Source organism: Solanum lycopersicum, chromosome 12 (assembly GCF_036512215.1).
Source record: "Solanum lycopersicum chromosome 12, SLM_r2.1".
Classification (NCBI taxonomy): Eukaryota; Viridiplantae; Streptophyta; class Magnoliopsida; order Solanales; family Solanaceae; genus Solanum; species Solanum lycopersicum.
Window position 1 is genome coordinate 4,766,792 of NC_090811.1, and position 72,089 is coordinate 4,838,880.

Genomic DNA, 72,089 nt, shown 5'->3' on the forward strand with positions numbered 1-72,089 from the left:
TTGTGTGACATATGGTTGTCTAGGTATACACCAGAGTTCGACGGTTCAAAGATATCGCATCTACCGATTGACCGAGTATATCCGACATATGTTCACTATGAAAAGTCCAAGGGGAAACCTACTTATCAAGATGCAATTAATTCTTGCTTGTAAAGTAAACATACTTGTCTGTTTCTTTGTCTTTGAGTCATTCCCCATTCATGTGGGGGATTGTTGGATTTTAAAAAGGTGAATGGAAAATGAAGAGTAGCGACTTTTATGAAGAGTTGTGACTTTTATGAAATGTTTCGACTTTTATGAAAAGTTGTGAATTTTACGTAAAAGTTGCGACTTTTATGAAAAGTTGTGACTTTTATGATAGGTGACGACCTTTCTGAAAGATTGTGACTTTTTAAAGGTTTGTGACCTTTCCGGTAAGGCACAATAAGAATCTTTTTGCATTATCCTTTGTTTTCTATAAATTGAGGGATTTACTCTCATTTAAATAGAATTAATGGACTTCTTCTTCAACTACTAAATCTAGTATTATAAGTGTACTTTACTGTCGTTGAGTGTTTCGCTGACACCGAAGTTTTTGGTATCTATACTCTGGTGATTGAGATCATTTTACCTTGGGAGGTCATATTCCAAATCAAACCTCGAATACTAGAGGGGAATAATTTCCTTAAGGGGACACTGTGAATTCAGTGGACTTGTTCTTTTTCCTATTAAAATTTTTTCAGATTCTGGTACGTGTTTTACAAACTTTAGATTTGTGAATTTATTTCAGTTCTTCTATTCTTTTGCTCTTCACTGGTTCATTAAACTTGGTAACTTCGTGTTTCTACAAAGTTTGTTGGAATCATTAAGATTCTTTAGACACATATTAACAACAATTCTTCTTTAAGAAAAATATTTCGTATATATTTTTTTTTTAAATCTATTTCTGATTCTAGTTTCCCTACTAGTTTTGTGAAAATGTTCTTAAACTTTTTTATCTTACAAAGATGTTCAAAGTTTTGTTCTAAGTATGTTTGAAATACAAGATGAACAACACACAAGACTTTCTAGGAAAAAATTTATTGTAGAGAACTTTGATTTTTTTGTTTTGAAAATATTGTATAGTTGTACATAGAGTATCCATTGTCACCAGAGGAGTATCTAGATGGAGTTCTGTGGGTTCACGTGAACCCATGCTCTCCTTTTTGGATTATATATAGTAGTGTTATATTTTTCAAAAGATAATTAAATATAGAGGTGTGAATCCACGTTTAAAGTAGCATATAATGATACAATGATGATTGGGTGCACCTCTCTAAGCAAATATATAAACTTATATCTATCTTATTTTTTTGGTAACACTCCTCCAAGTGGTTATCGGTAACACTTTTGGCATTTCAATCAATTTATGTTTTGTGTTTTTGCTTTAATCTTTCAAAATTTTCTAGTGTGCTACATCAGGAATTTCTAATTAAAAAATAGCACTGCTAAATTTTAATATAATTAATCATGTGTATATTAAAATTTAAACTAGGTGTATTATGTATGTTGGACCTATAATTTAAAAACTTAATGGTTCTTTACTAAGAACTTAAAGGTCAAATCGATCTAATTTATATCTTAGATACATTTTTTCGTAATAGTGCACACATCCTTCTTAAATGCTGGATACGCTTCTGATTTCAATACATATAAAAATACGGCTCCCCATTACTAAAAAACTTCAAAATGATACTAATAAAGAGTAGAAAATAAAGCAACCATCTCAACTAGAGATAAATGCTGAAAAACATAACAATTTAAAAGATAAAAGCATAAGAGGGATTCAAGCCACGATCAACAACCACCACTAGTACATTTATGGACAAAGTGACCATTCTCACCAACAAGTCTTGTCTCTTTTATAGGGAATGTAACTAGAGTGAAGGCGGCGAAGGTGGTAAATACTCTAGTGATTCCCATACTTTTAGACTAACTTAGTATAGCATGACCGTGAGCAAGTGTCGCGAGAATGTGAGCAAATTGTCAAGTGTCATACATGTGTTCTGTCGAAGACTAAGTCTGTGACACTAAGCTGTATTAAAAGCTACCAGCTTAATAATTTATGTTATTCAGGAATTCAGCTGCTTGACTATTAGACACACTAGAACAGGAAATTTTTCAGAGGTAGAATGGATGGAATCATGTGACGAGCAATTTCAACACTCAATTTCAATCAAGACATATAACTCGCGTACAAGTTTTGTTGTATGCAATATGGTCAAAATATACAACTTGCACATGATTTGTATACAATTATATTATCGGTATTTTGTATGCATCATATATGTAGTGTGTGTATCATTTTATATCCAGGCTCCAATGATATATTAGTCAGAAAGATAACATATATATGCCATGTTAGACCTGATCTTAAGCCTACATAAAAAAAGAAACAGTTTGCGAAGATGAAGCTAAAGACCAAAGACGAAGTGAGCAACATAAATGATCCACTGCGTATACTGCTGAAAATATGACCTTTGCTTCTTATCATCCCAGAGAGAGCCCAGTTAGAATATGCCACTTAATAAATAATAATAAAAATAATTTAAAAAATTAAAGTTTTAAGGGTAAAAATAGACCAAAAAGGTGGACTGAGGGGTAGGGGTGTGCAAAATATCGAACTGAAAAAATATTATTGAGTTATTGAGTTTTTAATGGGTTTATTAAAAAGTTATGGGGTTATTGGTTCGATATCAGTTTTAACTATACCCAATAACCCAATAAGACGATAATAATTTATTATTTTACCCTTATTTAATATTAATAATTTAATATATAATTAGACACTATAATTATATAATTATTATTACTCTACCAATTTCACACTGGACCATTTTACTAGTTTTTACTGTTACTCAAAAACTAAAGATTAAAGTAAAGGGTTTGGCAATTATAATTATTTGATTTTAGTTTAGTCTTGTTGGACTATATTATTTTAGTTTTAGTTTGTAATTGTAGGTTATAACATTTGCAAGTTTATAAAGGTCCGTAATTTAACTAACATAAAATATTTCATACTATGTTTTGGTGTTAACATGTAATTATAGCCTTGGTACTATATTTTCTCTTATTGATGGAATTTCTCATTATCTTTCTTGTTTCACTATACCAAAGCATTTAGAGAAGTGAGAAGACATAAAATATTTTATGGACATTTTCTTATTGGGTAAATCGAAAATCGAATCCAAAATGATCAAAAACTGATAAAGGATATCTTATTGGTTTGTTATTGGTTATCATATTTAAAAATCGAAAACTGATAAATCGAACGATAATACATAACACCAAATCAAAACAACCAATACACACCCTGCTGATGGATATTTTTAACCCAATAGGTGGATGATGAGTATATTTGGACCTTTTCGAATAGCTTAAGTATATTTTTGACCATTTTTCGTATATCATATTTTATCCGTCGAATACATATATCAAGATACATGTATTCGAAAATTTGAATTAAAGAGATACATATTTTAGTAATTTTGAATTAAATATACTTAACCGATTTACTGAAATAAAGGAGTAATTACGCTTAATTAATAACTAATATTGATTTGCAAATTCATGGATATCAATTCTAACAAATCTTTCTAATATAACCAAATCCTAAAACCACACTAATTCTCTTATTGAAAAATTATCTTCTTGGCAACAATTTTTATTTTGTTTCTTGCATTTGATAATTTTAAAAAAATGATCAATATCCCCATAAAGATCGATGAAATACTTCTCAAAGGATAATGTGACTTACCTTGATCTTGTTGAAGGTAATTCCAAGGAACTACAAATCGATTGTAGTCATAATATTTGGGACTCAATTTTGAAAAATTACTTTACCTTTTGACTTAATGCAGTTATCCAACCTTCTTTGCAAATCATGTTTCTATGGAAGGAGAATGTAACTCTAGACATGATATGGATCTTATAGGGAAGATTACTAGCTTTACATCTTATAGTTATGTACTAATGTAATTATGACAAAATATATAAATCTGATTTTGGATTGTATCCATCATGCGTAACAACTGCAGAGAACATTATTTGATGGTGAAATAGTTTTTGTGTTGGATACACAATTGTTTGATTTCATTTTTTTTCCTCTGTAATAAAAGATTTGAATAGTCTTAGATACATTTAGTTTAGGTATGAAAAGTTTTTTTTTTATATTTTATTTTTTCTTTAGATACATGATGCAAACATACATAGATACACTATTTATCATATTAGATACATGTATATGAAACATCTATAGAATACATATAAAAACATATTTAGATTCATGAAATAATCATATCAAATACGTGTCACAATCGTATATAGATACATGAGAATATGAGCGAAAAAGGAAATAAAATCTTAATTTCCCTCCTTGAATAATGTTGAATGAATATTATCAAGAAGTAGTTCTGAATTTAGTACATGCAAACATTGGATGTGATGTGAGAGAAAGTAAAATTTGAATTGTTAGTATTCCATTAGTTAAGAAATAATTATTCAAATATCATACTAATAAGAGATTTGTGTATTTGATTTAATTTTTCAAAATATATGATATAATTATTAAGAAGTGGTATTATATGTAATTTTTTAAACTAAAGGTAGAAATATGTATATATGATACTAAAATATGTCTTGTTAATTGATTTTTTAATTTTAAATAAACTTGAAAAATCCTATCCCAACAACATATTAAGTTGGGCCAATCCCACGGGCTAAGCCCATTTTGACATCTCTACTCCTAATTTTACATGCCATAATTTAAACCCTATTTTACTTAAAATATGTATTTATATGAATAAAACCTACTTCTTCTCACTTTTTTTTGAAATGATAAGAAATAACCAGCCGTCATTTTTTAGGTGTGCATAGATGAAACCCTAGTTCCTAGCCGCACTTACATAGATAAAACCCAGCTACTATGCAGTAGTTTGCAAATGACATAGTGCTAATTTACACTAGATAAGCTCGATTCAGAAGGCAAATCTTTTGATTTCGATCTCTACAATCAATCTAGTGCTCCTTCTTAATAGCAGACACCCATGCTTTGATTCTAAATCCCTAACCATCTCAGATATTCAATGTCTTTTCACCTTCTTCCACTCACTGTTACTGATTTTGTATTTATGGAAGAGATTGTGATTTGCGGCGGAAGAGGAAGATTGAACAAAAAATAAAATTTGTGGCTCTCCCAACTTATATATATATATATCCAGTATGCCCTTAGCTTCTTCTGCTTTGATTCATTCTTCACATGTTTGATTCCTAAATAGATAAAAAGTCTTTTATTATTGTTAATTTTGCTAGCAATAAACCTGATATCTTAAAGATTTTGATTTCAAGAACACTTTTTTTTCAACTTTATGGCAATTCCAATATGACCCATTACTGTTTCTTTCTGCCAGCATATGCGAGTTTCAGTGAATTTGATAAGTAGGGGAGATGTAAAATTAGTTCATCTATGGAATTTTCATATTTTAGTTAAACAATAAATGAAGATCCCCTGATGTATAGTGAAGTAGTAGATAAAAGGAAAAGAATTTATTAAATGTTGTGGTAATGTCCAAATAAAAAAGATGTTATCTTTTTTATAAGTTTCCCTTTAATAGAAAATAAGGAACTTTTCTGTTAAAAGCTTATCTAATTTACGTACTGGAAATATCAAAAGTAAAATAACTTAGATGCCTGTAAAAAATGTGTTTGGAGGTTAGACGTGTTCCCTAACTTACTCTAGAGTGATTGTATGATGATGCTAAGACTTGGTTCTGGACTATGGGAGGTCACTCGGAACGTTTCCAGTACTCTTAGTCCGTCTTTATTTGCATTGGCTATGGATATACTTAAGCATCACATTCAAGTATTGGTGCCTGGTTGCATGTTATTTGCACGTGGCATAGTTCTGATTGACGAGACACGGGGGGGACTTAACACAATATTGGAGGTTTAGAGACATATTTGATTCAAAAGTTGAGCATGACTAAAATTGATTACTTGTAGTGCAAGTTGAATGACGTGTTTTATGAAGGGGATGTGGACGTGAGATGCTTGACACACATGTTGTCCCTTAGAGGAAGTTTCAAGTACATGGGTTAGTGTTCCAAGGTAATGGGTAGATTGACGAGGATGTCACTCATCGTATTGGGGCATGGTGATGAAATAGAGGCTAACATCGGTGTTCTTTGTGATATGAATAAACTACCTAAGCATAAAAGTTAGCTCTACCGAGTGGTGAGTCTTCTATATGAGGCTAAATGTTGGCGATCGACAATTCGCGAGATGAGAGATGAGGATATTTGGTGAATGTTTGGTGCACGAGAAGAGATAAAATTAGGAATAAAGATATTCGGGACAAGTTAGAAGTGGATCCGGTTCAGGATAAGATATGAAAAGTGAGCGTGAGATGGTTTGGGCATGTGAGGAGGAGAGATGCAAATGTCACGATTAGGAGGTTTGATTGGTTGGTCATAGTAGCTTGAGGAGTAGTAGAGGTAGGCCTTAAAAGTATTTAGTGAGGTGATTAGACAATATATGAATCATCTCCAGTTTATCAAGAACATGAATCTTGATAGAATGGTGTGAAGGTCGAAGATTAGTTAGTTGGAAAGAGTTCTCGTTCACTCTAAGGGAGTATTAGTATCATTCGTTTCGTTCCCTTATTTTTTAGATTTCTATCACTAGCTGTTGCTTAAATATCTTATTATCTTGTTATATTTATTTCTATTTCTATTTTTAATTGTTTACTCATCCAGTTTTTTTCTCTTTAAAACAACCTTTCTACCTTCTCAGGGCAAGGTATGCGTTCACTCTATCCTCCCCAAACCCCACTTGTGGAAACACATTGGGGTTCTTGCCTATAGCTTGTGAAAAGTAAATGATCTATAATCTAGATAATTTTTTTATGACAAGGGAAACCTGCAGCCGCTACTCTTAAGGTCTAGGTCATGTTAAGTTGCTAATAAGTTTCCGAAATTTATATTTGTTCAATTAAGTGAATGTTTGAAGATTTCATTTAATAAAGTAGGGTGCAACTTAATGCGCGTTTCAAAACTAGATTCCAAGGAATTACCAAAATTTGATTGTCTCAAGTAAAATGAAATGATTAATTTTGAAGCACTTAATCTGAGCAGAAAGGCTAGATCAATTGGACGAAATTCTCCACCTCCAACCTTGAGGTTGGGGGATTGAGTCATCAAGGTAACAAGGTGGAGAGGACCAGTATTGACTCCTAGGGACAAAGGGGTATGAGGTTGGTAGATTTAGGTTACCATATAAAAAATAATTAAAACATTATGTTGATCTAGTCAAATACAGAACCACAACTGAAGGAACACTCAAATTGGTTAAAGTCGCAATAATAATCATAACACTTGAAATATAAGTATGCCTAAACCTCACAACATTTGTTCGTTTTTATTTCTGGCTCCAAGAAAAGCTTTGACACTCCGATGCATAAAATGATGCTTCAGGAGTTCACGTATTTGAGTATCATCGTCATCGTCATCTGTCGACTTCTCAGTTGACACTAACTCACCTTTATCTAGCAAAACAAGGCTTTATTCGTAAATTGTCATAATAAAAAGAGTACATAGTACTAGCAACATTGAAGCTTTCCTTTGTTTCCATCTCAGGATTATACTTAGCTAGCATCCCTGTTATATCAATAAGAATATTTTACGACAATCAGTAACATCTAGTACCATGCCGAACTAGATCAAATTCCCTTGGCGCAGTGCAATATTATATTCTTTGCATAATGAATATGTGTCTCTATACCTTTTCATTACCCAAATGGAGTAACTACTTCACTAAACACGTGAACCAAAATTTGTGCAACATTCAAATTTGTAGGTGGTTCATGAACCAAAATTTTTGGTAATGATAATTCGTGAAATATCTCCTCATTGAGATCAAACATCATAAACATCTCCACCCTTCTCTCCCCATTCCTCTTGTATGCAATCCAGTGGACTTCCCCAAAAACTTCAACTTGTTTCCAAAAGTTTTCTACGACACCAATACCTGGAATAAATCCATCAAAATCCTTTTAGATTCCTAAACTAAGTGCATATATCTTGACTTTAGGTGGCATCAAGTATTTATCATCACCATGAGCATATGCCATCCCCAAAACTTTGTAGTCTCTTGTTTTAAGAACAAAGCCAAACCCAAAGACAAACATGTAAGTCCTTGAGTTATCACAAAAAAGAGGTGTCATTGGGAGGGTGAGGCATCTGTATATCCTAGGGTTTCAAAGTACGAGACAACTTCTATATTCTAATAAGTCATCTAACACACAGAGAATAACGTTGCATACACTAATTATCCTACAATACAAATAATCTGGTACTTAGCCATTAAAAAACGATTTTAATAGTATTACAATGTCAAGATCTAATATATACACAAGTTATATTTTTTCCTTCTTGAGACCTGTTTTGAAATACCTTTTGAAAAAATGTGTAGGTTTTTTTTAGAATGACCGGTGGTTCTGTATGTAGTCAAATGGAGTCGGCGATTGGAAGTAGTACATCCAAAATTTTGATAAACATTTTAATTGGTGGAGAAAATTTTGATAAATATCTCTGACATTTTACTTTGGTTACGAAGTTGGGTGGGAAAGGGAGAACTCTAGAAAGAGAGATTGATTGATGGGTTTGGGCATGTTTTGAAGTATCAATAGTGAATAGAGCTTCAATGTGATGCTAAGTAGTTAGAGGAAGCACCATTTATATATGGTAAATATAGTAAAGACTAAATTTTGTACCAAAAACAATAATTGGATTCTAATATAGAAAGGTAATTGCTCAATAACTTGCTTAAGATATATCCTCACATTTAGGAAAAAAATCATGATAATTTATTTGAGCTTAACAATAATTTTTTTAGGAAAAAGGGGAAAATATACCCCTTAACTATGCAAGCTTGAGAGGATATACCCTTTGTTGAAAAAGTGATGCATATATACCCTCTTAATTTAAATGCATATTTGGACTTTTCATTAACAAATAATTTAAAAGAAAAATCCTAAAACTTTTTGCTTAATTCAAGAAATATACTTGGCTTCAAAATAGAGAATTCAAAAAATGACTAGTCATTTTTGAGATCTATTGCTTTAGTTTGAATCCCTTGTTTGAAGAAGTGATGCATATATACCCTCATAATTTAAACGCATATTTGGTCTTTTCCTTAACAAATTTTTTAAAAGAACAATCCTAAAACTGTTTGCTTAATTCCAAAAATATACTTGGTTCAAAATAGAGAATTCAAAAAATGACATGTCATTTTTGAGATCCATAGCTTTAGTTTGAGTATTTACTGTTTATAGTTACTGTTTGGATTGCTAAGTAGGAAAAAACTTCTCTCGCCTCTTTGCCCAATCTCGCTCGTCTCTCTTCTCTTTCTCTCTCTCTATATATGGTTGTATCCTCTCTCTCTCCTTCTTTGTGTTCTTCATGTCCACCTTTCTGTATTTCTATATTTTTGAGGTGTCATGTAACTGTAGTTGTTGTACTGGTAGTGTTCTTGTCTCACCATGTCTTTGAACATGTGATTCACAGTGCTAACCCACTTTATTGACCATTTAGATGTCATTTGTTTTCATTAAGATTTAGATGTATGAATTTGAATCTGAATGATTAAGATGTTGTTTCTAGATCTGAATACCGGATAATTCCATCCATTCCGACTCTCAAACATTCCTATTCTAGTTTATCTAATAGCCAAGCAACTAAGTTTCCGAATAACATAAGTTAGTAAGCACCAAGTTTTTAATACAACATAATGTCGGGGACTTAGCCTTCTACTAAGCACACATATGACACTTGACAATTTGCTCATGTTCTTACACTACTTTTTCATGATCTTGTTATACCAAGTCAAACTAAAACTCTAGGAATCACCAGGAGAATGGAAGAGAGAACAGAATAGGATTGCTAGCAAAAATTGTATTGTGGAAAACTTTGATTTTTATTTTGAAAACATGTTTTCTTATAGTCAGTTGTACAGAGAGTATCTGTTGCAACACGAACACACACACACACACACATATATATACATATATAAAATGACTCCCCATAACTAAAAAACTTGAAAAGATACTAATAAAAGCAGAAAATAAAACAACCATTTCAACTAGAGATAGATACCAAATAATACAACACCATTAAAGATAAAAACATAAGAGTGCTTAAAGCCACGATCAACGACCACCACTAGTGCATTCACGTGCAAAGTGACCCTCCTCACCATATTTGTAGCAACCGCCGCCGCCGCCGCCATCTTGACCAACACAGCCAGAATCTCTACCACCTCCGCCACCACCATCTTCATCTTGGCTACATTCCCTATCAAAGAGTTCAGACACGTCACACTTACGGCGACACTGATAGTTGTAGAGGAGGAAGCGACAAGTTGAAGTGTGGCGAGTCTTGCCACTTTACGAGGGAGTGTAGCCAAAGTGATGGTGGCAGTTACGAAGGTGGCAGATACTTTGGTGGTGATGGTTGAGGTGGTGGCGGTGGCGGCGATTGCTACAAATGTGGCGAAGATGGTCACTTTGCTCGTGAATACCAGTGGTGGTCATTGATTGTGACTTAAATTGTTCTTATGCTTTTATCTTTTAAGTTGTTGTGTTTTTCGATATTTATCTCTTGTTGAGATGGTTGCATTATTGTCTTCTCTTTATTAGTATTATTTTGAAGCTTTTAAAAAAAGGGTAGGCTTAGTTTTGTTCGTGCTACAATGGATTCTCTCTATACAACTATATGATACATGTTTTCAAAGAAAAAATCAAAGTTTTCTACCAGACAATCTTTCCTAGAAATTCTCTTGCGTTCTCTCTTCCCTTCTCTTAGTAATTCTTAGAGTTTTAGGCTGACTTAACGTAGCAAGATCATGAGCAAGTGGTACAAGAACGTGAACAAATTATCAAGTGCCTTACATGGCTTAGTAGAAGACTTCAGTCAATGATATTATGTTGTATTAAAAACTTGGTGCTTACTAACTTATATTATTTTGCTTGACTATTAGACAACCTAGAAGTCTTAATCAGAAGTCAAATAACTATGATGCACGTATAATGTGTTTGGAGACTAGAGGTGTTCCCCAAACATACACTAGAGTGATTAAAGATAGGTATGATGATGCTAAGTCTTGGGTTTGTACTATTGAAGGTGACTCAGAATGTTTCCTAGTCGTGATAGAGTTGTACTAAAAATCTACTCTTAGTCCATCTTTATTTGCATTGGCTATTGATATACTTATGCGTCACACTCAAAGATATGTGTGTTGGTGCATGTTATTTGAACATGACATAGATTTAATCGACGAGACACGAAGGAGACTTAAACCAAGATTGGGGGTTTAGAGACATGCTTTCGAGTAGAAAGGTTTTAAGTTGATCATGACCAAAATTGATTACTTGGAGTGCATGTTGAATGACATATCTTATGAAGGGGATGTGGGCACGAGGCTTGACACAAATGTCATCCTTAAGAGAGAGTTTCAACCACATAGGTCAGTGATCCAAGGTAATTTGGAGGTTTATAAGGATGTCACTCATCGTATTGGGGAAAGTGAGGAAATGAAGGCTAACATACTTGTGTGATAAGAGTGTACTACCTAAATATAACGATTACCTCTATCGAGTGGTGGTTAGATTGAGTCTGCTATATGAGGCGAAGTGTTGGCCGATCAATAATTCTCAAGTTCAGAAGATGTGATTAACGGAGATGAGGATGTTAGGGAGGACCCCTGGTGTACAAAGAGAAATAAGATTAGGAATAAAGATAATGAAGATATTCAGGACAAGCTAAGGGTGTCTCCCATACAATATAAAATGCGAAAAGTGAAGTTGAGATGGTTTGGGCATGTGTGGAGGAGAGGTGAAAATGTCACGGTTAGGAGGTGTGATAGTTTGGTCGTAGTATCTTGAGGAGTGGTAGAGGTAGGCCTGAAAAGTGTTGTGGTGAGGTGATTAGACAACATATGAAGCATCTCTAGTTTATCGAGTACATTACTCTTGATAGTAGGGTGTGAAGGTCGAGGATTAGGCTAAAAGGTTAGTAGGTAAGATTTTTGTTCACTTTCCTTGAGTATTAGCATTATATTCGTTTCTTTCCCCTTTTTTAAATTTCTATCACTACCTCTTATTTCTATATCTTGGTATCTTGATTCTATTTGTTGCTATTGCCTTCATTTCATTGTTTGCTCATCAAAGGCGCGCTTTATGAGCGCTTAAGCCATGAAGCAAGGCCAAAAACATGTTGAGCACGTTGCGTCGCTTTATGTGCGCATCAGTGTCATCTTGATGGTTCTAAGACAAACATTTCCTTGAAAATGAACTTCTTTATGAAGAAGTGAAACTAAATCATTGATACTTCACTTAATCATTACAAATAATCAATTTCTTGTCATATATTTTTCATCCATGTCTATAATTATTAGTCTTGAAATATATATATATATATATATATATATATATATATATATATATATATATTTGTATTCTTTTTACCCTTTGCGCCTTTTTTCATTAAAGTCCACAATTTATTTGCGCTTTGCGCTTAAAGCCCCCACGGACCTTAAAACTATTTTGCTCTTTTCACCTTTGATTACACTGAGCCAAGTTCACTCTATCCTCCCCACACCTCACTTGTGGAAAACAGTGTTATCAAAGGTAAAAAACGCAAAAAGCTTTAAGGTCCTGAAGGCTTTAAGCGCAAAGTGCAAATAAAGCGTGACCTTTAATGAAAAAAGGTGCAAAGGAAGAAAATAATATAAATATTACATTTAGTCTAAGACTAATAATTATAAACATGAATATCAAATATATGACCAAAGAAATTGAATTTTTTTTTATGAGAAAGTGAAATATCAATTATTAAGTGTCACTTCTTCATACGAAGCTCATTGGCAAGGAGACATTTACCTTGATGACGACACTGAAGCACCCAACACGTTTTGAGCCTCGCTTATGGGGTTAAGTGCGCATTAAGATAACACTGGTGGGAACACATTGGGTTTGTTGCTAATACATTGTAAAAGTAGATGGTTAGAATCTTGATCACGCTTAATAGCTAATAAGTTTCCTAAATTCATATTTGTCCAATTATGTGAACGTTTGAAGACTTCCTCTAATTAAGTAGGGTTCAACTTAATGCGTTTTTCGTTAAGAAAAAGCTTGCACATGTTATGAACTGTGAAAATCGATCAGGATATCTACTTTTGGTTACGACGCAATTAAATGTGCATCTCTAAAGGAAAAAGCTGGCAGATGTAATGAACTGAGAAAATCCATCAAGCTGTAATTTTTTCAATTTCAATGGTTAACAAAAAAAAAGAAGGATTTTAAACTTTTGAAATTTTAAAATGTTTGCTTGTGTCCTTTTTAAGGGAAGGGAGGCTAGCCTCCTCTCCACTTCTCTGTATCAACAATATAAATAATGTTGTTTAGTATTCACATAACTTATCGTTAGTTCTTTGTTTTTTGTTTTTTTTTAATTTTAGAATAGAATCCTGAATAATCAATAAATTGTTGGCATCTCTGCATTTTCTATGTGAACAATTGAAGAAAGCTCAGGACTTTTGTAGCGGTTTATATCATGTTTGATTCAGAAGTTCATAACTAATCAAGAAATAGATTCTCAGCAATTACCATAATTAGATTATGTAGAGTAAAATGCAATGACTAGCACATTTTATTTTGAAGAATTTCATCTTACAAGAAAGCTAGCTCAAGTGGAAAGTACTCTCCACCTCCAACCTTGAGGTTGGGCCGTTGGGACTACTATGGTATAATAAATCATTTAACATACAGACGACACCATTGCATATACCAATGATCCTACAATAGAAATAATCTTTCAAATAACCATTAAATGGCGACCTTAATCGCAGTAAAGAGGTGTCGTAATTTGATACATCAGTGAGTCGAATTTTTTTCTTCTTCTTGAGACCTGTGCTGAAATAACTTTAGAATAAATGTGTAGGGTTTTTTAGAATGACCGCTTGTTGTGTATGTAGCCATATGAAGTCGAGGATTGAAATTAGCTCATTCCATGATTTTGAATGGAGGAGAGATTTGGGTTGGAGCTTGGAGAAGATTAGGACCATCATCTTTATTGGGAGATATTCCGACATTTTTCTTGGTTATGAAGTTGGGCGGGGTAGGGAGAGTCTGGAAAGAGAGACTGCTTGTTGGGTGTGGGCAGGTGTTTGTAGTATCAATAGTGAATAGAGATTCAATGCATTGATAAGAAGTCAGCGAAAGCACTATTTATACAGGGTAAATAGTGAAACAACAATTGGATTCTCGTTAAAAAAGGAAAATCCTTTAATAATTTTCTTAAGATTTCTCCTTGCATTTAGGTAACAAATCTAAAGACTAACTTATGTATCAAAAACAACAATTGGATTCTCATCTAGAAAGGAAAATTCATAAATAACTTGCTTAAGATCTATCCTCACATTTAGGTAACAAAATCTAAAGACTAACTTATGTACCAAAAACAACAATTGGAGGGAAATTTTTTTAATAACTTGTTTAAAGTCTCTCCTCACATTTAGGCAACAAAATCTAAAGACTAAGAGCCCATTAAAGTTAGCTTAAAAGAAGTAGCTTTTAAATTATAAATAAAAAATCAAACTGAAATGACATTTAAGTTAAAAATAAAAAGTAGAGGGAGGTACTTTTAGTTTTGGACTTATATGAAGTCATTTTTGACCTTACCAAACACTTCTTAACTTATTTGAAATCATTATTTATTTAAAGTTATTTTTTAATTTTTGTATTATCCAAACGATTCGAGAAGTCAAAAACTGACTTAAAATAGGTTTGATCAACTTTTAAGTCAATCCAAACACCCTCTAACTTATATACCAAAAACAACAATTGAATTCTCATCTAGAAAGGAAAATTCTTTAATAATTTGCTTAAGATATCTCCTCACATTTAGGTAACACAATCTTGAGAATTTATTGGAGATTAACAATAAAACAAATTAGGGGAAAAGGGAAAATATACCCCTCAACTATGCAAATTTGAGTGGATATACCCCTTCGTTAAAAAAGTGAAGCTTATATACCCTCGTTGTCTAACTAACGATGCATATTTGGCCTTTTTCTCCACAGATTGTTAAAAAAATAATCCTAAAAAACTGTTTGCTTAGTTCCAAAAATGTCACGTGGTTTTCAAAAAGAAAATTTCAAAAAGGAAAAAGGACAAATATAGCTCTGAACTATAGTAAATCGTATGCAACTATCATCTGTCATACTTTTGGGACATTGGTGTCCCTATTGTCAAAAAACTAGAGCATATATACCCTTCACTCTAATAGAAGACTAAATAGGGACACATGACACAATTTTATCCATTGATCCGATATTTAATAAATGTCGGGTCAGTGGATAAGATTATGACACGTGTATGTGTAATATTTATGATAGTTTGGGGGTATATTTGTCCTTTTTCCCTTTAATAATGACTTATCATCTTAGAGATCTATAACTTTAGTTTGAGTATTTACAATTCCTAGCTACTAATTGGTTTGCTACACGGAATCTCCTATATCCTCAATCTCGCTCGTCTTCTTTCTCTCTCCCTCTCTCTATAACCCCCCCCCCCTTGTTCTTTGTATTTTGATTACCTCTCCATCAATCTATTTGTATTTTCTCGAATCTTCCTCTTATTATTTTTGTCTCTCTTTCTATTTTGTATTCTCATCATTCTCTCTCTCTCTCTATCTCTCTCTCTCTCTCTCTATATATATATATATATACATATATATATATATATATATATATATATATATATATATATATATATATATATATACACACACACACACACATATATTGAGGTATCATGCAAATGTATGTGTTGTATTCATATGTGCATTTAGGTTGTTTAATCTCTCTCTCACATCCCCCTATCTATATTTTCTGTGTCCACCTCTTTTGTATTCCTATGTTTTTTTAGGTGTCTTTCGACTGTATTTGTTATATTCATTGTGCTTTTAAGTTAAACACCTAGTGTTTTTGTCTCCGATAGCATTTGAACCAGTGACCTCATGGTACTTAACCCGTTTCACCGACTACTAACATTTTATTTATTTTTGACGTCTGAATCTAAATGATTATTTGAATGATTAATATGATGTCTCTTAATTTGAATATTGAATGATTAAGACTATTTGTTGTAAGCATTGCTCACTTTGGCTTAAGTATTCGCAACGTTGATTTCGCTATCATTTCATTACCTAAGCCGTAACCTTACTCTGACACCAAATTATCATAGATTTATATTAAGCACATGTGAGGCACTTGACAATTTGCTCACAATCTTGTTATGCCAAGTAAGTCTAAAACTCTAGGAATTGCTAAGAGAATGGAAGTGAGAACACAAGACTTTCTAGGAAAAAATTTATTGTAGAGAACTTTGATTTTTTGTTTTGAAAATATTGTATAGTTGTACATAGAGTATCCATTGTCACCAAAGGCGTATCTAGATGGGGTTCTATATGTTCACGTGAACCCATGCTCCCCTTTTTGGATCATATATAGTAGTGTTATATTTTTCAAAAGATAATTAAATATAGAGGTGTGAATCCACGTTTAAAGTAGCATATTATGATACAATGATGACTGGGTGCACCTCTCTAAGCAAATATATAAACTTATATCTATCTTATTTTTTGGTAACACTCCTACAAGTGGTTATCGGTAACACTTTTGGCATTTCAATCATTTTATGTTTTGTGTTTTTGCTTTAATCTTTCAAAATTTTCTACTGTGCTACATCAGGAATTTCTAATTAAAAAATAGCACTGCTAAATTTTAATATAATTAATCATGTGTATATTAAAATTTAAAACTAGGTGTATTATGTATGTTGGACCTATAATTTAAAAACTTAACGGTCCTTTATTAAGAACTTAAAGGTCAAATTGATCTAATTTATATCTTAGATACATTTTTTCATAATAGTGCACACATCCTTCTGAAATTCTGGATACGCTTCTGATTTCCATACATATAAAAATATGGCTCCCCATTACTAAAAAGCTTCAAAATGATACTAATAAAGAGTAGAAAATAAAGCAACCATCTCAACTAGAGATAAATGCCGAAAAACATAACAATTTAAAAAAGATAAAAGCATAAGAGGGATTCAAGCCACGATCAACCACCACTAGTACATTCATGGACAAAGTGACCATTCTCACTAGCAAGTCTTGTCGCTTTTCTAGGAAATGTAGCAAGAGTAAAGGCGGCGAAGGTGGTAAATACTTTTAGTGATTCCCAAACTTTTAGACTAACTTGGTATAGCATGACCGTGAGCAATTGTCGCGAGAATGTGAGCAAATTGTCAAGTGTCACATGTGTGTTATGTAGAAGACTAAGTCTGTGACGTTAAGCTGTATTAAAAGCTACCAGCTTACTAATTTATGTTATTCAGGAATTCAGCTGCTTGACTATTAGACAAACTAGAACAGGAAATTTTTCAGAGGTAGAATGGATGGAGTCATGTGACGAGCAATTTCAACACTCAATTTCAATCAAGACATATAACTCGCGTATGAGTTTTGTTGTATGCCATGGTCAAAATATACAACTTGCATATGATTTGTATAAAATTATATTATTGGTATTTTGTATGCATCATATATGTAGGGTGTGTATCATTTTATATCCAGGCTCCAATGATATATTTGTCAGAAAAATAACATTCATATGCCATGTTAGACTTGATCTTAGACCTATTATATAACAAATATAACTTATTTAATAATCAGAACATCATCTCTACATAAAAAAAGATGACATGTAATTACAGCCTTCGTACTATATTTTCTCTTATTGATGCAATTTCTCATTATCTTTCTTGTTTCACTATACCAAAGCATTTAGAGAAGTGAGAAGACATAAAATATTTTATGGACATTTTCTTATTGTGTAAATCGAAAATCGAATCGAAAATGATAAAAAACTGATAAAGGATATCTTATTGGTTTGTTATTGGTTATCATATTTAAAAATCGAAAACTGATAAATCGAACGATAATACATAACACTAAATTGAAACAACCAATACACACCCCACTGATGGATTTTTTAACCCAATAGGTGGATGAGGAGTATATTTGGACCTTTTTGAATAGTTTAAGTATATTTATGACCATTTTTCGTATATCATATTTTATCCGTCGAATGCATATATCCAAATACATGTATCCGAAAATTTGAATCAAAGAGATACATATTTTAGTAATTTTGAATTAAATATACGTAACCGATTTACTGAAATAAAGGAGTAAGTACGCTTAATTAATAACTAATACTGATTTGCAGATTCATGGATATCAATTCTAACAAATCTTTCTAAAATAACCAAATCCTAAAACCACACTAATTCTCTTATTGAAAAATTATCTTCTTGATAACAATTTTTATTTTGTTTCTTGCGTTTGATAATTTTTGAAAAATGATCAATATCCCCATAAAGATCTGAAATACTTCTCAAAGGATAATGTGACTTACCATGATCTTGTTGAAGGTATTTCCATGGAACTACAAATCAATTGTAGTCATAATGTTTGGGAGTCAATTTTGAAAAATTACTTTACCTTTTGACTTAATGCAGTTATCCAACCTTCTTTGCAAATAATGTTTCTATGGAAGGAGAATGTAACTCTAGACATGATATGGATCTTATAGGGAAGATTACTAGCTTTACATCTTATAGTTATGTACTAATGTAATTATGACAAAATATATAAATCTGATTTTGGATTGTATCCATCATGCGTAACAACTGCAGAGAAAATTATTTGATGGTGAAATAGTTTTTGTGTCAGATACATCAATTGTTTGATTTCATTTTTTTCCTCTGTAATAAAAGATTTGAATAGTCTTAGATACATTTAGTTTAGGTATGAAAAGTTGTTTTTTTATATTTTATTTTTTTTTAGATACATGATGCAATATACTTAGATACACTATTTATCATATTAGATGGATGTATATGAAACATCTATAGAATACATATAAAAACATACTCAGATTCATGAAATAATCATATCAAATACGTGTCACAATCGTATATAGATACATGAGAATATGAGCGAAAAAGCAAAAATAAAATCTTAATTTCCCTCCTTGAATAATGTTGAATGAATATTATCAAGAAGTAGTTCTGAATTTAGCACATGCAAACAGTTGATGTGATGTGAGAGAAAGTAAAATTTGAATTGTTAGTATTCCATTAGTTAAGGAATAATTATTCAAATATCATACTAATAAGAGATTTGTGTATTTGATTTAATTTTTCAAAATATATGATATAATTATTAAGAAGTGTTATTATATGTAATTTTTTAAACTAAAGGTAGAAATATGTATATATGATACTAAAATATGTCTTGCTAATTGATTTTTTAATTTTAAATAAACTCGAAAAATCCTATCCCAACAACATATTAAGTTGGGCCAACCCCATGGGCTAAGCCCATTTTGACATCTCTACTCCTAATTTTACATGCCATAATTTGAACCCTATTTTACTTAAAATATGTATTTATATAAATAAAACCTACCTCTGCTCACTTTTTTTTAAATGATAAGAAATAACCAGCCGTCATTTTTAGGTGTGCATAGATGAAACCCTAGTTCCTAGCCGCACTGACATAGATAAAACACAGCTACTATGCAGTAGTTTGCAAATGACATAGTACTAATTTACACTAGATAAGCTCGATTTAGAAGGTGAATCTTTTGATTTTGATCTCTACCAATCTAGTGCTCCTTCTTAATAGCAGACACCCATGCTTTGATTCTAAATCCCTAACCATCTCAAATATTCAATGTCTTTTCACCTGCTTCCACTTACTGTTACTGATTTTGTATTTATGGAAAAGATTGTGATTTGTGGCGGAAGATGAAGATTGAACAAAAAATGAAACTTGTGGCTCTCCCAACTTATATATATATATATATATATATATATATATATATATATATATATATATCCGGTACGCCCTTAGTTTCTTCTGCTTTGATTCATTCTTCACATGTTTGATTCCTAAATAGATAAAAATTCTTTTATTATTGTTAATTTTGCTAGCAATAAACCTGATATCTTAAAGATTTTGATTTCAAGAACACTTTTTTTTTTCAACTTTATGGCAATTCCAATATGACCCATTACTGTTTCTTTCTGCCAGTATATGCGAGTTTCAGTGAATTTGATAAGTGGGGGAGATTTAAAATTAGTTCATCTATGGAATTGTCATATTTTAGTTAAACAATAAATGAAGATCCCCTGATGTATAGTGAAGTAGTAGATAAAAGGAAAAGAATTTATTAAATGTTGTGGTAATGTCCAAATAAAAAAGATGTTATCTTGTTTATAAGTTTCCCTTTAATAGAAAATAAGGAACTTTTCTGTTAAAAGCTTATGTAATTTACATACTGGAAATATCAAAAGTAAAATAACTTAGATGCCTGTAAAATGTGTTTGGAGGTTAGAGGTGTTCCCTAACTTACTCTAGAGTGATTGTATGATGATGCTAAGACTTGGTTCTAGACTATGGGAGGTGACTCGGAACGTTTCCAGTACTCTTAGTCCGTCTTTATTTGCATTGGCTATGGATATACTTAAGCATCTCATTCAAGGATTGGTGCCTTGTTGCATGTTATTTGCACGTGGCATAGTTCTGATTGACGAAACATGAGGGGCACTTGACACAATATTGGAGGTTTAGAGACTTACTTTTGATTCAAAAGTTGAGCATGACCAAACTTGATTGCTTGTTGTGCAATTGAATGACGTGTTTTATGAAGAGGATGTGGACGTGAGATGCTTGACACACATGTTGTCCCTTAGAGGAAGTTTCAAGTACATAGGTTAGTGTTCCAAGGTAATGGGTAGATTGACGAGGATGTCACTCATCGAATTGGGGCATGGTGATGAAATGGAGGCTAACATCCGGTGTTCCGTGTGATAAGAATATACCACCTAAGCATAAAAGTTAGCTCTACCGAGTGGCGAGTCTTTTATATGAGGCTATATGTTGGCGATCGAGAATTCGTGAGTTGAGAGATGAGGATATTTGGTGAATCTATGGAGTACGAGAAGAGATAAAATTAGGAATAAAGATATTGGGGTCAAATTAGAAGTGGATCCGGTTCAGGATAAGATGTGAAAAGTGAGCGTGAGATGATTTGGGCATGTGAGGAGGAGAGATGCAAATATCACGATTAGGAGATTTGATTGGTTGGTCATAGTAGCTTGAGGAGTAGTAGAGGTAGGCCTTAAAAGTATTTAGTGAGGTGATTAGACAATATATGAATCATCTCCAGTTTATCAAGAACATGAATCTTGATAGAATGGTGTGAAGGTCGAAGATTAGTTAGTTGGAAAGAGTTCTCGTTCGCTTTAAGGGAGTATTAGTATCATTCGTTTCGTTCCCTTATTTTTTAGATTTCTATCACTAGCTGTTGCTTAAATATCTTATTATCTTGTTATATTTATTTCTATTGCCTATTTTTCATTGTTTACTCAACCAATTTTTTTCTCCTTAAAACAACCTTTCTACCTTCTCAGGGCAAGGTATGCGTTCACTCTATCCTCCCCAAACCCCACTTGTGGAAACACATTGGGGTTGTTGCCTATACATAGTGAAAAGTAAATGATCTTGAATCTCGATAATTTTTTTATGACAAGGAAAACCTGCAGCCGCTACTCTTTAGGTCTAGGTCATGTTAAGTTGCTAATAAGTTTCCGAAATTTATATTTGTTCAATTACGTGAATGTTTGAAGATTTCCTTTAATAAAGTAGGGTGCAACTTAATGCGCGTTTCATAACTAGATTCCCAGTAATTACCAACATTTGTTCGTTATTATTTCTGGCTCCAAGAAAAACTTTGACATGCCGATGCATAAAATGATGCTTCAGGAGTTCACGTATTTGAGTATCATCGTCATTGTCATCTGTCGACTTCTCAGTTGACACTAACTCACCTTTATCTAGCAAAACAAGGCTTTATTCGTAAATTGTCATAATAAAAAGAGTACATAGTACCAACAACATTGAAGCTTTCCTTTGTTTCCATCTCAGGATTATACTTAGCCTAGCATCCCTGTTATATCAATAAGAATATTTTACAACAATCTGTAACATCTAGTACCATGCCGAACTAGCTCAAATTCCCCTGGCGCAGTGCAATATTATGTTCTTTGCGCCATGAATATGTGTCTCCGTACCTTTTCATTACCAAAATGGAGTAACTACTGCACTAAACACGTGAACAAAAATTTGTGCAACATTCAAATTTGTAGGTGGTTCATGAACCAAAATTTTTTGTAATGATAATTCGTGAAATATCTCCTCATTGAGATCAAACATCATAATCATCTCCACCCTTCTCTCCCCATTCCTCTTGTATTCAATCCAGTGGACTTCCCCAAAAACTTCAACTTGTTTCCAAAAGTTTTCTACGACACCAATACCTGGAATAAAACTATCAAAATCCTTTTAGATTCCTGAACTAAGTGCATATATCTTGACTTTAGGTGGCATCAAGTATTTATCATCACCTTGAGCATATACCATCCTCACAACCTTGTAGTCTCTTGTTTTAACAACAAAACCAAACCCAAAGACAAACATGTAAGTCCTTGAGTTATCACATAATAGATGTGTCATTGGGAGGGTGAGGCATCTGTATATCCTAGGGTTCCAAAGTACGAGACAACTTCTATATTCTAATAAGTCATCTAACACACAAAGAATACCGTTGCATACACTAATTATCCTACAATATAAATAATCTGGTACTTCGCCATTGAAAAACGATTTTAATGGTATTACAGTGTCAAGATCTAATACATACACAAGTTATATTTTTTCCTTCTTGAGACCTGTTTTGAAATACCTTTTGAAAAAATGTGTAGGTTTTTTTAGAACGACTGGCGGTTCTGTATGTAGTCAAATGGAGTCGGCGATTGAAAGTAGTACATCCAAAATTTTGATAAACATCCTAATTGGAGGACAAAATTTTGATAAATATCTCGGACATTTTTCTTTGGTTAAGAAGTTGGGTGGGAAAGGGAGAACTCTAGAAAGAGAGATTGATTGATGGGTTTGGGCGTGTTTTGAAGTATCAATAGTGAATAGAGCTTCAATGTGATGCTAAGTAGTTATAGGAAGCACCATTTATATATGGTAAATACAGTAAAGACTAAATTTTGTACCAAAAACAATAATTGGATTCTAATATAGAAAGGTAATTGTTCAATAACTTGCTTAAGATATATCCTCACATTTAGGAAACAAAATCATGATAATTTATTTGAGCTTAACAATAATTTTTTTAGGAAAAAGGAGAAAATATACCCCTCAACTATGCAAGCTTGAGTGGATATACCCTTTGTTAAAAAAGTGATACATATATACCCTCTTAATTTAAATGCATATTTGGCCTTTTCATTAACAAATAATTTAAAAGAAAAATCCTAAAACTTTTTGCTTAATTCAAAAACTCTACTTGGCTTCAATATAGAGAATTAGAAAAATGACTTGTCATTTTTGAGATCCATAGCTTTAGTTTGAGTCCCTTTGTTGAAAAAGTGATGCATATATACCCTCATCATTTAAACGCATATTTGGCCTTTTCCTTAACAAATTATTTAAAAGAACAATCCTAAAACTGTTTGCTTAATTCCAAAAATATACTTGGCTTCAAAATAGAGAATTCAAAAAATGACTTGTCATTTTTGAGATCTATAGCTTTAGTTTGAGTATTTACTGTTTATAGCTACTGTCTGGATTGCTAAGTGGGAAAAATTTTCTCTCGCCTCTTTTCCCAATCTCGCTCGTCTCTCTTCTTTCTCTCTCTCTCTCTATGTATGGTTGTATCCTCTCTCTCTCCTTCTTTGTGTTCTTTATGTCCACCTTTCTGTATTTCTATATTTTTGAGGTGTCATGTAACTGCAGTTGTTGTACTGGTAGTGTTCTTGTCTCACCAAGTCTTTGAACATGTGATTCACAGTGCTAAACCCACTTTTTTAGATGTCATTTGTTTTACATTAAGATTTAGATGTATGAATTTGAATGCATCTGAATGATTAAGATGTTGTTTCTAGATCTGAATACCGGATAATTCCATCCATTCCGTCTCTCCAACTTTCCTATTCTAGTTTATCTAATATCCAAGCAACTAAGTTTCCGAATAACATAAGTTAGTAAGCACCAAGTTTTTAATACAACATAATGTCGGGGACTTAGCCTTCTTCTAAGCACACATGTGACACTTGACAATTTGCTCACGTTCTTACACTACTTTTTCATGATCTTGTTATACCACGTCAAACTAAAACTCTAGGAATCACCAAGAGAATGGAAGAGAGAACACAATAGGATTGCTAGCAAAAATTGTATTGTGGAGAACTTTGATTTTTATTTTGAAAACATGTTTTCTTATAGTCAGCAGTACAAAGAGTATCTGTTGCAACACGAACACACACACACACACACACATATATATATACATATATAACATGACTCCCCATAACTAAAAAACTTCAAACGATACTAATAAAAGCAGAAAATAAAACAACCATTTCAACTAGAGATTAATACCAAAAAATATAACACCATTAAAGATAAAAACATAGGAGTGATTAAAGCCACGATCAACGACCTCCACTAGTGCATTCACGTGCAAAGTGACCCTCCTTACCATATTTGTAGCAACCGCCGCTGCCGCCACCATATTAACCAATACAGCCAGAATCTCTACCACCTCCGCCACCACCATCTTCTTCTTGGCTACATTCCCTAACAAAGTTTTCAGACACGCCACACTTATGGCGACACTGATAGTTGTGGAGGAGGAAGCGACTAGTTGAAGTGTGTAGAGTCTTGCCGCTTTACGAGGGAGTGTAGCCAAAGTGATGGTGGCAGTAACGAAGGTGGTAGATACTCTGGTGGTGATGGTTGAGGTGGTGGCGGTGGCGGCGATTGCTACAAATGTGGCGAGGATGGTCACTTTGCTCGTGAATACCAGTGGTGGTCATTGATTGTGACTTAAATTATTCTTATGCTTTTATCATTTAAGTTGTTGTGTTTTTTGATATTTATCTCTTGTTGAGATGGTTGCATTATTGTCTACTCTTTATTAGTATTATTTTGAAGCTTTTTAAAAAATGGGTAGGCGTAGTTTTGTTCGTGCTGCAATGGATTCTCTCTATACAACTATACGATACATGTTTTCAAAGAAAAAATCAAAGTTTTCTACCATACAATCTTTCCTAGCAATTCTCTTGCGTTCGCTTAGTAATGCTTAGAGTTTTAGGCTGACTTAAAGTATCAAGATCATGAGCAAGTGGTACAAGAACGTGAACAACTTATCAAGTGCCTTATGTGGCTTAGTAGAAGACTTAAGTCAATGATATTATGTTGTATTAAAAACTTGGTGCTTACTAAATTATGTTATTTTGCTTGACTATTAGACAACCTAGAAGTCTTAATCAGAAGTCAAATAACTATGATACACGTATAATGTGTTTGGAGACTAGAGGCGTTCCCCAAACATACACTAGAGTGATTAAAGATAGGTATGATGATGCAAAGTCTTGGGTTTGTACTATTGGAGGTGACTCAGAACGTTTCCTAGTCGTGATAGAGTTGTACTAAAGATCTACTCTTAGTCCATCTTTATTTGCATTGGCTATTGATATACTTACACGTCTCACTCAAAGATAGGTGCGATGGTGCATGTTATTTGAACAAGACATAGATTTAATCGACGAGATACGAAGGAGATTTAAAACAAGATAGGAGGTTTAGAGACATGCTTTCGAGTAGAAAGGTTTTAAGTTGAGCATGACCAAAATTGATTACTTGGAGTGCACGTTGAATGACATATCTAATGAAGGGGATGTGGGAACAAGGCTTGACACAAATGTCATCCTTAAGAGAGAGTTTCAACCACATAGGTCAGTGATCCAAGGTAATTTGGAGGTTGATAAGGATGCCACTCATCGTATTGGGGCAAGTGATAAATTGAAGGATAACATCTTTGTGTGATAAGAGTGTACTACCTAAACATAATGGTTACCTATACCTAGTGGTGGTTAAATTGAGTCTGCTATATGAGGCAAAGTGTTGGCCGATCAATAATTCTCAAGTTCAGAAGATGTGACTAACGGAGATGAGGTTGTTGGGGTGGACCCGTGGCGTACAAAGAGAAATAATATTAGGAATGAAGATAATGAAGATATTCAGGACAAGCTAATGGTGTCTCCTGTGCAATATAAGATGTGAAAAGTGAAGTTGAGATGGTTTGGGCATGTGTAGAGGAGAGGTGCAAATGTCACGGTTAGGAGGTGTGATAGTTTGGTCGTAGTATCTTGAAGAGGGGTAGAGGTAGGTCTCAAAAGTGTTGTGGTGAGGTGATTAGACAACATATGAAGCATCTCGAGTTTATCGAGTACATTACTCTTGATAGTAGGGTGTGAAGGTCGAGGATTAGGCTAGAAGGTTAGTAGGTAATATTTTTGTTCACTTTCCTTGAGTATTAGAATTATATTCGTTTCTTTCTCCTTTTTTAAATTTCTATCACTACCTCTTATTTCTATATCTTGGTATCTTGATTCTATTTGTTGCTATTGCTTTCATTTCATTGTTTGCTCATCAAAGGTGCGCTTTATGAGCGCTTAAGCCCTGAAGCAAGGCCCAAACATGTTGAGCACGTTGCGTCACTTTATGTGCGCTTCAGTGTCGTCTTGAAGGTTCTAAGACAAAAATTTCCTTGAAAATGAACTTCTTTATGAAGAAGTGAAACTAAATCATTGATATTTCACTTTATATATATATATATATATATATATATATATATATATATATATATATATATATATATATATATATATATATATATTTGTATTCTTTTTACTCTTTGCGCCTTTTTTCATTAAAGTCCACACTTTATTTGTGCTTTGCGTTTAAAGCCCCCACGGACCTTAAAACTATTTTGCGCTTTTCACCTTTGATTACACTGAGCCATGTTCACTCTATCCTCCCCAAACCTCACTTGTGGAAATCAGTGTTATCAAAGGCAAAAAAACGCAAAAAGCCTTTAAGGTCCTGAAGGCTTTAAGCGCAAAGTGCAAATAAAGCGTGACCTTTAATGAAAAAAGGTGCAAAGGAAATATTATATTTAGTCTAAGATTAATAATTATAAACATGAATATCAAATTTATGACAAAAGAAATTGAATTTTTTTATGAGAAAGTGAAATATCAATTATTTAGTGTAACTTCTTCATACGAAGCTCATTGGCAAGGAAACACTTACCTTGATGATGACACTGAAGCACACAACACGTTTTGAGCCTCGCTTATGGGGTTAAGCGCGCTTAAAGATAACACTGGTGGGAACACATTGGGTTTGTTGCCGATACATTGTAAAAGTAGACGGTTTAGAATCTTGATCATGTTTAGTAGCTAATAAGTTTCCTAAATTCATATTTGTCCAATTATGTGAACATTTGAAGACTTCCTTTAATAAAGTAGGGTTCAATTTAATGCTCTTTTTCGTTAAGAAAAAGCTTGCACATGTTTTGAACTGTCAAAATCGATCAAGCTATCTACTTTTGGTTACGGTGCAATCAAATGTGCATCTCGTAAGGAAAAAAGCTTGCACATGTAATGAACTGAGAAAATCCATCAAGCTGTAATTTTTTCAATTTCAGTGGTTAAAAACGAAGGATTTTAAACTTTTGAAATTTTAAAATGTTTGCTTGTGTCCTTTTTAAGGGAAGGGAGGCTAGCCTCCTCTCCGCTTCTCTGTATTAACAGTATAAATAATTTTGTTTAGTATTCACATAACTTATTGTTAGTTCTTTGTTTCTTTTTTCTTTTTAATTTTAGAATAGAATCTTGAATAATCAATAAATTGTTGGCATCTCTGCATTTTCTATGTGAACAATTGAAGAAAGCTTAGGACTTTGGTAGCGGTTTATCTCATGTTTGAATCAGAAGTTCATAACTAATTAAGAAATAGATTCTTAGTAATTACCAAAATTAGATTATGTAGAGTAAAAAGCAATGACTAGCACATTTTATTTTGAAGAATTTCATCTGACAAGAAAGTTAGCTCAAGTGGAAAGAGCTCTCAGCCTCCAACCTTGAGGTTGGGCCGTAGAGTCATAGGGAGAGAGGACTCTTGGGTTAATATGTAAAAAGTAATTAAAAGATTCTGAACATTGATTAGTTGATCTAGTCAAATACGAAACCACAACTAGAGCAAAAACTCAAATTTATTAAAATCACAATAATGATCATAACAATTGAATTACACCAAACAACAAATAACTGTGATAAAATAAATTGCGAAGGACTGAGAAGGAAAATATTCCATCTCCCCTATAAGTATGCCTAAACTTAATAAAAAATTGTTCGTTTCTACCACATGATATCTATATTATAATAAATCATCTAACATACAGAGAACCATTGCATATACCAATGATCCTATAATAGAAATAATCTGGCAATCCAACATTAAGAGGTGATCTTAATGGTATTACGTTGTCAAAATCTGAGAGTTTTTTTCCTCTTTAGACCTATGCTGAAATACCTTTTAAAAATGTTATCAAAATGTCAAGGCTCCCACCCAAATCTCTCCTCTAATTAAGGTGTTCATTAAAATCTTGGAATGCATTAATTCCAAGCCATGACTTCATATGACTACATACACAACAGTCGGTCCTCCTAAAAATCTCTTCACATTGGGGTTTCTAGGAGGACCTACTGTTGTTTATGTAGCCATATGAAGTCGGGGCTTGAAATTAGTGCATTCCAAGATTTTGCTAAACACCTTAATTGGAGCAGAAATTTGGGTGGCAGCCTTGAGATTTTTTATAATACATTTTATTAAAAGTAATGTCAACATAGGTCTCAAGAGGGAAAAAATTCAACTCGTTGATGTATCAGCTTTTGACAATGTAGTACCATTAAGATCACCTCTTAATGTTGGATTTTTAGATTATTTCTATTGTAGGATAATTGGTATATCCAACGGTGTTCTCGGTATGTTAGATTATTTATTAGAATATAGAAGTCGTGTGGTACTTTGACATCCTAGCTTATCCAGATGTCTTACCCTCGCAATGACTCCTCTTTCCTGTGATAACTCAAGGACTTACACGTTTGTCCTTGGGTTTGACTTTGCTATTAACACAAGAGACTACAAGGTTACGAGGATGGACTATGCTCGTGGTGATGGTCAATACTTGCTGCCACCTAGGGTTGATATTTATGGACTTAGTTGAGGAATCTCAAAGGATTTTGATGGTTCTATTCCAGATATCTGTGTCGTAGAGTATTTCTCTACGCAGGTTGAAATTTGTGGGGAAGTCCAATGGACTGCATACAAGAGGAATAGGGAGAAAAGGGTGGAGTACTTGATTGTGATGTTTGATCTCAATTAGGAGATTTTTCAGGAATTATCAATACCCGATATTTTGGTTAATGAACCGCCTACGAATTTAAATGTTGCACAACTTGGGGATTACTTGTCGTGTATCATTTAATTTACCATAAATTTAAAGTAGTGAATCCAAAATCAACAACAAAAAGTGAAGTTCATAACATCTACAACAAAAGTTACCAAGTTTTTTAAAAAGTTGATAACATCTACAACAATACTAGTGAATTTAAATTTTTTTAATGAATCAGAAGACATTGTTGTTGAGCTTTTTTTTTTTTTTGATAGGTAACACACTTTTTCAACTTCCATTAATCTACAAGTCATTGCTAACACAAATTAAACAAGGAAACTAAGCATTATTTTTTGTCGTGGAACACAGTAACTACAAATACTACCAAAAAAGATTTCTTTGCTAAAGACCAAAGACGAAGTGAGCAACATAAATGATCCACTGAAAATATGACCTTTGCTTCTTATCATCGAGAGAGAGCCCAGTTAGAATATGCTACTTAATAAATAATAATAAAAATAATTTTAAAAAATTAAAAGTTTTAAGGGTAAAAATAGACCAAAAAGGTGGACTGAGGGGTAGGGGTGTGCAAAATATCAAACTGAAAAAAAATATTATTGAGTTATTGAGCTTTTAATGGGTTTATTACAAAAATTATGGGGTTATTGGTTCGATATCAGTTTTAACTATACCCAATAACCCAATAAGATGATAATAATTTATTATTTTACCCTTATTTAATATTAATAATTTAATATATAATTAGACACTATAATTATATCAAATTATTATTCCTCTACCAATTTCACACTGGACCATTTTACTAGTTTTTACTATTTACTCAAAAACTAAAGATTAAAGTAAAGGGTTTGACTATTATAGTTATTTGATTTTAGTTTTAGTCTTGTTGGACTATATTATTTTAGTTTTAGTTTGTAATTGTAGGTTATAACATTTGCAAGTTTATAAAGGTCCGTAATTTAACTAACATAAAATATTTCATACTATGTTTTGGTGGTAACATGTAATTATAGACTTCGTACTATATTTTCTCTTATTGATGCAATTTCTCATTATCTTTCTTGTTTCACTATACAAAAGCAATTAGAGAAGTGAGAAGACATAAAATATCTTATGGACATTTTCTTATTGGCTAAATCGAAAATCAAATCGAAAATGATCAAAAACTGATAAAGGATATCTTATTGGTTTGTGATGTTTGATCTCAATTAGGAGATTTTTCAGGAATTATCATTACCCGATATTTTGGTTAATGAACCGCCTACGAATTTAAATGTTGCACAACTTGGGGATTACTTGTCGTGTATCATTTAATTTACTATAATTTTAAAGTAGTGAATCCAAAATCAACAACAAAAAGTGAAGTTCATAACATCTACAACAAAAGTTACCAAGTTTTTAAAAAAGTTGATAACATCTACAACAATACTAGTGAATTTAAATTTTTTTAATGAATCAGAAGACATTGTTGTTGAGCTTTTTTTTTTTGATAGGTAACACACTTTTTCAACTTCCATTAATCTACAAGTCATTGCTAACACAAATTAAACAAGGAAACTAAGCATTATTTTTTGTCGTGGAACACAGTAACTACAAATACTACCAAAAAAGATTTCTTTGCTGTACATTTGATCAAAATCTTCATGTTCACTCAACTCCACAATAACCAGTCATCACATAATCAGCAAACAAGTGCGTTAACCGGTTCAACTAATTCCAGTCTCCATATGCTTATCTACATGCTCTTTCCATTCTCCTTGCCCTTCGTCTACTTTAAAGATTCTACTTATAAAATCTCGAAATCTTTTAGAGTAGAGCTTAGGATCAACAGCAGATATAGAAGTGTGATCCACCTGAAATGACTTGTATGCATGTTCTAGTCTTTTGCTGATATCATAATCTTGAAGAATGTCAGTGATGCCCAGGCAAAGGATAGAATTATTAGCCTCACAGATACCCTGTTCAGAAGTTGACTCACTTCCACTCCTTGTCACACACATCTCCCTTGCAGGCACATTTGCAGCTGAACTTACAGGTGAATTCCTTTTGTCAATGATCAGTCCCTTATCAGGACTTTCTGCATCACATCAGCAATAATCTTGAGCATCAGCTTTGCCAGAAGGTGACAAATTCATCTCGCCATTGTTACTATAATTGCAGATATGAACACCAATCAAAAGACTGTAATCCATGATATTTTCAGCTTCCAGAAACTGAAAATCTATATCAATTTGCCTTATAAGCTCTTTATACCAAGATTGAAAGACAGTTGAGATCGAGGTTTTTAAGCGTAGTAGTCTCATCGGCCTTTCCTCCTGGCTTATCAGTTGTACGGCCATACGAGGATCCCTTTAAATCAAAACGCTTATGGATCACATGTTCGGAGTAGAACAGGTTCCCCATAACAGCAAACGTGTCTTTTGAAATCCAACTATTTTAAAACAGTGTACACCAAAAAAACCTTGTCACCAAGGAGCTTGGCTACTGACTAAAATGCAGATAATAACTTTGAAGCATTCTAATGAACACCTTAACTTCGGACTTCTTCAAAGTTTTGATGATAAATCTATCACACTGCCACTTTTCCCAGGGGAAGACAGTTCCCTAAGTGCATCACTTCCACAGATAGCTAGCATGTATTCAGCTGGATCTATTCCAAACAACTCCCTAAGTAATTGGGGCATGCTTCTGAGTAGAATACCTGATACCTAGCAGAAGACTAACCACCAAATCATAATTCTTATGTCCCTTGGTTATTGGTTGCATTTCCACAACTTCAGAGTGGCAAGGACTCTTCCGAAAATACCCACTTTCATCTCCTTCGGAACTCTCAATCTCTTCATCATCATCATCCTCGTCCTCCTCCTCCTCATTCCTAGGAGCAAACATAGAAGAAGCCTCCCTTCTGTCAACAATGTCACAAATAATATCTCCTGCTTCACCATCAGATTCCGATATACAAATCCTAGGTAAATTAACATTCCTTTTGCGCACATTCATCTCCTTAGAACCTGACCACCATTACCACTATCAGTACTAAATTCTTGTTTGGATGAATTACTATCACCCCATGAACGACTAGTGTAACAAGTCTCCCAATCCCCTTCATATCTTTTCCCATTTGCCCAAATCATAACCCCTTTTCTCCATTCTCCAATATACTCATTCCCATTTCCCCAAACATAGCTCCCTTCCCCTTGTTGCAAATTTCACTTCCAAGAACCAACCTACAAATCCCCATTAGCATATAACTTGTCCCCAAACCCACGTTTCCGATCTGCTGCCCACCAACCCCGATACATGTCCCCACCAGCTTCGATAAACGTCCCATACCCATCCATTCTCCCATCCTTCATGAGTCGCCCCTGAAGGCCACGAAAACTTTCCTTTACCACTCGCCTTCCCTCTTCTCCGCTCACCTTCATACATACACCCATCAGACCATAAATACTTCACAATTCACATTACCATGCGGAACTTTTCCCAAAATGTTCCAGTGTACAGATCTCCGTTCGGAAGCTGCTGGAACTCAGCCATATCATCATTCGTCGGCGTTATGCAATGTGACCCAGCTTGCAATCTTGACCGATTAGCTGATGTACACAACGGAGGGATGATTATCACGTCTCCATCTTCTTTCGGACTAGTTTTCTTCGTCATAGTAGTAGCAGCAACAACAACACAAGGTTTCTTCACAGTTTCACGCATTTCCTTCTTTCTTTTTCAGCTCGACTCAACAGTACTGTGCTCTACGGAGAGTCGGTACCGACGACATTGCCGGTGCCGGGAGACTTTTTTAATGATTTTTTTTCTCTCTTTTTTTGGTGGTATTGTTGAGCACTCGGCACACTTATTCATTACTAATCTCGTATTTCTTTATTATCGCTAAGTTGTTATTTCTGGTGTTATTCATTACAGATTAAGGGATCAATGGTATTGGATTCATTAGTTTGAACTAATATAACATATACGCTTCAAAAACTCAAGATTACTTGTAAGCAAAAATTTAATCATCTACCGAAGCATGTGTAGATTATGATTTTCCATGTAATGCAATATGGATGCCAAAGGTGCTGATGAAATTGTGTGTTTTCACTACCTTAGATGCTTGAGGGTTGATTTGACAGTGGAAAATTTTAGTGAGCGAAAGGTTGTCTGGTGTTATATGTGTAAGGAGATGGGCAAGGACATGATCATCTTCTTATACATTGCCGGTTGAGTCTGTGGTTATGGTGGGATATGTTTAGGTAGTTTGATACTTTATAGGTAAGAGTGGACATGGTTCCACTAGTTATTGTTATAGTAACCTGTATTTATAAGGTTAATAAACAGAAACAGAAATAAGATGAAGTAGAAAATACATAAAATACAAGAAGTAATCCGAGTCCACAGAAACTACTGTATGTCCTTAAGAAATTTAATCCCCTCACTGTACCCAAGGTTATGGATTAATTTCTCCCAAGATAAAACGGATTAAACCTGTTAAAGAAATAGTGGTACCTCAAATTTCTTTAACTTCAGCGAACTTCAGAACAACAAAGGAGATTAAAAAACTTGAAGGTAGTCGATGCCGGGAAGAGAATCATTCTGGTTCACACACTTTCTCACCGAAAAATATGCCAGCCTACACAATTGTTGTCCCAGGTAAATGTTGTACGTGTATTTCAATAAAATAATCCTGAATGATCAATAAGCATCTGGCATCTCTGCAGTTTCTGCGTGAACAATTGAAGAATGGTTTATCTCATATTTGATCGAGAAGTTCATAACTAATCTAGAAATAGATTCCCAGCAATTACCAAGATTTGATTATCTTAAGTAAAATGCAATGACTAGCATAATTAATTTTGAATAATTTCATCTGACAAGAAAGCTAGCTCAAGTGGAAGGTGCTCTCCACCTCCAACCTTGAGGTTGGGCCGTGGGACTACTATGGTATAATAAATCATTTTACATATAGAGGACACTGTTACATATATCAATGAACCTACAATAGAAATAATCTTGAAAAAATCGACATTAAATGGCTACCTTAATCGCATTACAGAGGTGTCGTAATTTGATACATCAGCGAGTCGAATTTTTTTCTTGTTCTTGAGAACTGTGCTGAAATACCTTTAGATTAAATGTGCAGGGTTTTTTAGGATGACCGATTATTGTGTATGTAGCCATATGAAGTCGAGGATTGAAATTAGCTCATTCCATGATTTTGATTGGAGGAGAGATTTGGGTTGGAGCTTTGAGAAGATTAGGACCATCATCTCTATTGGGAGATATTCCGACATTTTTCCTTGTTATGAAGTTGGGCGCGGTAGGGAGAGTCTAGAAAGAGAGACTGCTTGTTGGGTGTGGGCAGGTGTTTGTAGTATCAATAGTGAATAGAGATTTGATGCATTGATAAGAAGTCAGCAGAATCACTATTTATACAGGGCAAATAGTGAAACAACAATTGGATTCTCGTCAAAAAAGGAAAATCCTTGAATAATTTGCTTAAGATCTCTCCTTGCAATTAGGTAACAAAATCTAAAGACTAACCTACGTACCAAAAACAACAATTGGATTCTCATCTAGAAAGGAAATTCTTAAATAACTTGCGTAAGATCTATCCTCACATTTAGGTAACAAAATCTAAAGACTAACTTATGTACCAAAAACAACAATTGGAGGGAAATTTTTTTAATAACTTGTTTAAAATCTCTCCTTACATTTAGGTAACAAAATCTAAAGACTAAGAGCCCATTAAAGTTAGCTTAAATGAAGTAGCTTTTAAATTATAATTAAAATTCAAACTGAAATGACCTTTATGTTATAAATAAAAAGTAGAGGGAGGTACTTTTGGTTTTGGACTTATTTGAAGTCATTTTTTACCTTACCAAACACTTCTTAACTTATTTGAAATAATTTTTTATTTATTTATTTCAAGTTATTTTTTAGTTTTTGTATTAGCTAAACAATTCAAGAAGTCAAAAACTAACTTAAAAGTAGGTTTGATCAACTTTTAAGTCAATCCAAACACCCTCTAACTTATGTACCAAAAAAAAACAATTGAATTCTCATCTAGAAAGGAAAATTCTTTATTAACTTGCTTAAGATCACTCCTCACATTTAGGTAACACAATCTTGAGAATTTATTTGAGATTAACAATAAAACAAATTAGGGGAAAAGGGAAAATATACCCCTCAACTATGCAAATTTGAACGGATATACCCCTTCGTTAAAAAAAAGAAGCATATATACCCTCGTTGTCTAACTAATGATGCATATTTGGCCTTTTCCTACACAGATTGTTAAAAAAATAATCCTAAAAAACTGTTTGCTTAATTCCAAAGATGTCACGTGGTTTTCAAAAAGAGAATTTGAAAAAGGAAAAAAGGACAAATATAGCTCTGAACTATAGTAAATCATATGCAACTACCCTCTGTCATACTTTTGGGACATTGGTGTCCCTATTGTCAAAAAACTAGAGCATATATACCCTTCACTCTAATGGAAGACTAAATAGGGACACATGACACAATTTTATCGATTGATCCAATATTTAATAAATGTCGGGTTAGTGGATAAGATTATGACAGGTGTATGTCCGTTAATATAAATGGTATATACACTTTAGTTTTTGGACGGTGGAGGCACCAATGTCCCAAAAAATGAAGGATAGATGTGTACTATTTATGATAGTTCGGTAGTATATTTGTCCTTTTTCCCTTTAATAATGACTTATCGTCTTAGAGATCTATAACTTTAGTTTGAGTATTTACAATTCATAGCTACTAATTGGATTGCTACACGGAATCTCCTATTTCCTTAATCTCGCTCGCCTTCTTTCTCTCTTCCTCTCTCTATAACCCCCCCTCTTGTTCTTTGTATTTTGATTACCTCTCCATCTATCTATTTGTATTTTCTCGAATCTTCCTCTTAGTATTTTTGTCTCTCTTTGTATTTTGTATTCTCATCATTCTCTCTCTCTCTCTCTCTCTCTCTCTCTCTCTCTATCTATCTATCTATCTATCTATCTATCTATCTATCTATCTATCTATATATATATATATATATATATATATATATATTTGTTGTATTCATATGTGCATTTAGGTTGTTTAATCTCTCTCTCACATCCCCCTATCTATATTTTCTATGTCCACCTTTTTTGTATTACTATATATTTTAGGTGTCTTACGACTGTATTTGTTATATTCATAGTGCTTTTAAGTTAAACACCTAGTGTTTTTGTCTCCGATAGCATTTGAACCAGTGACCTCATGGTACTTAACCCGTTTTAATGACTACTAACATTTTATTTATTTTTGACGTCTGAATATAAATGCACATCTTAATGATTAATATGACGTCTCTTGATTTGAGTACTGAATAATTAAGACTATTTGTTGTAAGCATTGCTCACTTTGGCTTGGGTATTCGTCACATTGATTTCTCTATCATTTCAATACCTTAGCCATAACCTTACTCTGATACCAAAATGTCACAGATTTATACTAAGCACATGTGAGGCACTTGAAAATTTGCTCACAATTTTGTTATGACAGAGTTAGTCTAAAACTCTAGGAATTGCTAAGAGAATGGAAGTGAGAAAACAATGTTGGATTTTAAAAAGGTGTGAATGGAAAATGAAGAGTTGCGACTTTTATAAAGAGTTGTGACTTTTATGAAATGTTGCGACTTTTGATTTTTACGAAAAAGTTGCGACTTTTATGAAAAGTTATGACTTTTATGGAAAGTTGTGACTTTTATGATAGGTGACGACCTTTCTGAAAGATTGTGACTTTTTAAAGGTTTGTGACCTTTCCGGTAAGGCACAATAAGAACCTTTTCGCACTATCCTTTGTTTTCTATAAATTGAGGGTTTTCCTCTCATTTAAATAGAATTAATGGACTTCTTATTCAACTACTAAATCTAGTATTCTAAGTGTACTTTACTGCCGTTGAGTGGTTCACTGACACCGGAGTTTTTGGTATCTATACTCTGGTGATTGAGATCATTTTACCCCGGGAGGTCATATTCCAAATCAAACCTCGAATACTAGAGGGGAATAATTTCCTTAAGGGGACAATGTGAATTCAGTGGACTTGATCTTTTTCCTATTAAAAATTTTCCAGATTCTGGTACGTGTTTTACAAACTTTAGATTTGTGAATTTATTTCAGTTCTTCTATTCTTTTGTTCTTCACTAGTTTATTAAACTTGGTAACTTCGTGTTTCTGCAAATTTTGTTGGAATCAGTAAGATTCTTTAGATACATATTAACAACAATTCTTCTTTAAGAAAAATATTTCGTATATATATTTTTTTAAAATCTATTCCTGATTCTAGTTTCCCTACTAGTTCTGTGAAAATGTTCTTAAACTTTGTTTTCTTACAAAGATGTTCAAAGTTTTGTTCTAAGTATCTTTGGAATACAAGATGAACAACAATCATAAGGAAATTATTATACTGTTAGTATTTTTTTGTATTTTACTGATTGAGAGAATCTGATCATGAAAGTAGAAGATAAATGCATAACTTCTCCATAATTCGTTGCTCTGTTTTAGCAAAGTCGAAGTGAGAATGTAACAAATTTTTTTTATGGTATTCCGTTTAAAGATTACCAGGTAACCTTCTTATTAAATTATCTAAGGAGGAAAATAGTTTCTAAGAGTAATCATCTTTGATTTTTTATTTTTTTTATTATGTGTATCTTTGGAAAAAGATTTGCAAACCATATGTTGTAGAATGAATTTTACTTCGCAGATAATGTTGCTTTTAAAATTCTTTAGTTTGCAAAAATGAGAGATGCATATTTTTGTTTGATAAAATAGTATGTCAAATTGTTATAGTTGGAAGACTATTTGATAAGAAAAACATTTCTATGTGATAAAGAATATGTGTTATTCTGTTTGGAGAAAAAAAAACTTTTGTAGTTTTGTACTCCATGAGAAATATTAGTGTGTCTGATTTTTGTAGACTAAAAACTTTTGTGGTTTTATACTCTGGATAAATTAGACTCTGCAATTGGTTTGAAGAATATGAAAACTTCACATAATAAGTCAGTGTTGTACTTTTGATTTTCTATAAACTTCAATGTAACATAGAAATAAATTGTACAATTTTGTTTTGTCCTTATTGTTAATATTTAAAATACTAAGTGGCATGTCTATTTATGATAGAGAAAAAATACCAGTGACTTATAATTTGTGATTTTGTGTCTATGTGGAATGAACATTGACATTGTGTAAACATTGTCAAAGAGAATTGCAGCACTATAATTCTTTCGTAGAATAATGCTTCCAACATTAAAATATGTGGAAAAACTATTTTCAAATACTTGAAAAATATTTTTGAGATCACATTTGAAATGTGGGGGTTATTTGCTTATGATTAGACTTGGTGTCTAATTTAACTTTGGAACAAAATATATGAAATTTAATGATACTTTTGTATTATGTTATACCCACAAAATTCTCGTAGTATATTTGGTATTGTGGTTGTTGAGTTTCTCTATTACTAGTATATAGTGTGACTAGTATGAAACATCCAAATTATATATATACTTGTTCAAAATAATTATGTTCTTTTATAAAAAAAATATCACTTAAAATGTTGTGATTTTTCATGAAAAGATAGGTCTATTATAATAAAAGTATTTGCATAGACATGAATATTGGTGAATAGTCATTTGTTATGTTTTTATAAAAATAACAGTTGGACTATATTGTCTTTATTGAACCCGATGAAACTTTGTTCATAGGTAGTTCTACAACAATCACATTGAAAGTTATGGAAATGTCCTTCTGAAAAGGATATTTGACAATCTAAACAATGTTTGTATCACACAAAATTGTAAGAAATAGGAACAAAATATTAGTGAGGAAAAAGCTACCTCGCGAAGAGCTTTTCAAACTCAGTGTTTTTATTTGTTCTTACTTGCTTGAGTCAATGTTTGTGACATGACACTTGGGGCATGTCAATTACAAAACCTTGTAAGAATAATTGATCAACTTAGAAGTTTTGCCTAACTTTCAGTGCAATAAATAAAAATGTCAAGTTTTTGTGGAATCTAAGTATGTTGAGCATTCATATAAATCTGTTGAAAGGAATTCTAATCCCTTAGAATTGATTTACACTCACATTTATGATATGAAGTTAACACCATTTCATGGTGGGAAAAAGTATTTGTTACTTTTATTGAGAATTGCATTAGAAATGACTATGTCTATTTGCTAAATGGTAAGGATGAAGCAATAGAAATGTCTAGACAATGTAATATCGAAGTTGAAAATCAGTGAGAAAAAATATATAAGAAGTGATTAGAATGGAGAGTATAAATCTCATTGTGCAGATATATGTTTGGAAAGTGAAATATCAAACTACTGCCATATTCACCTCAATCTAATGAAAAACCGAACGTTGAAAAAAATGATGGATGCATTATTTATAAGTTCGGATTTACACAAAACTTGTGTGGAGGAACTATCCTTACTGCAAAAGGGATCAACAAAAAGTTTTGTCCTTTTAGAAAGAAAGCGATTTTGTTTGATCAGAATACAATCTTTTCCATATGAGAAACGGAAAGAAAGGAAATCCAACTTGAAATATTTCAAAGTGTGGGGGTATCTAGTCAAAGTCCAAGATCCTATTCCTAAATGAATTAAAATAGGACCTATGACTGTGGACTGTAATATTAGACTTGAGTAGTCTAGAGAAGGGTCTAAAAGGCTTAGGAAATGAAAAGGATAATGTACTTAATAAAGAGATTCAGAGGCTTAGTAAAATGTAAATGGAAAGTTAATTGATCTTCTTCAAGAAAATAAACCTATGGGTTCAAAATGAATCTTTATGAAGGAAAAATAACAGTTGATGGAACTGTTGAAAAATATAGAGCAAGACTTTGTGTCAAAGGCTTTAGAAAAAAAATAAGATTTTGATCTTATCGATATATATACTCGTTAATAATTAGATTTACATCCATTCGGATGCAAAAATTATTACTATGGTATATGACCTCCAAATTCATCAAATGAATGTGAAAAGAATTTTCTTAAATGTATAATTGGAGGAACAAATTTACATGGAACAACCCGAGGATTTTGTGGTACCTGGTAAATAAAAGAAAGTATGTGAACTTGTTAAGTCACATTATGGAAGCACCAAAAAAATGACCTAATTCAATCAAACCATGTCGGCAAATGGATTGAAGAATGATGGAAGTGATAAATGTGTTCACATTAAAATCATGAGGTCATTGTTTGTTTGTATATTGGTGATATGTTGATCATCAATAGAGACACTACTGACAAAAATGCTACTAAATGTATTCTATAAAGCAAGTAGAATGAAAATTATTGGAGTTGCTAATGCGATCTTAAATATAGGAATTCGTAGAACTCCACAATGTTTAACATTTTCACGGTCTCATTGCATTGAAAAGGTACTTAACTAGTTCAAATATTTGAATGTCAATATTGTCAAGTGTCCAATAAATGTGAGCTTTGCATTTCAAAAGAGTGAAAACAAAAGTGACTCACAATTGGATTATGCTAGATTTTTGGGAAGCATGATGTATATCATATAGTGTGTGCGATCAGATATAACATTTGCTATTTTAAACTGAGTCCGTTCACAAGTGATCCCAAATAAATTCATTAGATGACGATAAATAGAGTTTTGGAGTATTTAAAATAATACTTAAAATTATGTCTTGCATTATAACAATATCCAACAATATTGAAAGATATAGTGATGCAAATTGAATCATCGAAAGAATGAAGTAAAATTCACGAGTGCATATGTATTTATTACTGGTAGAGGAGCAGTCTCTTAGAAATATTTCAAAAGAGACATGTATCGCTAGCTCTACAATGATCTTTGATCTAGGTGCTCTAGATAAGGTCGGTTAATAAGTTAAAAGACTCCGGAATTCCTTGATAGATATTCTATTTTGGCCCGAATCATTGGCATTAGTATGCATACACTTTCACTGTCAAGATGCAATAGGTAGGGCATGGAACATGACATATAATGGAAAGTATTGTCATGTACGGCATAGACATGATACTTTTAGAAAACTACTCTCTAGTGGAATTATCAGAATTGACTATGTAAAGTCAAAGGATAATGTGTCGGATCCACTTACAAAAAGGCCTAACTAGAGAGAATGTTAAAAGATCATCTAAGGGAATGAATTTACGACTTAGGACAAGTCATCATGGCTGTAACTCTATCTAGCAGACTGGAGCTCCCAAGAGCTAGATTCAAGGAGAAAAACAAAGTTGTCAATGATGGTTCGACCTTGTCAATAAACTCAATCCATTCTTATGATGAAGACAATGCTCAGGGACAAGGATACAACATTAAGGCTTGTTAATGAGTTAATAAAGCTTAATGGTTTTAATGATTTGCTAAGTTTGGCAGAGTTGACCAAATAGTGTATCTACGCGATAACACAGTTAGAAATCACCTATGTGAGTGTGAAGTGTAAGCCTGTTCAAAGAAGATGATTGTCAAAAGTCCATCTCTCTATACACTCATGAAACCAGGAGGTGTTTTGTGTGATATATGGTTGTCTAGGTATACACCAGAGTTCGACGGTTCAAAGATATCGCATCTACCGATTGACCGAGTATATCCGACATATGTTCACTATGAAAAGTCCAAGGGGAAACCTACTTATCCAGATGCAATTAATTCTTTCTTGTAAAGTAAACATACTTGTCTGTTTCTTTGTCTTTGAGTCATTCCCCATTCATGTGGGGGATTGTTGGATTTTAAAAAGGTGAATGGAAAATGAAGAGTTGCGACTTTTATGAAGAGTTGTGACTTTTATGAAATGTTTCGACTTTTATGAAAAGTTGTGAATTTTACGTAAAAGTTGCGACTTTTATGAAAAGTTGTGACTTTTATGATAGGTGACGACCTTTCTGAAAGATTGTGACTTTTTAAAGGTTTGTGACCTTTCCGGTAAGGCACAATAAGAATATTTTCGCATTATCCTTTGTTTTCTATAAATTGAGGGATTTACTCTCATTTAAATAGAATTAATGGACTTCTTCTTCAACTACTAAATCTAGTATTCTAAGTGTACTTTACTGTCGTTGAGTGTTTCGCTGACACCGAAGTTTTTGGTATCTATACTTTGGTGATTGAGATCATTTTACCTTGGGAGGTCATATTCCAAATCAAACCTCGAATACTAGAGGGGAATAATTTCCTTAAGGGGACACTGTGAATTAAGTGGACTTGTTCTTTTTCCTATTAAAATTTTTTCAGATTCTGGTACGTGTTTTACAAACTTTAGATTTGTGAATTTATTTCAGTTCTTCTATTCTTTTGCTCTTCACTGGTTCATTAAACTTGGTAACTTTGTGTTTCTACAAAGTTTGTTGGAATCATTAAGATTCTTTAGACACATATTAACAACAATTCTTCTTTAAGAAAAATATTTCGTATATATATTTTTTTTAAATCTATTTCTGATTCTAGTTTCCCTACTAGTTTTGTGAAAATGTTCTTAAACTTTTTTATCTTACAAAGATGTTCAAAGTTTTGTTCTAAGTATGTTTGAAATACAAGATGAACAACACACAAGACTTTCTAGGAAAAAATTTATTGTAGAGAACTTTGATTTTTTTGTTTTGAAAATATTGTATAGTTGTACATAGAGTATCAATTGTCACCAGAGGAGTATCTAGATGGAGTTCTGTGGGTTCACGTGAACCCATGCTCTCCTTTTTGGATCATATATAGTAGTGTTATATTTTTCAAAAGATAATTAAATATAGAGGTGTGAATCCACGTTTAAAGTAGCATATAATGATACAATGATGATTGGGTGCACCTCTCTAAGCAAATATATAAACTCATATCTATCTTATTTTTTGGTAACACTCCTCCAAGTGGTTATCGGTAACCCTTTTGGCATTTCAATCAATTTATGTTTTGTGTTTTTGCTTTAATCTTTCAAAATTTTCTAGTGTGCTACATCAGGAATTTCTAATTAAAAAATAGCACTGCTAAATTTTAATATAATTAATCATGTGTATATTAAAATTTAAACTAGGTGTATTATGTATGTTGGACCTATAATTTAAAAACTTAATGGTTCTTTACTAAGAACTTAAAGGTCAAATCGATCTAATTTATATCTTAGATACATTTTTTCGTAATAGTGCACACATCCTTCTTAAATGCTGGATACGCTTCTGATTTCCATACATATAAAAATACGGCTCCCCATTACTAAAAAACTTCAAAATGATACTAATAAAGAGTAGAAAATAAAGCAACCATCTCAACTAGAGATAAATGCCGAAAAACATAACAATTTAAAAGATAAAAGCATAAGAGGGATTCAAGCCACGATCAACAACCACCACTAGTACATTTATGGACAAAGTGACCATTCTCACCAACAAGTCTTGTCTCTTTGATAGGGAATGTAGCTAGAGTGAAGGCGGCGAAGGTGGTAAATACTCTAGTGATTCCCATACTTTTAGACTAACTTAGTATAGCATGACCGTGAGCAAGTGTCGCGAGAATGTGAGCAAATTGTCAAGTGTCATACATGTGTTCTGTCGAAGACTAAGTCTGTGACACTAAGCTGTATTAAAAGCTACCAGCTTAATAATTTATGTTATTCAGGAATTCAGCTGCTTGACTATTAGACACACTAGAACAGGAAATTTTTCAGAGGTAGAATGGATGGAATCATGTGACGAGCAATTTCAACACTCAATTTCAATCAAGACATATAACTCGCGTACAAGTTTTGTTGTATGAAATATGGTCAAAATATACAACTTGCACATGATTTGTATACAATTATATTATCGGTATTTTGTATGCATCATATATGTAGGGTGTGTATCATTTTATATCCAGGCTCCAATGATATATTAGTCAGAAAAATAACATATATATGCCATGTTAGACCTGATCTTAAGCCTACATAAAAAAAGAAACAGTTTGCGAAGATGAAGCTAAAGACCAAAGACGAAGTGAGCAACATAAATGATCCAGCTGAAAATATGACCTTTGCTTCTTATCATCCCAGAGAGAGCCCAGTTAGAATATGCCACTTAATAAATAATAATAAAAATAATTTAAAAAAATTAAAGTTTTAAGGGTAAAAATAGACCAAAAAGGTGGACTGAGGGTTTGGGGTGTGCAAAATATCGAACTGAAAAAATATTATTGAGTTATTGAGTTTTTAATGGGTTTATTAAAAAATTATGGGGTTATTGGTTCGATATCAGTTTTTACTATACCCAATAACCCAATAAGACGATAATAATTTATTATTTTACCCTTATTTAATTATTAATAATTTAATATATAATTAGACACTATAATTATATCAACTTATTATTACTCTACCAATTTCACACTGGACCATTTTACTAGTTTTTACTGTTACTCAAAAACTAAAGATTAAAGTAAAGGGTTTGGCAATTATAATTATTTGATTTTTGTTTAGTCTTGTTGGACTATATTATTTTAGTTTTAGTTTGTAATTGTAGGTTATAACATTTGCAAGTTTATAAAGGTCCGTAATTTAACTAACATAAAATATTTCATACTATGTTTTGGTGGTAACATGTAATTATAGCCTTGGTACTATATTTTCTCTTATTGATGGAATTTCTCATTATCTTTCTTGTTTCACTATACCAAAGCATTTAGAGAAGTGAGAAGACATAAAATATTTTATGGACATTTTCTTATTGGGTAAATCGAAAATCGAATCCAAAATGATCAAAAACTGATAAAGGATATCTTATTGGTTTGTTATTGGTTATCATATTTAAAAATCGAAAACTGATAAATCGAACGATAATACATAACACCAAATCAAAACAACCAATACACACCCTGCTGATGGATATTTTTAACCCAATAGGTGGATGATGAGTATATTTGGACCTTTTCGAATAGTTTAAGTTTGACCATTTTTCGTATATCATATTTTATCCGTCGAATACATATATCAAGATACATGTATTCGAAAATTTGAATTAAAGAGATACATATTTTAGTAATTTTGAATTAAATATACTTAACCGATTTACTGAAATAAATGAGTAATTACGCTTAATTAATAACTAATATTGATTTGCAAATTCATGGATATCAATTCTAACAAATCTTTCTAATATAACCAAATCCTAAAACCACACTAATTCTCTTATTGAAAAATTATCTTCTTGGCAACAATTTTTATTTTGTTTCTTGCATTTGATAATTTTTGAAAAATGATCAATATCCCCATAAAGATCGATGAAATACTTCTCAAAGGATAATGTGACTTACCATGATCTTGTTGAAGGTAATTCCATGGAACTACAAATCGATTGTAGTCATAATATTTGGGACTCAATTTTGAAAAATTACTTTACCTTTTGACTTAATGCAGTTATCCAACCTTCTTTGCAAATCATGTTTCTATGGAAGGAGAATGTAACTCTAGACATGATATGGATCTTATAGGGAAGATTACTAGCTTTACATCTTATAGTTATGTACTAATGTAATTATGACAAAATATATAAATCTGATTTTGGATTGTATCCATCATGCGTAACAACTGCAGAGAACATTATTTGATGGTGAAATAGTTTTTGTGTTGGATACACAATTGTTTGATTTCATTTTTTTCCCTCTGTAATAAAAGATTTGAATAGTCTTGGATACATTTAGTTTAGGTATGAAAAGTTGTTTTTTTATATTTTATTTTTTCTTTAGATACATGATGCAAACATACATAGATACACTATTTATCATATTAGATACATGTATATGAAACATCTATAGAATACATATAAAAACATACTTAGATTCATGAAATAATCATATGAAATACGTGTCACAATCGTATATAGATACATGAGAATATGAGCGAAAAAGGAAATAAAATCTTAATTTCCCTCCTTGAATAATGTTGAATGAATATTATCAAGAAGTAGTTCTGAATTTAGTACATGCAAACATTGGATGTGATGTGAGAGAAAGTAAAATTTGAATTGTTAGTATTCCATTAGTTAAGAAATAATTATTCAAATATCATACTAATAAGAGATTTGTGTATTTGATTTAATTTTTCAAAATATATGATATAATTATTAAGAAGTGGTATTATATGTAATTTTTTAAACTAAAGGTAGAAATATGTATATATGATACTAAAATATGTCTTGTTAATTGATTTTTTAATTTTAAATAAACTTGAAAAATCCTATCCCAACAACATATTAAGTTGGGCCAATCCCACGGGCTAAGCCCATTTTGACATCTCTACTCCTAATTTTACATGCCATAATTTGAACCCTATTTTACTTAAAATATGTATTTATATGAATAAAACCTACTTCTTCTCACTTTTTTTTGAAATGATAAGAAATAACCAGCCGTCATTTTTTAGGTGTGCATAGATGAAACCCTAGTTCCTAGCCGCACTTACATAGATAAAACCCAGCTACTATGCAGTAGTTTGCAAATGACATAGTGCTAATTTACACTAGATAAGCTCGATTAAGAAGGCAAATCTTTTGATTTCGATCTCTACAATCAATCTAGTGCTCCTTCTTAATAGCAGACACCCATGCTTTGATTCTAAATCCCTAACCATCTCAGATATTCAATGTCTTTTCACCTTCTTCCACTTACTGTTACTGATTTTGTATTTATGGAAGAGATTGTGATTTGTGGCGGAAGAGGAAGATTAAACAAAAAATAAAATTTGTGGCTCTCCCAACTTATATATATATATCCAGTACGCCCTTAGCTTCTTCTGCTTTGATTCATTCTTCACATGTTTGATTCCTAAATAGATAAAAAGTCTTTTATTATTGTTAATTTTGCTAGCAATAAACCTGATATCTTAAAGATTTTGATTTCAAGAACACTTTTTTTCAACTTTATGGCAATTCCAATATGACCCATTACTGTTTCTTTCTGCCAGCATATGCGAGTTTCAGTGAATTTGATAAGTAGGGGAGATGTAAAATTAGTTCATCTATGGAATTTTCATATTTTAGTTAAACAATAAATGAAGATCCCCTGATGTATAGTGAAGTAGTAGATAAAAGGAAAAGAATTTATTAAATGTTGTGGTAATGTCCAAATAAAAAAGATGTTATCTTTTTTATAAGTTTCCCTTTAATAGAAAATAAGGAACTTTTCTGTTAAAAGCTTATCTAATTTACGTACTGGAAATATCAAAAGTAAAATAACTTAGATGCCTGTAAAAAATGTGTTTGGAGGTTAGAGGTGTTCCCTAACTTACTCTAGAGTGATTGTATGATGATGCTAAGACTTGGTTCTGGACTATGGGAGGTCACTCGGAACGTTTCCAGTACTCTTAGTCCATCTTTATTTGCATTGGCTATGGATATACTTAAGCATCACATTCAAGTATTGGTGCCTGGTTGCATGTTATTTGCACGTGGCATAGTTCTGATTGACGAGACACGGGGGGGGCGGGGGGGACTTAACACAATATTGGAGGTTTAGAGACATATTTGATTTAAAAGTTGAGCATGACCAAAATTGATTACTTGTAGTGCAAGTTGAATGACGTGTTTTATGAAGGGGATGTGGACGTGAGATGCTTGACACACATGTTGTCCCTTAGAGGAAGTTTCAAGTACATGGGTTAGTGTTACAAGGTAATGGGTAGATTGACGAGGATGTCACTCATCGTATTGGGGCATGGTGATGAAATAGAGGCTAACATCGGTGTTCTTTGTGATAAGAATAAACCACCTAAGCATAAAAGTTAGCTCTACCGAGTGGTGAGTCTTCTATATGAGGCTAAATGATGGCGATCGACAATTCGCGAGATGAGAGATGAGGATATTTGGTGAATGTTTGGTGCACGAGAAGAGATAAAATTAGGAATAAAGATATTTGGAACAAGTTAGAAGTGGATCCGGTTCAGGATAAGATGTGAAAAGTGAGCGTGAGATGGTTTGGGCATGTGAGGAGGAGAGATGCAAATGTCACGATTAGGAGGTTTGATTGGTTGGTCATAGTAGCTTGAGGAGTAATAGAGGTAGGCCTTAAAAGTATTTAGTGAGGTGATTAGACAATATATGAATCATCTCCAGTTTATCAAGAACATGAATCTTGATAGAATGGTGTGAAGGTCGAAGATTAGTTAGTTGGAAAGAGTTCTCGTTCACTCTAAGGGAGTATTAGTATTATTCGTTTCGTTCCCTTATTTTTTAGATTTCTATCACTAGCTGTTGCTTAAATGTCTTATTATCTTGTTATATTTATTTCTATTTCTATTTTTAATTGTTTACTCATCCAGTTTTTTTCTCTTTAAAACAACCTTTCTACCTTCTCAGGGCAAGGTATGCGTTCACTCTATCCTCCCCAAACCCCACTTGTGGAAACACATTGGGGTTGTTGCCTATACATTGTGAAAAGTAAATGATCTATAATCTAGATAATTTTTTTATGACAAGGGAAACCTGCAGCCGCTACTTTTAAGGTCTAGGTCATGTTAAGTTGCTAATAAGTTTCCGAAATTTATATTTGTTCAATTAAGTGAATGTTTGAAGATTTCATTTAATAAAGTAGGGTGCAACTTAATGCGCGTTTCAAAACTAGATTCCAAGGAATTACCAAAATTTGATTGTCTCAAGTAAAATGCAATGATTAATTTTGAAGCACTTAATCTGAGCAGAAAGGCTAGATCAATTGGACGAAATTCTCCACCTCCAACCTTGAGGTTGGGGGATTGAGTCATCAAGGTAACAAGGTGGAGAGGACCAGTATTGACTCCTAGGGACAAAGGGGTATGAGGTTGGTAGATTTAGGTTACCATATAAAAAATAATTAAAACATTATGTTGATCTAGTCAAATACAGAACCACAACTGAAGGAACACTCAAATTGATTAAAGTCGCAATAATAATCATAACACTTGAAATATAAGTATGCCTAAACCTCACAACATTTGTTCGTTTTTATTTCTGGCTCCAAGAAAAGCTTTGACACGCCGATGCATAAAATGATGCTTCAGGAGTTCACGTATTTGAGTATCATCGTCATCGTCATCTGTCGACTTCTCAGTTGACACTAACTCACCTTTATCTAGCAAAACAAGGCTTTATTCGTAAATTGTCATGATAAAAAGAGTACATAGTACCAGCAACATTGAAGCTTTCCTTTGTTTCCATCTCAGGATTATACTTAGCTAGCATCCCTGTTATATTAGTAAGAATATTTTACGACAATCAGTAACATCTAGTACCATGCCGAACTAGATCAAATTCCCTTGGCGCAGTGCAATATTATATTCTTTGCATAATGAATATGTGTCTCTATACCTTTTAATTACCCAAATGGAGTAACTACTTCACTAAACACGTGAACCAAAATTTGTGCAACATTCAAATTTGTAGGTGGTTCATGAACCAAAATTTTTGGTAATGATAATTCGTGAAATATCTCCTCATTGAGATCAAACATCATAAACATCTCCACCCTTCTCTCCCCATTCCTCTTGTATGCAATCCAGTGGACTTCCCCAAAAACTTCAACTTGTTTCCAAAAGTTTTCTACGACACCAATACCTGGAATAAAACCATCAAAATCCTTTTAGATTCCTGAACTAAGTGCATATATCTTGACTTTAGGTGGCATCAAGTATTTATCATCACCATGAGCATATGCCATCCCCAAAACTTTGTAGTCTCTTGTTTTAACAACAAAGCCAAACCCAAAGACAAACATGTAAGTCCTTGAGTTATCACAAAAAACAGGTGTCATTGGGAGGTGAGGCATCTGTATATCCTAGGGTTCCAAAGTACGAGACAACTTCTATATTCTAATAAGTCATCTAACACACAGAGAATAACGTTGCAGACACTAATTATCCTACAATAGAAATAATCTGGTACTTAGCCATTAAAAAACGATTTTAATAGTATTACAATGTCAAGATCTAATATATACACAAGTTATATTTTTTCCTTCTTGAGACCTGTTTTGAAATACCTTTTGAAAAAATGTGTAGGTTTTTTTTAGAATGACCGGTTGTTCTGTATGTAGTCAAATGGAGTCGGCGATTGAAAGTAGTACATCCAAAATTTTGATAAACATTTTAATTGGTGGAGAAAATTTTGATAAATATCTCTGACATTTTTCTTTGGTTACGAAGTTGAGTGGGAAAGGGAGAACTCTAGAAAGAGAGATTGATTGATGGGTTTGGGCATGTTTTGAAGTATCAATAGTGAATAGAGCTTCAATGTGATGCTAAGTAGTTAGAGGAAGCACCATTTATATATGGTAAATATAGTAAAGACTAAATTTTGTACCAAAAACAATAATTGGATTCTAATATAGAAAGGTAATTGTTCAATAACTTGCTTAAGATATATCCTCACATTTAGGAAACAAAATCAAGATAATTTATTTGAGCTTAACAATAATTTTTTTAGGAAAAAGGGGAAACTATACCCCTCAACTATGCAAGCTTGAGAGGATATACCCTTTGTTGAAAAAGTGATGCATATATACCCTCTTAATTTAAATGCATATTTGGACTTTTCATTAACAAATAATTTAAAAGAAAAATCCTAAAACTTTTTGCTTAATTCAAGAAATATACTTGGCTTCAAAATAGAGAATTCAAAAAATGACTAGTCATTTTTGAGATCCATTGCTTTAGTTTGAATCCCTTGTTTGAAGAAGTGATGCATATATACCCTCATAATTTAAACGCATATTGGTCTTTTCCTTAACAAATTTTTTAAAAGAACAATCCTAAAACTGTTTGCTTAATTCCAAAAATATACTTGGTTCAAAATAGAGAATTCAAAAAATGACTTGTCATTTTTGAGATCCATAGCTTTAGTTTGAGTATTTATTGTTTATAGTTACTGTTTGGATTGCTAAGTAGGAAAAAACTTCTCTCGCCTCTTTGCCCAATCTCGCTCGTCTCTCTTCTCTTTCTCTCTCTCTATATATGGTTGTATCCTCTCTCTCTCCTTATTTGTGTTCTTCATGTCCACCTTTCTGTATTTCTACATTTTTGAGGTGTCATGTAACTGTAGTTGTTGTACTGGTAGTGTTCTTGTCTCACCATGTCTTTGAACATGTGATTCACAGTGCTAACCCACTTTATTGACCATTTAGATGTCATTTGTTTTCATTAAGATTTAGATGTATGAATTTGAATGCATCTGAATGATTAAGAAGTTGTTTCTAGATCTGAATACCGGATAATTTCATCCATTCCGTCTCTCCAACTTTCCTATTCTAGTTTATCTAATAGCCAAGAAACTAAGTTTCCGAATAACATAAGCTAGTAAGCACCAAGTTTTTAATACAACATAATGTTGGGGACTTAGCCTTCTACTAAGCACACATATGACACTTGACAATTTGCTCATGTTCTTACACTACTTTTTCATGATCTTGTTATACCAAGTCAAACTAAAACTCTAGGAATCACCAGGAGAATGGAAGAGAGAACAGAATAGGATTGCTAGCAAAAATTGTATTGTGGAAAACTTTGATTTTTATTTTGAAAACATGTTTTCTTATAGTCAGCTGTACAAAGAGTATCTGTTGCAACACGAACACACACACACACACACACATATATATATATACATATATAAAATGACTCCCCATAACTAAAAAACTTCAAAAGATACTAATAAAAGCAGAAAATAAAACAACCATTTCAACTAGAGATAGATACCAAATAATATAACACCATTAAAGATAAAAACATAAGAGTGCTTAAAGCCACGATCAACGACCACCACTAGTGCATTCACGTGCAAAGTGACCCTCCTCACCATATTTGTAGCAACCGCCGCCGCCGCCACCATCTTGACCAACACAGCCAGAATCTCTACCACCTCTGCCACCACCATCTTCATCTTGGCTACATTCCCTATCAAAGAGTTCAGACACGTCATACTTACGGCGGCACTGATAGTTGTAGAGGAGGAAGCGACAAGTTGAAGTATGGCGAGTCTTGCCACTTTACGAGGGAGTGTAGCCAAAGTGATGGTGGCAGTTACGAAGGTGGTAGATACTCTGGTGGTGATGGTTGAGGTGGTGGCGGTGGCGACGATTGCTACAAATGTGGCGAGGATGGTCACTTTGCTCGTGAATACCAGTGGTGGTCATTGATTGTGACTTAAATTGTTCTTATGCTTTTATCTTTTAAGTTGTTGTGTTTTTCGATATTTATCTCTTGTTGAGATGGTTGCATTATTGTCTTCTCTTTATTAGTATTATTTTGAAGCTTTTAAAAAAAGGGTAGGCTTAGTTTTGTTCGTGCTGCAATGGATTCTCTCTATACAACTATATGATACATGTTTTCAAAGAAAAAATCAAAGTTTTCTACCAGACAATCTTTCCTAGAAATTCTCTTGCGTTCTCTCTTCCCTTCTCTTAGTAATTCTTAGAGTTTTAGGCTGACTTAACATAGCAAGATCATGAGCAAGTGGTACAAGAACGTGAACAAATTATCAAGTGCCTTACGTGGCTTAGAAGAAGACTTCAGTCAATGATATTATGTTGTATTAAAAACTTGGTGCTTACTAACTTATATTATTTTGCTTGACTATTAGACAACCTAAAAGTCTTAATCAGAAGTCAAATAACTATGATGAACGTATAATGTGTTTGGAGACTAGAGGTGTTCCCCAAACATACACTAGAGTGATTAAAGATAGGTATGATGATGCTAAGTCTTGGGTTTGTACTATTGAAGGTGACTCAGAATGTTTCCTAGTCGTGATAGAGTTGTACTAAAAATCTACTCTTAGTCCATCTTTATTTGCATTGGCTATTGATATACTTATGCGTCACACTCAAAGATATGTGTGTTGGTGCATGTTATTTGAACATGACATAGATTTAATCGACGAGACACGAAGGAGACTTAAACCAAGATTGGGGGTTTAGAGACATGCTTTCGAGTAGAAAGGTTTTAAGTTGATCATGACCAAAATTGATTACTTGGAGTGCATGTTGAATGACATATCTTATGAAGGGGATGTGGGCACGAGGCTTGACACAAATGTCATCCTTAAGAGAGAGTTTCAACCACATAGGTCAGTGATCCAAGGTAATTTGGAGGTTGATAAGGATGTCACTCATCGTATTGAGGAAAGTGATGAAATGAAGGCTAACATATTTGTGTGATAAGAGTGTACTACCTAAATATAACGATTACCTCTATCGAGTGGTGGTTAGATTGAGTCTGCTATATGAGGCGAAGTGTTGGCCGATCAATAATTCTCAAGTTCAGAAGATGTGATTAACGGAGATGAGGATGTTAGGGAGGAACCCTGGTGTAAAAAGAGAAATAAGATTAGGAATAAAGATAATGAAGATATTCAGGACACGCTAAGGGTGTCTCCCGTGCAATATAAAATGCGAAAAGTGAAGTTGAGATGGTTTGGGCATGTGTGGAGGAGAGGTGAAAATGTCACGGTTAGGAGGTGTGATAGTTTGGTCGTAGTATCTTGAGGAGTGGTAGAGGTAGGCCTCAAAAGTGTTGCGGTGAGGTGATTAGACAACATATGAAGCATCTCTAGTTTATCGAGTACATTACTCTTGATAGTAGGGTGTGAAGGTCGAGGATTAGGCTAAAAGGTTAGTAGGTAAGATTTTTGTTCACTTTCCTTGAGTATTAGCATTATATTCGTTTCTTTCCCCTTTTTTAAATTTCTATCACTACCTCTTATTTCTATATCTTGGTATCTTGATTCTATTTGTTGCTATTGCCTTCATTTCATTGTTTGCTCATCAAAGGCGCGCTTTATTAGCGCTTAAGCCATGAAGCAAGGCCAAAAACATGTTGAGCACGTTGCATCGCTTTATGTGCGCATCAGTGTCGTCTTGATGGTTCTAAGACAAACATTTCCTTGAAAATGAACTTCTTTATGAAGAAGTGAAACTAAATCATTGATACTTCACTTAATCATTACAAATAATCAATTTCTTGTCATATATTTGTCATCCATGTCTATAATTATTAGTCTTGAAATATATATATATATATATATATATATATATATATATATATATATATATATTTGTATTCTTTTTACCCTTTGCGCCTTTTTTCATTAAAGTCCAAACTTTATTTGCGCTTTGCGCTTAAAGCCCCCACGGACCTTAAAACTATTTTGCTCTTTTCACCTTTGATTACACTGAGCCAAGTTCACTCTATCCTCCCCACACCTCACTTGTGGAAAACAGTATTATCAAAGGCAAAAAACGCAAAAAGCTTTAAGGTCCTGAAGGCTTTAAGCACAAAGTGCAAATAAAGCGTGACCTTTAATGAAAAAAGGTGCAAAGGAAGAAAATAATATAAATATTACATTTAGTCTAAGACTAATAATTATAAACATGAATATCAAATATATGACCAAAGAAATTGAATTTTTTTTATGAGAAAGTGAAATATCAATTATTAAGTGTCACTTCTTCATACGAAGCTCATTGGTAAGGAGACATTTACCTTGATGACGACACTGAAGCACCCAACACGTTTTGAGCCTCGCTTATGGGGTTAAGTGCGCATTAAGATAACACTGGTGGGAACACATTGGGTTTGTTGCTAATACATTGTAAAAGTAGATGGTTAGAATCTTGATCACGCTTAATAGCTAATAAGTTTCCTAAATTCATATTTGTCCAATTATGTGAACGTTTGAAGACTTCCTCTAATTAAGTAGGGTTCAACTTAATGCGTTTTTTCGTTAAGAAAAAGCTTGCACATGTTATGAACTGTGAAAATCGATCAGGATATCTACTTTTGGTTACGACGCAATTAAATGTGCATCTCGGAAGGAAAAAGCTGGCAGATGTAATGAACTGAGAAAATCCATCAAGCTGTAATTTTTTCAATTTCAATGGTTAACAAAAAAAGAAGGATTTTAAACTTTTGAAATTTTAAAATGTTTGCTTGTGTCCTTTTTAAGGGAAGGGAGGCTAGCCTCCTCTCCACTTCTCTGTATCAACAATATAAATAATGTTGTTTAGTATTCACATAACTTATCGTTAGTTCTTTGTTTTTTGTTTTTTTTTTAATTTTAGAATAGAATCCTGAATAATCAATAAATTATTGGCATCTCTGCATTTTCTATGTGAACAATTGAAGAAAGCTCAGGACTTTTGTAGCGGTTTATCTCATGTTTGATTCAGAAGTTCATAACTAATCAAGAAATAGATTCTCAGCAATTACCATAATTAGATTATGTAGAGTAAAATGCAATGACTAGCACATTTTATTTTGAAGAATTTCATCTTACAAGAAAGCTAGCTCAAGTGGAAAGTACTCTCCACCTCCAACCTTGAGGTTGGGCCGTTGGGACTACTATGGTTTAATAAATCATTTAACATACAGAGGACACCGTTGCATATACCAATGATCCTACAATAGAAATAATCTTTCAAATAACCATTAAATGGCGACCTTAATCGCAGTAAAGAGGTGTCGTAATTTGATACATCAGTGAGTCGAATTTTTTTCTTCTTCTTGAGACCTGTGCTGAAATAACTTTAGAATAAATGTGTAGGGTTTTTTAGAATGACCGATTGTTGTGTATGTAGCCATATGAAGTCGAGGATTGAAATTAGCTCATTCCATGATTTTGAATGGAGGAGAGATTTGGGTTGGAGCTTGGAGAAGATTAGGACCATCATCTTTATTGGGAGATATTCCGACATTTTTCTTGGTAATGAAGTTGGGCGGGGTAGGGAGAGTCTGGGAAGAGAGACTGCTTGTTGGGTGTGGGCAGGTGTTTGTAGTATCAATAGTGAATAGAGATTCAATGCATTGATAAGAAGTCAGCGAAAGCACTATTTATACAGGGTAAATAGTGAAACAACAATTGGATTCTCGTTAAAAAAGGAAAATCCTTTAATAATTTTCTTAAGATTTCTCCTTGCATTTAGGTAACAAATCTAAAGACTAACTTATGTACCAAAAACAACAATTGGATTCTCATCTAGAAAGGAAAATTCTTAAATAACTTGCTTAAGATCTATCCTCACATTTAGGTAACAAAATCTAAAGACTAACTTATGTACCAAAAACAACAATTGGAGGGAAATTTTTTAAATAACTTGTTTAAAGTCTCTCCTCACATTTAGGCAACAAAATCTAAAGACTAAGACCCCATTAAAGTTAGCTTAAAAGAAGTAGCTTTTAAATTATAAATAAAAAATCAAACTGAAATGACATTTAAGTTAAAAATAAAAAGTAGAGGGAGGTACTTTTAGTTTTGGACTTATATGAAGTCATTTTTGACCTTACCAAACACTTCTTAACTTATTTGAAATCATTATTTATTTATTTATTTAAAGTTGTTTTTTAATTTTTGTATTATCCAAACGATTCGAGAAGTCAAAAACTGACTTAAAATAGGTTTGATCAACTTTTAAGTCAATCCAAACACCCTCTAAATTATGTACCAAAAACAACAATTGAATTCTCATCTAGAAAGGAAAATTCTTTAATAATTTGCTTAAGATATCTCCTCACATTTAGGTAACACAATCTTGAGAATTTATTGGAGATTAACAATAAAACAAATTAGGGGAAAAGGGAAAATATACCCCTCAACTATGCAAATTTGAGTGGATATACCCCTTCGTTAAAAAAGTGAAGCATATATACCCTCGTTGTCTAACTAACGATGCATATTTTGCCTTTTTCTCCACAGATTGTTAAAAAAATAATCCTAAAAAACTGTTTGCTTAGTTCCAAAAATGTCAAGTGGTTTTCAAAAAGAAAATTTTAAAAAGGAAAAAGGACAAATATAGCTCTGAACTATAGTAAATTGTATGCAACTATCATCTGTCATACTTTTGGGACATTGGTGTCCCTATTGTCAAAAAAATAGAGCATATATACCCTTCACTCTAATTGAAGACTAAATAGGGACACATGACACAATTTTATCCATTGATCCGATATTTAATAAATGTCGGGTCAGTGGATAAGATTATGACACGTGTATGTCCGTTAATATAAATGGTATATGCACTCTAGTTTTTGGACGGTGGAGGCACCAATGTCCCAAAAAATGAAGGATAGATGTGTAATATTTATGATAGTTTGGGGGTATATTTGTCCTTTTTCCCTTTAATAATGACTTATCATCTTAGAGATCTATAACTTTACTTTGAGTATTTACAATTCCTAGCTACTAATTGGTTTGCTACACGGAATCTCCTATATCCTCAATCTCGCTCGTCTTCTTTCTCTCTCCCTCTCTCTATAACCCCCCCTCTTGTTCTTTGTATTTTGATTACCTCTCCATCAATCTATTTGTATTTTCTCGAATCTTCCTCTTATTATTTTTGTCTCTCTTTGTATTTTGTATTCTCATCATTCTCTCTCTCTCTCTCTATCTCCCTCTCTCTCTCTCTCTCTATATATATATATATACATATATATATATATATATATATATATACACACATATATTGAGGTATCATGCAAATGTATTTGTTGTATTCATATGTGCATTTAGGTTGTTTAATCTCTCTCTCACATCCCCCTATCTATATTTTCTGTGTCCACCTCTTTTGTATTCCTATGTTTTTTTAGGTGTCTTTCGACTGTATTTGTTATATTCATTGTGCTTTTAAGTTAAACACCTAGTGTTTTTGTCTCCGGTAGCATTTGAACCAGTGACCTCATGGTACTTAACCTGTTTCACCGACTACTAACATTTTATTTATTTTTGACGTCTGAATCTAAATGCACATTTGAATGATTAATATGATGTCTCTTAATTTGAATATTGAATGATTAAGACTATTTGTTGTAAGCATTGCTCACTTTGGCTTAAGTATTCGCAACGTTGATTTCGCTATCATTTCATTACCTAAGCCGTAACCTTACTCTGACACCAAATTATCATAGATTTATATTAAGCACATGTGAGGCACTTGACAATTTGCTCACAATCTTGTTATGCCAAGTAAGTCTAAAACTCTAGGAATTGCTAAGAGAATGGAAGTGAGAACACAAGACTTTCTAGGAAAAAATTTATTGTAGAGAACTTTGATTTTTTGTTTTGAAAATATTGTATAGTTGTACATAGAGTATCCATTGTCACCAAAGGCGTATCTAGATGGGGTTCTATATGTTCACGTGAACCCATGCTCCCCTTTTTGGATCATATATAGTAGTGTTATATTTTTCAAAAGATAATTAAATATAGAGGTGTGAATCCACGTTTAAAGTAGCATATAATGATACAATGATGATTGGGTGCACCTCTCTAAGCAAATATATAAACTTATATCTATCTTATTTTTGGTAACACTCCTACAAGTGGTTATCGGTAACACTTTTGGCATTTCAATCATTTTATGTTTTGTGTTTTTGCTTTAATCTTTCAAAATTTTCTACTGTGCTACATCAGGAATTTCTAATTAAAAAATAGCACTGCTAAATTTTAATATAATTAATCATGTGTATATTAAAATTTAAAACTAGGTGTATTATGTATGTTGGACCTATAATTTAAAAACTTAACGGTCCTTTATTAAGAACTTAAAGGTCAAATTGATCTAATTTATATCTTAGATACATTTTTTCATAATAGTGCACACATCCATCTGAAATTCTGGATACGCTTCTGATTTCCATACATATAAAAATATGGCTCCCCATTACTAAAAAGCTTCAAAATGATACTAATAAAGAGTAGAAAATAAAGCAACCATCTCAACTAGAGATAAATGCCGAAAAACATAACAATTTAAAAAAGATAAAAGCATAAGAGGGATTCAAGCCACGATCAACAACCACCACTAGTACATTCATGGAAAAAGTGACCATTCTCACCAGCAAGGCTTGTCGCTTTGCTAGGAAATGTAGCAAGAGTAAAGGCGGCGAAGGTGGTAAATACTCTTAGTGATTCCCAAACTTTTAGACTAACTTGGTATAGCATGACCGTGAGCAATTGTCGCGAGAATGTGAGCAAATTGTCAAGTGTCACATGTGTGTTATGTAGAAGACTAAGTCTGTGACGCTAAGCTGTATTAAAAGCTACCAGCTTACTAATTTATGTTATTCAGGAATTCAGCTGCTTGACTATTAGACAAACTAGAACAGGAAATTTTTCAGAGGTAGAATGGATGGAGTCATGTGACGAGCAATTTCAACACTCAATTTCAATCAAGACATATAACTCGCGTACGAGTTTTGTTGTATGCCATGGTCAAAATATACAACTTGCATATGATTTGTATAAAATTATATTATTGGTATTTTGTATGCATCATATATGTAGGGTGTGTATCATTTTATATCCAGGCTCCAATGATATATTTGTCAGAAAAATAACATATATATGCCATGTTGGACTTGATCTTAGACCTATTATATAACAAATATAACTTATTTAATAATCAGAACATCATCTCTACATTAAAAAAGATGACATGTAATTACAGCCTTCGTACTATATTTTCTCTTATTGATGCAATTTCTCATTATCTTTCTTGTTTCACTATACCAAAGCATTTAGAGAAGTGAGAAGACATAAAATATTTTATGGACATTTTCTTATTGTGTAAATCGAAAATCGAATCGAAAATGATCAAAAACTGATAAAGGATATCTTATTGGTTTGTTATTGGTTATCATATTTAAAAATCGAAAACTGATAAATCGAACGATAATACATAACACTAAATTGAAACAACCAATACACACCCCACTGATGGATTTTTTAACCCAATAGGTGGATGAGGAGTATATTTGGACCTTTTTGAATAGTTTAAGTATATTTATGACCATTTTTCGTATATCATATTTTATCCGTCGAATGCATATATCCAAATACATGTATCCAAAAATTTGAATCAAAGAGATACATATTTTAGTAATTTTGAATTAAATATACGTAACCGATTTACTGAAATAAAGGAGTAAGTACGCTTAATTAATAACTAATACTGATTTGCAGATTCATGGATATCAATTCTAACAAATCTTTCTAAAATAACCAAATCCTAAAACCACACTAATTCTCTTATTGAAAAATTTTCTTGGCAACAATTTTTATTTTGTTTCTTGCGTTTGATAATTTTTGAAAAATGATCAATATCCCCATAAAGACCTGAAATACTTCTCAAAGGATAATGTGACTTACCATGATCTTGTTGAAGGTATTTCCATGGAACTACAAATCGATTGTAGTCATAATGTTTGGGAGTCAATTTTGAAAAATTACTTTACCTTTTGACTTAATGCAGTTATCCAACCTTCTTTGCAAATCATGTTTCTATGGAAGGAGAATGTAACTCTAGATATGATATGGATCTTATAGGGAAGATTACTAGCTTTACATCTTATAGTTATGTACTAATGTAATTATGACAAAATATATAAATCTGATTTTGGATTGTATCCATCATGCGTAACAACTGCAGAGAAAATTATTTGATGGTGAAATAGTTTTTGTGTCAGATACATCAATTGTTTGATTTCATTTTTTTCCTCTGTAATAAAAGATTTGAATAGTCTTAGATACATTTAGTTTAGGTATGAAAAGTTGTTTTTTTATATTTTATTTTTTCTTTAGATACATGATGCAATATACTTAGATACACTATTTATCATATTAGATGCATGTATATGAAACATCTATAGAATACATATAAAAACATACTCAGATTCATGAAATAATCATATCAAATACGTGTCACAATCGTATATAGATACATGAGAATATGAGCGAAAAAGCAAAAATAAAATCTTAATTTCCCTCCTTGAATAATGTTGAATGAATATTATCAAGAAGTAGTTCTGAATTTAGCACATGCAAACAGTGGATGTGATGTGAGAGAAAGTAAAATTTGAATTGTTAGTATTCCATTAGTTAAGGAATAATTATTCAAATATCATACTAATATATTCAAGAAGTAGTTCTGAATTTAGCACATGCAAACAGTGGATGTGATGTGAGAGAAAGTAAAATTTGAATTGTTAGTATTCCATTAGTTAAGGAATAATTATTCAAATATCATACTAATAAGAGATTTGTGTATTTGATTTAATTTTTCAAAATATATGATATAATTATTAAGAAGTGTTATTATATGTAATTTTTTAAACTAAAGGTAGAAATATGTATATATGATACTAAAATATGTCTTGCTAATTGATTTTTTAATTTTAAATAAACTTGAAAAATCCTATCCCAACAACATATTAAGTTGGGCCAACCCACTGGGCTAAGCCCATTTTGACATCTCTACTCCTAATTTTACATGCCATAATTTGAACCCTATTTTACTTAAAATATGTATTTATATAAATAAAACCTACCTCTGCTCACTTTTTTTTTAAATGATAAGAAATAACCAGCCGTCATTTTTAGGTGTGCATAGATGAAACCCCAGTTCCTAGCCGCACTGACAGCTACTATGCAGTAGTTTGCAAATGACATAGTACTAATTTACACTAGATAAGCTCGATTTAGAAGGTGAATCTTTTGATTTTGATCTCTACAATTAATCTAGTGCTCCTTCTTAATAGCAGACACCCATGCTTTGATTCTAAATCCCTAACCATTTCATATATTCAATGTCTTTTCACCTTCTTCCACTTACTGTTACTGATTTTGTATTTATGGAAGAGATTGTGATTTGTGGTGGAAGATGAAGATTGAACAAAAAATGAAAATTGTGGCTCTCCCAACTTATATATATATATATATATATATATCCGGTACGCCCTTAGTTTCTTCTGCTTTGATTCATTCTTCACATGTTTGATTCCTAAATAGATAAAAATTCTTTTCTTATTGTTAATTTTGCTAGCAATAAACCTGATATCTTAAAGATTTTGATTTCAAGAACACTTTTTTTTTCAACTTTATGGCAATTCCAATATGACCCATTACTGTTTCTTTCTGCCAGTATATGCGAGTTTCAGTGAATTTGATAAGTGGGGGAGATGTAAAATTAGTTCATCTATGGAATTGTCATATTTTAGTTAAACAATAAATGAAGATCCCCTGATGTATAGTGAAGTAGTAGATAAAAGGAAAAGAATTTATTAAATGTTGTGGTAATGTCCAAATAAAAAAGATGTTATCTTGTTTATAAGTTTCCCTTTAATAGAAAATAAGGAACTTTTCTGTTAAAAGCTTATATAATTTACATACTGGAAATATCAAAAGTAAAATAACTTAGATGCCTGTAAAATGTGTTTGGAGGTTAGAGGTGTTCCCTAACTTACTCTAGAGTGATTGTATGATGATGCTAAGACTTGGTTCTAGACTATGGGAGGTGACTTGGAACGTTTCCAATACTCTTAGTCCGTCTTTATTTGCATTGGCTATGGATATACTTAAGCATCTCATTCAAGGATTGGTGCCTTGTTGCATGTTATTTGCACGTGGCATAGTTCTGATTGACGAAACATGAGGGGCACTTGACACAATATTGGAGGTTTAGAGACATACTTTTGATTCAAAAGTTGAGCATGACCAAACTTGATTGCTTGTTGTGCAATTGAATGACGTGTTTTATGAAGGGGATGTGGACGTGAGATGCTTGACACACATGTTGTCCCTTAGAGGAAGTTTCAAGTACATGGGTTAGTGTTCCAAGGTAATGGGTAGATTGACGAGGATGTCACTCATCGAATTGGGGCATGGTGATGAAATGGAGGATAACATCCGGTGTTCCGTGTGATAAGAATATACCACCTAAGCATAAAAGTTAGCTCTACCGAGTGGCGAGTCTTCTATATGAGGCTATATGTTGGCGATCGAGAATTCGTGAGTTGAGAGATGAGGATATTTGGTGAATCTATGGAGTACGAGAAGAGATAAAATTAGGAATAAAGATATTGGGGTCAAATTAGAAGTGGATCCGGTTCAGGATAAGATGTGAAAAGTGAGCGTGAGATGATTTGGGCATGTGAGGAGGAGAGATGCAAATATCACGATTAGGATATTTGATTGGTTGGTAATAGTAGCTTGAGGAGTAGTAGAGGTAGGCCTTAAAAGTATTTAGTGAGGTGATTAGACAATATATGAATCATCTCCAGTTTATCAAGAACATGAATCTTGATAGAATGGTGTGAAGGTCGAAGATTAGTTAGTTGGAAAGAGTTCTCGTTCGCTTTAAGGGAGTATTAGTATCATTCGTTTCGTTCCCTTATTTTTTAGATTTCTATCACTAGCTGTTGCTTAAATATCTTATTATCTTGTTATATTTATTTCTATTGCCTATTTTTCATTGTTTACTCAACCAATTTTTTTCTCCTTAAAACAACCTTTCTACCTTCTCAGGGCAAGGTATGCGTTCACTCTATCCTCCCCAAACCCCACTTGTGGAAACACATTGGGGTTGTTGCCTATACATAGTGAAAAGTAAATGATCTTGAATCTAGATAATTTTTTTATGACAAGGGAAACCTGCAGCCGCTACTCTTTAGGTCTAGGTCATGTTAAGTTGCTAATAAGTTTCCGAAATTTATGTTTGTTCAATTACGTGAATGTTTGAAGATTTCCTTTAATAAAGTAGGGTGCAACTTAATGCGCGTTTCATAACTAGATTCCCAGTAATTACCAACATTTGTTCGTTATTATTTCTGGCTCCAAGAAAAACTTTGACATGCCGATGCATAAAATGATGCTTCAGGAGTTCACGTATTTGAGTATCATCGTCATTGTCATCTGTCGACTTCTCAGTTGACACTAACTCACCTTTATCTAGCAAAACAAGACTTTATTTGTAAATTGTCATAATAAAAAGAGTACATAGTACCAACAACATTGAAGCTTTCCTTTGTTTCCATCTCAGGATTATACTTAGCCTAGCATCCCTGTTATATCAATAAGAATATTTTACAACAATCTGTAACATCTAGTACCATGCCGAACTAGCTCAAATTCCCCTGGCGCAGTGCAATATTATGTTCTTTGCGCCATGAATATGTGTCTCCGTACCTTTTCATTACCCAAATGGAGTAACTACTGCACTAAACACGTGAACCAAAATTTGTGCAACATTCAAATTTGTAGGTGGTTCATGAACCAAAATTTTTGGTAATGATAATTCGTGAAATATCTCCTCATTGAGATCAAACATCATAATCACCTCCACCCTTCTCTCCCCATTCCTCTTGTATTCAATCCAGTGGACTTCCCCAAAAACTTCAACTTGTTTCCAAAAGTTTTCTACGACACCAATACCTGGAATAAAACTATCAAAATCCTTTTAGATTCCTGAACTAAGTGCATATATCTTGACTTTAGGTGGCATCAATTATTTATCATCACCTTGAGCATATACCATCCTCACAACCTTGTAGTCTCTTGTTTTAACAACAAAACCAAACCCAAAGACAAACATGTAAGTCCTTGAGTTATCACATAATAGATGTGTCATTGGGAGAGTGAGGCATCTGTATATCCTAGGGTTCCAAAGTACGAGACAACTTCTATATTCTAATAAGTCATCTAACACACAGAGAATACCGTTGCATACACTAATTATCCTACAATATAAATAATCTGGTACTTCGCCATTAAAAAAAAATTTAATGGTATTACAGTGTCAAGATCTAATACATACACAAGTTATATTTTTTCCTTCTTGAGACCTGTTTTGAAATACCTTTTGAAAAAATGTGTAGGTTTTTTTAGAACGACTGGCGGTTCTGTATGTAGTCAAATGGAGTCGGCGATTGAAAGTAGTACATCCAAAATTTTGATAAACATCTTAATTGGAGGAGAAAATTTTGATAAATATCTCTGACATTTTTCTTTGGTTAAGAAGTTGGGTGGGAAAGGGAGAACTCTAGAAAGAGAGATTGATTGATGGGTTTGGGCATGTTTTGAAGTATCAATAGTGAATAGAGCTTCAATGTGATGCTAAGTAGTTATAGGAAGCACCATTTATATATGGTAAATACAGTAAAGACTAAATTTTGTACCAAAAACAATAATTGGATTCTAATCTAGAAAGGTAATTGTTCAATAACTTGCTTAAGATATATCCTCACATTTAGGAAACAAAATCATGATAATTTATTTGAGCTTAACAATAATTTTTTTAGGAAAAAGGGGAAAATATACCCCTCAACTATGCAAGGTTGAGTGGATATACCCTTTGTTAAAAAAGTGATACATATATACCCTCTTAATTTAAATGCATATTTGGCCTTTTCATTAACAAATAATTTAAAAGAAAAATCCTAAAACTTTTTGCTTAATTCAAAAACTCTACTTGGCTTCAAAATAGAGAATTCGAAAAATGACTTGTCATTTTTGAGATCCATAGCTTTAGTTTGAGTCCCTTTGTTAAAAAAGTGATGCATATATACCCTCATAATTTAAACGCATATTTGGCCTTTTCCTTAACAAATTATTTAAAAGAACAATCCTAAAACTGTTTGCTTAATTCCAAAAATATACTTGGCTTCAAAATAGAGAATTCAAAAAATGACTTGTCATTTTTGAGATCTATAGCTTTAGTTTGAGTATTTACTGTTTATAGCTACTGTCTGGATTGCTAAGTGGGAAAAATTTTCTCTCGCCTCTTTGCCCAATCTCGCTCGTCTCTCTTCTCTTTCTCTCTCTCTCTATGTATGGTTGTATCCTCTCTCTCTCCTTCTTTGTGTTCTTTATGTCCACCTTTCTATATTTCTATATTTTTAAGGTGTCATGTAACTGCAGTTGTTGTACTGGTAGTGTTCTTGTCTCACCAAGTCTTTGAACATGTGATTCACAGTGCTAAACCCACTTTATTGTCCATTTAGATGTCATTTGTTTTACATTAAGATTTAGATGTATGAATTTGAATGCATCTGAATGATTAAGATGTTGTTTCTAGATCTGAATACCGGATAATTCCATCCATTTCGTCTCTCCAACTTTCCTATTCTAGTTTATCTAATATCAAAGCAACTAAGTTTCCGAATAACATAAGTTAGTAAGCACCAAGTTTTTAATACAACATAATGTCGGGGACTTACACATGTGACACTTGACAACTTGCTCACGTTCTTACACTACTTTTTCATGATCTTGTTATACCAAGTCAATCTAAAACTCTAGGAATCACCAAGAGAATGGAAGAGAGAACACAATAGGATTGCTAGCAAAAATTGTATTGTGGAGAACTTTGATTTTTATTTTGAAAACATGTTTTCTTATAGCCAGCAGTACAAAGAGTATCTGTTGCAACACGAACACACACACACACACACACACACACATATATATATATATACACATATATAACATGACTCCCCATAACTAAAAAACTTCAAACGATACTAATAAAAGCAGAAAATAAAACAAGCATTTCAACTAGAGATTAATACCAAAAAATATAACACCATTAAAGATAAAAACATAGGAGTGATTAAAGCCACTATCAACGACCTCCACTAGTGCATTCACGTGCAAAGTGACCCTCCTTACCATATTTGTAGCAACCGCCGCTGCCGCCACCATATTAACCAATATAGCCAGAATCTCTACCACCTCTGCCACCACCATCTTCTTCTTGGCTACATTCCCTAGCAAAGTTGTCAGACACGCCACACTTATGGCGACACTGATAGTTGTGGAGGAGGAAGCGACTAGTTGAAGTGTGGAGAGTCTTGCCGCTTTACGAGGGAGTGTAGCCAAAGTGATGGTGGCAGTAACGAAGGTGGTAGATACTCTGGTGGTGATGGTTGAGGTGGTGGCGGTGGCGGCGATTTCTACAAATGTGGCGAGGATGGTCACTTTGCTCGTGAATACCAGTGGTGGTCATTGATTGTGACTTAAATTATTCTTATGCTTTTATCATTTAAGTTGTTGTGTTTTTTGATATTTATCTCTTGTTGAGATGGTTGCATTATTGTCTACTCTTTATTAGTATTATTTTGAAGCTTTTTAAAAAATGGGTAGGTGTAGTTTTGTTCGTGCTGCAATGGATTCTCTCTATACAACTATACGATACATGTTTTCAAAGAAAAAATCAAGGTTTTCTACCATACAATCTTTCCTAGCAATTCTCTTGCGTTCGCTTAGTAATGCTTAGAGTTTTAGGCTGACTTAAAGTATCAAGATCATGAGCAAGTGGTACAAGAACGTGAACAACTTATCAAGTGCCTTACGTGGCTTAGTAGAAGACTTAAGTCAATGATATTATGTTGTATTAAAAACTTGGTGCTTACTAAATTATGTTATTTTGCTTGACTATTAGACAACCTAGAAGTCTTAATCAGAAGTCAAATAACTATGATACACGTATAATGTGTTTGGAGACTAGAGGCGTTCCCCAAACATACACTAGAGTGATTAAAGATAGGTATGATGATGCAAAGTCTTGGGTTTGTACTATTGGAGGTGACTCAGAACGTTTCCTAGTCGTGATAGAGTTGCATTAAAGATCTACTCTTAGTCCATCTTTATTTGCATTGGCTATTGATATACTTGCACGTCTCACTCAAAGATAGGTGCGATGGTGCATGTTATTTGAACAAGACATAGATTTAATCGACGAGATACGAATGAGACTTAAAACAAGATAGGAGGTTTAGAGACATGCTTTCGAGTAGAAAGGTTTTAAGTTGAGCATGACCAAAATTGATTACTTGGAGTGCACGTTGAATGACATATCTAATGAAGGGGATGTGGGAACAAGGCTTGACACAAATGTCATCCTTAAGAGAGAGTTTCAACCACATAGGTCAGTGATCCAAGGTAATTTGGAGGTTGATAAGGATGCCACTCATCGTATTGGGGCAAGTGATAAATTGAAGGATAACATCTTTGTGTGATAAGAGTGTACTACCTAAACATAATGGTTACCTATACCTTGTGGTGGTTAGATTGAGTCTGCTATATGAGGCAAAGTGTTGGCCGATCAATAATTCTCAAGTTCAGAAGATGTGACTAATGGAGATGAGGTTGTAGGGGTGGACCCGTGGCGTACAAAGAGAAATAATATTAGGAATGAAGATAATGAAGATATTCAGGACAAGCTAATGGTGTCTCCTGTGCAATATAAGATGTGAAAAGTGAAGTTGAGATGGTTTGGGCATGTGTAGAGGAGAGGTGCAAATGTCACGGTTAGGAGGTGTGATAGTTTGGTCGTAGTATCTTGAAGAGGGGTAGAGGTAGGTCTCAAAAGTGTTGTGGTGAGGTGATTAGACAACATATGAAGCATCTCGAGTTTATCGAGTACATTACTCTTGATAGTAGGGTGTGAAGGTCGAGGATTAGGCTAGAAGGTTAGTAGGTAATATTTTTGTTCACTTTCCTTGAGTATTAGAATTATATTCGTTTCTTTCTCCTTTTTTAAATTTCTATCACTACCTCTTATTTCTATATCTTGGTATCTTGATTCTATTTGTTGCTATTGCTTTCATTTCATTGTTTGCTCATCAAAGGTGCGCTTTATGAGCGCTTAAGCCCTGAAGCAAGGCCCAAACATGTTGAGCACGTTGCGTCACTTTATGTGCGCTTCAGTGTCGTCTTGAAGGTTCTAAGACAAAAAATTCCTTGAAAATGAACTTCTTTATGAAGAACTGAAACTAAATCATTGATATTTCACTTTATATATATATATATATATATATATATATATATATATATATATATATATATATATATATATATATATATATTTGTATTCTTTTTACTCTTTGCGCCTTTTTTCATTAAAGTCCACTCTTTATTTGTGCTTTGCGCTTAAAGCCCCCACGGACCTTAAAACTATTTTGCGCTTTTCACCTTTGATTACACTGAGCCATGTTCACTCTATCCTCCCCAAACCTCACTTATGGAAATCAGTGTTATCAAAGGCAAAAAAACACAAAAAGCCTTTAAGGTCCTGAAGGCTTTAAGCTCAAAGTGCAAATAAAGCGTGACCTTTAATGAAAAAAGGTGCAAAGGAAATATTATATTTAGTCTAAGATTAATAATTATAAACATGAATATCAAATTTATGACCAAAGAAATTGAATTTTTTTATGAGAAAGTGAAATATCAATTATTTAGTGTAACTTCTTCATACGAAGCTCATTGGCAAGGAAACACTTACCTTGGTGATGACACTGAAGCACACAACACGTTTTGAGCCTCGCTTATGGGGTTAAGCGCGCTTAAAGATAACACTGGTGGGAACACATTGGGTTTGTTGCCGATACTTGTAAAAGTAGACGGTTTAGAATCTTGATCATGTTTAGTAGCTAATAAGTTTCCTAAATTCATATTTGTCCAATTATGTGAACATTTGAAGACTTCCTTTAATAAAGTAGGGTTCAATTTAATGCTCTTTTTCGTTAAGAAAAAGCTTGCACATGTTTTGAACTGTGAAAATCGATCAAGCTATCTACTTTTGGTTACGGTGCAATCAAATGTGCATCTCGTAAGGAAAAAAGCTTGCACATGTAATGAACTGAGAAAATCCATCAAGCTGTAATTTTTTCAATTTCAGTGGTTAAAAACGAAGGATTTTAAACTTTTGAAATTTTAAAATGTTTGCTTGTGTCCTTTTTAAGGGAAGGGAGGCTAGCCTCCTCTCCGCTTCTCTGTATTAACAGTATAAATAATTTTGTTTAGTATTCACATAACTTATTGTTAGTTCTTTGTTTCTTTTTTCATTTTAATTTTAGAATAGAATCTTGAATAATCAATAAATTGCTGGCATCTCTGCATTTTCTATGTGAACAATTGAAGAAAGCTTAGGACTTTGGTAGCGGTTTATCTCATGTTTGAATCAGAAGTTCATAACTAATTAAGAAATAGATTCTCAGTAATTACCAAAATTAGATTATGTAGAGTAAAATGCAATGACTAGCACATTTTATTTTGAAGAATTTCATTTGACAAGAAAGTTAGCTCAAGTGGAAAGAGCTCTCAGCCTCCAACCTTGAGGTTGGGCCGTAGAGTCATAGGGAGAGAGGACTCTTGGGTTAATATGTAAAAAGTAATTAAAAGATTCTGAACATTGATTAGTTGATCTAGTCAAATACGAAACCACAACTAGAGAAAAAACTCAAATTTATTAAAATCACAATAATGATCATAACAATTGAATTACACCAAACAACAAATAACTGTGATAAAATAAATTGCGAAGGACTGAGAAGGAAAATATTCCATCTCCCCTATAAGTATGCCTAAACTTAATAAAAAATTGTTCGTTTCTACCACATGATATCTATATGATAATAAATCATCTAACATACAGAGAACCATTGCATATACCAATGATCCTATAATAGAAATAATCTGGCAATCCAACATTAAGAGGTGATCTTAATGGTATTACGTTGTCAAAATCTGAGAGTTTTTTTCCTCTTTAGACCTATGCTGAAATACCTTTTAAAAATGTTATCAAAATGTCAAGGCTCCCACCCAAATCTCTCCTCTAATTAAGGTGTTCATTAAAATCTTGGAATGCATTAATTCCAAGCCATGACTTCATATGACTACATACACAACAGTCGGTCCTCCTAAAAATCTCTTCACATTGGGGTTTCTAGGAGGACCTACTGTTGTTTATGTAGCCATATGAAGTCGGGGCTTGAAATTAGTGCATTCCAAGATTTTGCTAAACACCTTAATTGGAGCAGAAATTTGGGTGGCAGCCTTGAGATTTTTGATAATACATTTTATTAAAAGTAATGTCAACATAGGTCTCAAGAGGGAAAAAATTCAACTCGTTGATGTATCAGCTTTTGACAATGTAGTACCATTAAGATCACCTCTTAATGTTGGATTTTTAGATTATTTCTATTGTAGGATAATTGGTATATCCAACGGTGTTCTCGGTATGTTAGATTATTTATTAGAATATAGAAGTCGTGTGGTACTTTGACATCCTAGCTTATCCAGATGTCTTACCCTCGCAATGACTCCTCTTTCCTGTGATAACTCAAGGACTTACACGTTTGTCCTTGGGTTTGACTTTGCTATTAACACAAGAGACTACAAGGTTACGAGGATGGACTATGCTCGTGGTGATGGTCAATGCTTGCTGCCACCTAGGGTTGATATTTATGGACTTAGTTGAGGAATCTCAAAGGATTTTGATGGTTCTATTCCAGATATCTGTGTCGTAGAGTATTTCTCTACGCAGGTTGAAATTTGTGGGGAAGTCCAATGGACTGCATACAAGAGGAATAGGGAGAAAAGGGTGGAGTACTTGATTGTGATGTTTGATCTCAATTAGGAGATTTTTCAGGAATTATCAATACCCGATATTTTGGTTAATGAACCGCCTACGAATTTAAATGTTGCACAACTTGGGGATTACTTGTCGTGTATCATTTAATTTACCATAAATTTAAAGTAGTGAATCCAAAATCAACAACAAAAAGTGAAGTTCATAACATCTACAACAAAAGTTACCAAGTTTTTTAAAAAGTTGATAACATCTACAACAATACTAGTGAATTTAAATTTTTTTAATGAATCAGAAGACATTGTTGTTGAGCTTTTTTTTTTTTGATAGGTAACACACTTTTTCAACTTCCAATAATCTACAAGTCATTGCTAACACAAATTAAACAAGGAAACTAAGC

The 72,089-nt window shown here is 33.0% G+C and overlaps 1 pseudogene; it reads right to left on the reverse strand.

Annotated features, from left to right (window-relative positions):
• Nucleotides 1–31,064: 31,064 nt before the first annotated feature.
• On the reverse strand, nucleotides 31,065–34,161 carry LOC138340584 (phosphatidylinositol 4-phosphate 5-kinase 1-like; annotated as a pseudogene).
• Nucleotides 34,162–72,089: the final 37,928 nt, after the last annotated feature.